We start from the raw sequence: 69,776 nt of genomic DNA, 5'->3' as shown, positions 1-69,776 counted from the left end.
TGCTGAATTGTACTTTCCAAGCGCTCAGTACTGTGCTCTGCACACAGAGCTCAATAAATACGATTGAATGAATGAATGGAGTGACAGAGGTAGCCTGCTAATAAGCCACCATTCCCATGTGATAACTTCAGTCCCAGAGAAGCTATGCCCAAGTTGAGGCTACGCTCAAGTCATTACCCATCTGGTTCCAAACACCAATGGAGAATCAGTTTCCCCCAATCCAGCTTCATGGGAACATCCCAACCACAGGTGTAAACTGTAGAAACGATGTGGTATAATGGATAGAGGATGGGCCCGGGAGTCAGAAGCTCTTGGGTTCTAATCCTGCCTCTGCCACTTGTCTGCTGTGTGACCTTGGGCAAGTCACTTCACTTCTCTGGGCCTCATTTACCTCATCTATAAAATGGGAATCAAAACGGTGAGCCCCATATGGGACAAGGACTGTGTCCAACCTGATTGGCTTGTATCCACCCCCGCACTTAGTACAGTGCCAAGTGCTTAACAAATACCATCATTATTATTGTTATTATTATTATTCATTCAACTGTATTTATTGAGCTCTTACTGTGTGCAGAGCACTGTACTAAGCGCTTGGGAAGTACAAGTTGGCAACATATAGAGATGGTCCCTACCCAACAATGGGCTCACAGTCTAGAAGGGGGAGACAGACAACAAAACAAAGCATGTAGACAGGTGTCAAAGCCATCAGAACAAATAGAATTATAGCTACATGCACATCACTAATAAAATGAATAGAGTAATAAATATGTACAGGTAAAATAAATAAGAGTAATAAATACGTACAAATATATACAATCTTTAACAGACTTTGGAACAGAGAGTTCCTGAGAAGACTGAATATTCTTGCCTCTGTCCGCTCACCCCTCTATTCAGTCAATCGGATTTATTGAGTGCTGACTGTGTGCAGAGCACTGTACTAAGCACTTGGGAGAGTACAACAGTGCTTTGCACATAGTAAGCACTTAAAAAATGCCATCATTATTATCATTATTATTACAATATAACAACATAACAGACACATTCCTTTCCCATAATGAGCTTACAATACAGAGGTGGAAGGGCGTGGGGTGTCACTCTTCAGTCTGGATCACACCGAGGCAATTCAGGCCTGTAGAAGTGACCTGAACCCCACTTTTTGAGGGTGACTGGGGATGAATCAGCCTCCTGGGAGTAAGCACTTGCAAGAGTGGGGCAATTTAGACTCAAATCCAACTTTTTTCTGACATTTTTTTTCCTCTTCTCTTCAGCGGCAGACAGGTGACTTTCTCTATGCAGGCAGGGAGCAGGTGAGAATAAAACAACAATAATAATAATGGTTTTATGGTAATCGCTGGAGTAGATACAAGATAATCGGGTTGGACACAGTTCCTGTCCCACATAGGGCTTACCGTCTTAACCCCCATTTTATAGATGAGGGCACTAGGGCCCGGAGAAGTGAAGTGAGTTGCCCAAGGTCACACAGCAGATAAGTGGGGCCAGAATTAGAACCCATGACCTTCTGATTCCCAGGCCTGTGCACTGTACACTAGTCCATGCACCTTCTCAAAAGAGAACCAGGAGCCTGGGAAAGAAGAACAGAGAGCCAGCAGAGCCAGACAGGAAAAATAGGAAAGAAGAAGTGGGCTGGGACAATAGGAGGTAAGAGAAGAAAACAAAAAAAATTCAGAAATAAAAACAAGAAGGCAGGACCTCTACGATCCAATCCCCTTGCCCGATGCTTCTCCCAAGGTCTGATGTGTGGGAAATTATCCTATGTGCACCTTGAGGTCAGTTAAAATTAAAACCTGAAGTTCTAGGGCATGTATTTCCAGGACAAGGGATGAATTGCTTTCTGTGCCGAAGGGATTCTCTCTCTGAAGGTGGGAATGATAATAATAATAACGTTGGTATTTGTTAAGCGCTTACTATGTGCCGAGCACTGTTCATAGCATGCTGTGTGGCCTTGGACAAGTCACTTCACTTCTCTGTGCCTCAGTTACCTTATCTGCAAAATGGGGACTGAGACCGGGAGCCTCATCTGGGACAGAGACTGCGTCCAACCTGATTTGCTTATATGCACCCCTGCGGTTAGTACAGTGCGTGGCACACAGTAAGCGCTTAACACATACTACAATTATTATTACAGTGCCTGGAACATAGTAAGCACTTAACAAATACCACAGTTATTATTGTTATTTGTTATTATTATTTCTCTCCTCCAGGTTCCTTTCCCTTGCTCCGCACAGCCTATCCTCAGCCCAGGACAGCCTGTGGCCTCCATATGAAACTCAGCAAAAGAGAGGGCAGGTATGAGAGTGGGGCAGTGGCAGCTGCAGGGCCAGGAATGGCATCGGCATCCAATTGACAGAAGCAGTTGGGGCAAAGGTGGCGAAGGGGAAGCAGAAATGATGGGGACACTTAGTACAGTGCCTGGAACATAATAAGCGCTTAACAAATACCATCATTTACACCACCGCCGGATATGCAGAGGAGTCACCCCACCCTCCTCGCAGCCCTGAACCACTGTGTCACCTTTAGATCACTTTGAACAAATTGGCAGTGACAGTAATTCATTCTAAATGGAACGCCGTAGCTTTAGTTTGTAAACTGGTAAAGGGCAGGGATCATGCCAATTTAGCTTGCTCTACCAAGCCTGCTGCCAAGCGCCAGGGGATCCATCCTCTGTGGTAAATGCTGAAGAGGAAATGATCCCCGTTCTGCATTTAGGGACCCTGCCCTTTTCCAAACACTGGTGAAATGAAAGATAAGCAGAATCAAAGCGCATTCATTGCACTTCGTTGTGATCATCTCCCCCTTTTAGACTGTGAGCCCACTGTTTGGTAGGGACTGTCTCTATATGTTGCCAATTTGTACTTCCCAAGCGCTTAGTACAGTGCTCTGCACACAGTAAGCGCTCAATAAATACGATTGATGATGATGATGATCGCAGCTTTGCTCTCCTAGGTAGAGATCCAGGCAGCAGACTCCGGGACTTGTAAAAATCTGCTTTGTAAGCAGTAGAAATTCAAGGCAGCATTTACAGTGGGGTGAGCTTGCCAGCAATTTGGAACCATTATTTAAAACCCCCATCATTTCTCCCCTAAATCCCTACCCAAGCCTCCCTTTCATTCATTCGTTCGATTGTATTTATTGAGCACTTTACTGTGTGAGGAGCACTGTACTAAGCGGTTGGGAAAGTACAGTACAGCAATAAAGAGTGACAATCCCTGCTCACAACGAACTCACAGTCTAAGGGGGGGAGGCAGACATCAATACAAATAATAATAATGTTGGTATTTGTTAAGTGCTTACCATGTGCCAAGCACTGTTCCAAACACTGGGGTAGATACAAGGTAATCAGGTTGTACCACGTGGGGCTCACAGTCTTAATCCCCATTTTACAGATGAGGTAACTGAGGCACAGAGAAGTTAAGTGACTTGCCCAAAGTCACACTGTTCTAAGTGGCCAGTAGCCAAGTACTGTTCTAAGTGCTGGAGTAATAATAGTAATAATGATGGTATTTTGTCAGCACTTACTAGGTGCCAAGCACTGTTCTAAGTAGATACAAGGTCATCAGGTTATCCCTTGTGAAGCTCACCATCTTAATCCCCATTTTACAGATAGGGTAACTGAGGTACAGGAAAGTTAAGTAATAATAATAATAATGATGATGGCATTTATTAAGCACTTACTGTGTGCAAAGCACTGTTCTTAGTGCTGGGGAGGTTACAAGGTGATCAGGTTGTCCCACGAGGGGCTCAAAGTCTTAATCCCCATTTTACAGATGAGGTAACTGAGGCCCAGAGAAGTGAAGTGACTTGCCCAACGACAAACAGCTGACAATTGGCGGAGCCAGGATTTGAACCCATGAACACTGACTCCAAAGCCCGTGCTCCTTCCACTGAGCCATGCTGCTTCTCTAAGTGACTTACCCAAGGTCACACAGCACTATTTATTAAGCCCTTGCTGTGTGCAGAGCACTGTATTAAGCACTAGGAGATAATACACAGGTGGGGATTACACATATATAGGATCGTACTGGAGTGACAAGCTTTAAGTAGTAAACAATCCTAAAGTCCTAAAGTCCAAGTTGCACTGCTCCTCGAGAAAGCAATACGCTTTAAGGCTTTCCGTCCGCCTAGTGATCCCAGGGTTCATAGTCTGTTGAGATTTCCCCTACGCTTCCTAAAATAGTGCTATTGGGTTCACCCCAGAGGGCAAAGATTATACTTTTTTATTTTTTATAGCATTTGCGAAGCACTTACTATGTGCCAGGCATTCTATCAAGTGCTGGGGTAGATATAAACTAATCAAATTGGACACAGTCCACTTGCCATATAGGGCTCACAGTCTTCTCCCCATTTTCTAGGTGAGGGAACTGAAGCCCAGAAAATATAATAACGATAATAATTGTGATATTTGTTAAGTGCTCACTGTGTGCCAGGCACTGTGCTAAGCACTGGGGTGGAAACAAGCAAATTGGGTTGAACACAGTCCCTGTAGCACATGGGGCTCAGAGTCTTAATCCCCATTTTACGGATGAGGTAACTGAGGCCCACCCCCCATCAGGGTCACACCTGAAGATTTTCCAGTACTCTACCAATCTCGGCTACGGGAGGGAGAGTCAAGCAGAGGCCAACCCATTCCATCCCTAGCTTGGGCAGTGGCTAGCGAGTGGCAGGCCATCTGCTACAAGTCAAAACTCCCCCGTGCCCGGCAGCAGCGGCACGGGAGAGGGTCGAGGGAGGAGACTTGAGTTTACTGCGCGGAAGGCGACCAATCAATCAATCAATCAATCATATTTATTGAGCGCTTACTGTGTGCAGAGCCCTGTACTAAGCGCTTGGGAAGTACAAGTCGGCAACACATAGAGACAGTCCCTACCCAACAGCGGGCTCACAGTCTAGAAGGGGGAGACAGAGAACAAAACCAAACATACTGACAAAATAAAAGAAATAGAATAGATAATAATAATAACAATAATAATAATGGCATTTATTGAGCGCTTACTATGTGCAAAGCACTGTTCTAAGCACTGGGGAGGTTACAAGCTGATCTCCCCTTCTTACCTCCTTCCCTTCCCCACAGCACCTGTATATATGTATATATGTTTGTACAGATTTATTACTCGATTGATTGATTATTTTACTTGTACATATCTATTCTATTTATTTTATTTTGTTAGTGCGTTCGGTTTTGTTCTCTGTCTCCCCCCTTTTAGACTGTGAGCCCACTGCTGGGTAGGGACTGTCTCTATATGTTGCCAATTTGTACTTCCCAAGCGCTTAGTACAGTGCTCTGCACATAGTAAGCGCTCAATAAATACGATTGATGATGATGATGATGATATGTACAAGTAAGATAAATAAATAAGAGTAATAAATCTGTACAAACATATATACATAAATACAGGTGCTGTGGGGAAGGGAAGGAGGTAAGATGGGGGGGGATGGAGAGGGGGACGAGGGACCATGGTAAACCACTTGCGGATTTTTACCAAGAAAACTCTCTGGATCCATTACCAGAATGATTGCAGATGGAGAGCGGGGCGTTCTGGGAGAGAGGCATCCGTGGTGTCGCTATGGGTCGGAAACGACTCGACGGCATAAGACAAGACAAGAACTGAGGCCCAGAGAAGTGAAGTGACTTGCCCAAAGCCACACAGCAGACACATGAAACGAAGTGACTTGCCCTTGCAGAAGGCCTGCCCAGGCTCCCTCCCCAGTAACTCATTCTGGTTACCTTCCCGGGTGCCCTCCTGGGACCCCCATCACCTACTTTGTCCTATCGCAGCAGAAAGGCGAGAAGCTGCTGAGAAGCAGCGTGGCCAAGCGGGTAATAATAACAATAATAACTGGCATTTATTAAGCGCTTACTATGTGCAAAGCACTGTTCTAAGCGCTGGAGAGGATACAGGGTGATCAGGTGGTCCCACGTGGGGCTCACAGTCTTCATCCCCATTTTACAGATGAGGTAACTGAGGCCCAGAGAAGTTAAGTGACTTGCCCAAGATCACACAGCGGACATGTGGCGGAGTCGGCATTCGAACCCATGACCTCTGACTCCAAAGCCCGTGTTCTTTCCACTGAGCCACGCTGCTTCTGCTTCTCCCGGGTAGAGCCCGGGCCTGGGTTCTAATCTTGCCCTGCCACGCATCTGCTGTGTGACCTCAGCAAGTCATTTCACTTCCCTGTGCCTCAGTAACTTCATCTATAAAATGGGGATTCAATAATTGTTCCCCCTCTTAGACAGTGAGCCCTGTTTAGGACAAGGACTATATCTGACCTGATTATCCTATATCCTCCCCAGCACTTAGAACAGTGCTTTGCACATAGTAGCAAATTTACTACTTAAATTCCACAATTATCACTACTACTGTCAGGCTTTGGATCAATGCAGGAGGGGGAAACAATGCAGGAAGGGAAAAAGAACAGGTTGTTTCTCATTCATTTTCATTCATTCATTCAATCATATTTATTGAGCGCTTACCTTGAGAAGTACAAGCCGGCAACATATAGAGATGGTCCCTACTCAACAACGGGCTCACGGTCTATAAGGGGGAGACAGACAACAAAACAAAATATGTAGACAGGTGTCAAAATCGTCAGAACAAATAGAATTCATTCAATCGTATTTATTGAGCGCTTACTGTGTGCAGAGCACTGTATTAAGTGCTTGGGAAGAACAAGTTGGCAACATATAGAGACAGTCCCTACCCAACAGTGGGCTCACAGTCTAGAAGGGGGAGACAGAGAACAAAACAAAACATATTAACAAAATAAAATAAATAGAATAAATATGTACAAATAAAAGAAATAAATAGAGTAATAAATACGTACAAACATATATACATATATACAGGTGCTGTGGGAAGGGGAAGGAGGTAAGGTGGGGGGATGGGGAGGGGGAGGAGGGGGAAAGGAAGGAGGGGGCTCAGTGTGGGAAGGCCTCCTGGAGGAGGTGAGCTCTCAGTAGGGCCTTGAAGGGAGGAAGAGAGTTAGCTTGGCGGATGGGCAGAGGGAGGGCATTCCAGGCCAGGGGGATGACGTGGGCCGGGGGTCGATGGCGGGACAGGCGAGAACGAGGCACGGGGAGGAGGTTAGCAGCAGAGGAGCGGAGGGTGCGGGCTGGGCTGGAGAAGGACAGAAGGGAGGTGAGGCAGGAGGGGACGAGGTGATGGACAGCCTGGAAGCCCAGGGTGAGGAGTTTCTGCCTGATGCGCAGATTGATTGGTAGCCACTGGAGATTTTTGAGGAGGGGAGTAACATGCCCAGAGCGTTTCTGGACAAGGACAATCCGGGCAGCAGCATGAAGTATGGATTGAAGTGGGGAGAGACACGAGGGTGGGATATCAGAGAGGAGGCTGATGCAGTAATCCAGTCGGGATAGGATGAGAGACTGAACCAGCAAGGTAGTGGTTTGGATGGAGAGGAAAGGGTGGATCTTGGTGATGTTGTGTGACTTTGGGCAAGTCACTTAACTTCTCTGTGCCTCAGTTACCTCATCTGTAAAATGGGGATTAAGACTGTGAGCCCCCTGTGGGACAACCTGATCACCTTGTAAACTCCCCAGCGTTTGGAACAGTGCTTTGCACATAGTAAGCGCTTAATAAATGCCGTCATTATTATTATTAAGTAGGTGGGGAGGTGGGGAGGAGGAGAGGAAAAAGGGGGCCTTCTCTGGGCCTCAGTTCCCTCATCTGGAAAATGGGGATTAAGACTGTGAGTCCCACATGGGACAATTTGATGACTTTGTAACCTCCCCAGCACTTAGAACAGTGCTTTGTACATAGTAAGTGCTTATCAGGTCATCGTCGTCCTCCTCCTCCCCCCCCCCTTTGGAGTCAGAGGTCAGGGGTTCAAATCCCAGCTCCACCAACTGTCCGCTGTGTGACTTTGGGCAAGTCACTTAATAATAATAATGATGATGGCATTTATTAAGCGCTTACTATGTGCAGAGCACTGTTCTGAGCGCTGGGGGGGGATACACGGTGATCAAGTTGTCCCACGTGGGGCTCACAGTCTTAATTCCCATTTTACAGATGAGGTCACTGAGGCTCAGAGAAGTTAAGTGACTTGCCCAAGGTCACACAGCAGACATGTGTGCACACAGCAGAGAAGCAGCGTCGCTCAGTGGGAAAGAGCCCAGGCTTTGGAGTCGGAGGTCATGGGTTCAAATTCTGGCTCCGCCACTTGTCAGCTGTGTGACTTTGGGCAAGTCACTTCACTGGGCCTCAGTGACCTCATCTGTAAAACGGGGATGAAGACTGTGAGCCCCATGTGGGACCTCATCACTTTGTATCCCCCCAGCGCTTAGAACAGTGCTTTGCACAAAGTAAGTGCTTAATACATGCCATCGTCATCATCATCATCACATGCGGTGGAGGTGGCATTCGAACCCATGACCTCTGACTCCAAAGCCGGGCTCTTCGCTTCTCTGTGCCTCATCTGTAAAATGGGGATGAAGACTGTGAGCCCCACGTGGGACCTCATCACTTTGTATCTCCCCAGCGCTTAGAACAGTGCTTTGCACATAGTAAGCGCTTAATAAACGCCATCATCATCACATGTGGCAGAGGCGGGATTCGAACCCATGACCTCTGACTCCAAAGCCCGGGCTCTTCACTTCTCTGTGCCTCATCTGTCAAATGGGGATGAAGCCTGTGAGCCCCCCGTGGGACAACCTGATGGCCTTGTAACCTCCCCAGCGCTTAGAACAGTACTAGGCAACAGTACTAGAGAAGCAGCGTGGCTCAGTAGGAAAGAGCCCGGGCTTTGGAGTCACAGGTCATGGGTTCAAATCCCGGCTCTGCCAATTGTCAGCTGGGTGACTTTGGGCAAGTCACATCACTTCTCTGGGCCTCAGTGCCCTCATCTGTCAAATGGGGATGAAGCCTGTGAGCCCCCCGTGGGACCACCTGATCACCTTGTGACCTCCCCAGCGCTTAGAACAGTGCTTTGCACATAGTAAGAGCTTAATAAACGCCATCGTTATTATGATTAGGCACAGAGTAAGCGCTTAATAAGGGCCATTATCACGGTCATCAGCCCTGAGGTGAAAGTGCGGTTCGGCGGCGGCGCGCTTTTACGGCAGGCGGCGCGCTTTTACGGCAGGCGGCGCGCTTTTACGGCAGCCGGCGCGCTTTATGTCAGGCGGCGCGCTTGGCGGCAGGGCTCGAGGCCTTGACTTCCGGTGGAGGTAGACGCGCGGCGCCCGACGGAGCGGACCCGTCGCCTCAGTCGCCTCAGCCGTCTCCTCAGCCATGGCCGCCTCATCAGCCATGGTCGCCTCCTCCTCAGCCATGGCCGCCACAAGGTGAGGGCGGGCGGGCCGAGCGGGCGGAGGGTGTCCCCCTCGGGCCCCACCCCGACCTCCAGGCCGCCGCTCCCCGAGGCCTGCAGGCCCCAACCCCCGGGCCCACGCTCGTCTGTGGACGCTCTTCTGAGGAAAACCTCTCTTCCTCCTGTTTAATAAGAATAATAATAATTATTGTTATTACAATAGTAATTGTTGTATTATTGTACAATAACACAATTGTACAATATTGTATTGTAAAATACAATTGTATTTTACAATATTGTATTTACAATTGTGTTTACAATTGTATTGTATTTTACAATATTGTACTTATTGTACAATATTGTACAATATTTTACAATATTGTATTACAATATTGCATTTACAATTGTATTTACAATTGTATTGTATTTTACAATATTGTACTTATTGTACAATATTGTACAATATTTTACAATATTGTATTACAATGTTGCATTTACAATTGTATTTACAATTGTATTGTATTTTACAATATTGTACTTATTGCACAATATTGTACAATATTTTACAATGTTGTATTTTACAATATTGTATTTACAATTGTTTTGTATTTTACAATATTGTACTTATTGTACAATATTTTACAATATTGTCTTTTGCGATATTGTATTTACAATTGTATTGTATTTTACAATATTGTACTTATTGTACAATATTGTTTTTACAATTGCATTTACAATCGTAAAGTACAATTGTAAAATATTGTAATTACAATAATAATTACGATAATAATAATGACCATTATTAGACTGTTATTATTAAAGTTATTAAATAACTTTTAGACCGTGAGCCCACTGTTGGGTAGGGACTGTCTCTATATGTTGCCAACTTGGACTTCCCAAGCGCTTAGTACAGTGCTCTGCACACAGTAAGCGCCCAATAAATACGATTGATTGAATAATGGTAGTTACGGCATGGCCCCTCCGCCGCTCATCTCCTCACCGTTAGGCCTCGTTCTCGCCTGTCCCGCCGTCGACCCCCGGCCCACGTCCTCCCCCGGGCCTGGAATGCCCTCCCTTCCCACATAATAATAATAATAATAATAATAATAATAATAATAATAATAATGATGGCATTTGTTAAGCGCTTACTACGTGCAAAGCATTGTTCTAAGCGCTGGGGAGGTTACAAGGTGATCTGGACAGTCTCTATATGTTGCTAACTTGTACTTCCCAAGCGCTTAGTACAGTGTTCTGCACACAGTAAGCGCTCAGTAAATACGATTGATGATGATCTGGTTGTCCCACGTGGGGCTTACAGTCTTCATCCCCATTTTAATAATAATAATAATGGTATTTGTTAAGCGCTTACTATGTGCAAAGCACTGTTCTAAGCGCTGGGGAGGTTACAAGGTGATCAGGTTGTCCCACGTGGGGCTTACAGTCTTCATCCCCATTTTAATAATAATAATAATAATAATGGTATTTGTTAAGTGCTTACTATGTGCAAAGCACTGTTCTAAGCGCTGGGGAGGTTACAAGGTGATCAGGTTGTCCCACGTGGGGCTTACAGTCTTCATCCCCATTTTAATAATAATAATAACGGTATTTGTTAAGCGCTTACTATGTGCAAAGCGTTGTTCTAAGTGCTGGGGAGGTTACAAGGTGATCAGGTTGTCCCACATGGGGCTTACAGTCTTCATCCCCATTTTAATAATAATAATAACGGTATTTGTTAAGCGCTTACTATGTGCAAAGCACTGTTCTGAGCGCTGGGGAGGTTACAAGGTGATCAGGTTGTCCCACGTGGGGCTTACAGTCTTAATCCCCATTTTAATAATAATAATAATAATGGTATTTTTTAAGCGCTTACTATGTGCAAAGCACTGTTCTAAGCGCTGGGGAGGTTACAAGGTGATCAGGTTGTCCCACGTGGGGCTTACAGTCTTCATCCCCATTTTAATAGTAATAATAATGGTATTTGTTAAGCGCTTACTATGTGCAAAGCACTGTTCTAAGCGCCGGGGAGGTTTCAAGGTGATCAGGTTGTCCCACGGGGGGCTCGCAGTCTTAATCCCCATTTTACAGATGAGGGAACTGAGGTCCAGAGAAGTGAAGTGACTTGCCCAAAGTCACACAGCTGAGAAGTGGCAGAGCTGGGATTCGAACCCTTGACCTCTGACTCCAAAGCCCAGGCCCTTTCCACTGAGCCATGCTGCTCCTCATTTTACAGATGAGGGGACTGAGGCACGGAGAATCAATCAATCGTATTTATTGAGCGCTTACTGTGTGCAGAGCACTGTATTAAGCGCTTGGGAGGTACAAGTTGGCAACATATAGAGACGGTCCCTACCCAACAATGGCTTACAGTCTAGAAAGTTTAGTGACTTGCCCAAAGTCACACAGCTGACAACTGGTGGAGCCGGGATTTGAACTCATGCACATCCGCCAAGCTAGCTCTCTATCTTCCTTCAAGGCCCTACTGAGAGCTCACCTCCTCCAGGAGACCTTCCCACACTGAGCCCCCTCCTTCCTGCCCCTCTCCATCCCCCCGCCTTACCTCCTTCCTTTCCCCACAGCACCTGTATATATGTATATATGTTTGTACATATTTATTACTCTATTTATTTTACTTGTACATATTTATTCTACTTATTTTATTTTGTTAATATGTTTTGTTCTTTGTCTCTCCCTTCTAGACTGTGAGCCCACTGTTGGGTAGGGACCGTCTTTATATGTTGCCAACTTGTACTTCCCAAGCACTTAGTACAGTGCTCTGCACACAGTAAGCCCTCAGTATATGTGATTGAATGAATGAATGAATCTGTGAAGCGCCTACTATGTGCCAAGCACTGTTCCAAGCGCTGGGGTAGGCACATGATAATCCTTTGCCTGGTAATAATAATAATAATAATAATAATGGTATTTATTAAGCACTTACTATGTACAAAGCACTGTTCTAAGCACTGGGGAGGTTACAAGGTGATCAGGTTGTCCCACGGGGGGCTCACAGTCTTAATCCCCATTTTACAGATGAAGTAACTGAGGCACCGAGAAGTTAAGTGACTTGCCCAAAGTCGCACAGCTGACAATTGGCAGAGCCGGGGTTTGAACCCCTGACCTCTGACTCCAAAGCCTGTGGTCTTCCTACTGAGCCACGCTGCTTCTCCCTGATGTCTGCCTGATGTCTTTGTCTCTCCTTTGGATGCTCTTCGGAAAACCTCTTTTCCTCCTGTTTCTGCCCATTATTATTATGGTGTATATTAATGGTATTTATGGTGTTTATTACAAGCAGCGTGGCTCAGTGGGAAGAGCACGGGCATTGGAGTCAGATCATGGGTTCAAATCCCGTTTCTGCCAATTGTCAGCTGGGTGACTTTGGGCAAGTCCCTTTCATTCATTCATTCCATCATATTTATTGAGCGCTTACTCTGCAGAGCACTGTACTAAGCGCTTGGGAAGTACAAGTTGGCAACATATAGAGACGGTCCCTACCCAACAGCGGGCTCACAGTCTAGAAGGGGGAGACAGACAACACAACAAAACGTATTAATAAAATAAAATAAGTAAATAAAAAGAGTAATAAGTACGTACAAACATATATACAGGTGGAGTAATAAATACGTACAAACATATACAGGTGGTGTGGGGAGGGGAAGGAGGTAAGGCGGGGGGATGGGGAGGGGGAGAGGAAGGAGGGGGTTCAGTCTCACTTCTCTGGGCCTCAGTTACCTCATCTGGAAAATGGGGATTAAGATTGTGAGCCCCCCGTGGGACAACCTGATCACCTTGTAATTTCCCCAGTGCTTAGAACAGTGCTTTGCACATAGTAAGCGCTTAATAAATGCCGTCATTATTATTATTCTCTGTGCCTCAGTGACCTCATCTGGAAAATGGGGATGAAGACTGTGAGCCCCCCATGGGACAACTTGATCACCTTGTATCTACCCCAATGCTTAGAACAGTGCTTGGCATGTAGTAAGCTCTTAATAATAATAATGGCATTTATTAAGCGCTCACTATGTGCCAAGTACTGTTCTAAGCGCTGGGGTAGATACAAAGTAATCGGGTTGTCCCATGTGGGGCTCACAGTCTTCATCCCCATTTGACAGATGAGGTCACTGAGGCCCAAAGAAGTGAAGTAACTTGCCCAAAGTCACACAGCTGACAAGTGGCGAAGCCAGGATTAGAAGCAGCATGGCTCAGTGGAAAGAGCATGGGCTTTGGAGTCAGAGGTCATGGGTTCAAATCCCAGCTCTGCCAATTGTCAGCTGTGACTTTGGGCAAGTCACTTAACTTCCCTATGCCTCAGTTCAGTCATCTGTAAAATGATGATTAAGACTGTGAGCCCCGCATGGGACAACCTGATCACCTTGTAACCTCCCCAGCGCTTAGAACAATGTTTTGCACAAAGTAAGCGCTTAATAAATGCCATCATTATTGTTATTAGAACCTGTGACCTCCGACTCCCAAGCCCATGCTCTTCTCACTGAGCTATGCTGCTTCTCTGTTTCTGCCTATTACCATTATTTTTGTATTTGTTAAGCACTTATTGTGTGCCAAGCACTGTTCTAAGTGCTGGGGTAAACACATGGTAATCCTTCACCTTTGCCTGATGTCTCTGTCTCTTCTTTGGACGCTCTTTGGAAAACCTCTTTTCCACCTGTTTTTGCCTGTTATTATTGTCGTATTTGTTAAGTGTTTATTGTGTGCCAAGCACTGTTGTAAGCACTGGGGTAGGCACAGGGTAATCCCCTCGCCTTTGATGTATGTCTCTCCTTTGGAAAACTTCTTTTCCTCCTGTTTCTGCCCATTATTATTGTTATGATATCTGTTAAGCATTTACTATGTGCCAAGCACTGTTCTAAGCTCTGGGGTATATACAAGGTAATCATTCACCTTTGCCTGATGTCTCTGTCTCTTCTTTGGATGTTCTTTGGAAAACCTCTTTTCTTCCTGTTTCTGCCCATTGTTATTATTATTATTATGGTAATTGTTAAGCATTTACTGTATGCCAAGCACTGTTGTAAGCACTGGGGTAGACACAAAGTAATCCCTTCACCTTTGATGTCTATCTCTTATTTGGAAAACCTCTTTTCCTCCTCTTTCTGTCCATTATTTTACTTGTACATATTCTATTTACTTTATTCTGTTAATATGTTTTGTTTTGTTCTCTGTCTCCCCCTTCTAGACTGTGAGCCCACTGTTGGGTAGGGACCATCTCTATATGTTGCCAACTTGTACTTCCCGAGCGCTTAGTACAGTGCTCTGCACACAGTAAGCGCTCAATAAATACGATTGAATGAATGAATTATTATTATGGTATCTGTTAAGCGTTTGCTGTGTGCCAAGCACTGTTCTAAGCACTGGGGTAGATACAAGGTAATCCTTCACCCTTGCCTGATGTCTCTGTCTCTTCTTTGGACTGTCTTTGAAAAACCTCTTTTCCTCCTGTTTCTGCCCATTATTTTATTATGGTATTTGTTAAGCACTGTCTGTGTGCCAAGCACTGTTCCACGCTCCAGGGTTAATATAGCTTAGGTTGGACACAGTCCCTGCCCCACATGGGGTGCACACGCTTATCCCCATTTTACAGATGAGGTGACTGAGGCACAGAGAAGTGAAGTGACTTGCCCCAAGTTACACAGCAGGCTCATGGCAGAGTCAGGAATAGAACCCAGCTCCTTCTAACTCCCAGGCCTGTGGTCTATATAATAAGCCACGCTGCTTCCACTACTAAGCGCTCGGGAGAGTACATTACAGTGGAATTAGCAGACACGTTCCCTGCCCATAAAGAGTTTACACAGACACAGCGATCCAGTTCAGGATCTGCCTCGTAACACTTCCAACGCCTCCTTCTCACTTTGGGGAACATCCCGGGCAGAAGGAATAGCACCTTCAATTTACAGTTCGTTTCTTCCCTAGCGTTAGTAATTCAACAGTTGTATCGAGTTTTCGTTGTATGTGGGGCACTATATTAGGTGCTTTACGGAGTTTTAATCAATTGAATTTGCTTACTGTATGTACTAAATGCTTAGGAGTGCATGCTCTTAACAGAAGTTTTAGACATATTCTCTGCCCACAAGGAGCTTAAACTCTAGAGTTTCAAAGGATGATTCCCCAACCTCTGGCTTTTGATCTAATGGAAGGCCCAGCACCAGATAATAAGTACGTTACTGTGCTGGCTAAAGTGCAGTCAGATTGGACAGTAAACTGTAAGCTCCTTAAGGGCAGGGAATATGACTACCAACTCTGTTTTGTACTCTCCCAAGCACTTAGTACAGTGCTCTGCACACAGCGAATGTTCAGGAAGTATGATTGATGGATTAACTGATCGGAAATAGTCCCTTCCCCACATAGGGTTCCTAGAGAAGCAGCGTGGCTCAGTGGAAAGAGCATGGGCTTGGGAGTCAGAGATCATGGGTTCTAATCCCAGCTCTGCCAATTGTCAGCTGTGTGACTTTGGGCAAGTCACTTAACTTCTCTGTGCCTCAGTTACCTCATCTGTAAAATGGGGATTAAGACTGTGAGCCCCACATGGGACAACCTGATGGCCTTATATCCTCCCCAGCGCTTAGAACAGTGCCTTGCACATAGTAAGCACTTAGCAAATGCTATTATTATTATTATTATTATTAGTCTGAGGAGAGCAAGTACTGAGACTTTATTTTACAGGTGAGGAACTGAGGCCCAAAGAAGTTAATTGACTTGCCCAAGGTCACACAGGAGACAAATGGTGGAGTGAGACTAGAACCTGGGTCTTCTGACTCCCAGTCATTCATTCATTCATTCAGTCAGTAGTATTAATTGAGCAGTCCCATGCTCTTCCATTAGAGCATGCTGTTTCATCTGCAAACTGAGATTATTTTATCCCAAAAGGTACAGAGTAAATCAAACAGAAACATGAGTGACAGGAAAAATACATTCAGCTACATTGCATGGACCTGGGATTTCTAATTGGTTCTAATCCCATCTTGGCCACTTGTCTGCTGTGCGACCATGGGCAAGTCACTTCACTTCTCTGTGCCTCAGTTACCTCGCCTGGAAAATGGGGATTAAGACCGTGAACCCAACATGGAACAATTTGCTTATTTCCACTCCAGCGCTTAGAACAGTGACTTCTTAACAAATACCACAATCATTATTAGTAATAATAGTAGTCGTGTATGCAGCCAGGCTCTGAGCATGGGAACAAGCAGCGTATTCAGGTTGCCGGGTGAAGAGATGCTGATGAAGGTTTCTCCACAATCTCTAGTGAGCACATGACTCTCGTTCATTCAGTCGTATTTACTGAGCACTTACTGTGTGCAAAGCACCGTACTAAGTGCTTGGGCATGTACATTACAACAACAGACACATTCCCTGCCCAAAACAAGCTTACCCTTCCTATGTGCATAGCCCCTGTCCCTAAAGCACTCTCCCCTCACCAGCTTTTATTTTGGAAGCTGCCACACAACGAAGTGCCAGTGTTGAAAAATCAAGTTGGAGAGTGTGTCCCAGGCCTGGGGAGACACACGAGAGAGAGGATGCAGGCACCATCTGGAGAGAAATGATTAACTTTAACCTCCCCTTCTTAAAAACCTCCAAGAGGCTCATGTATAAAGCAAATACTAAACTAGGCAAGTATTTTTATTCTATGCTTTGCCTCTCTTTCCTCCTCTTCTGCCCCAGGCAGCGCGTCCTAGCAGGAAGAGCATCGGCCTGGAAGTCAGGCGACCTGGGTTCTAATCCCGGCTCCGCCATTTGCTTGCTACGTAACTTCAGATAGATCACTTTACTTCTCTGGGCCTCAGTTCTCTCAACTGTAAAATGGGGAGTAAATTCCTGTTCTCCCTCTCAGACCTTGGGCTGCATGTAGGGCAGGGACTGTGTCCAATCTGAATAACGTGAACCTACCCCAGCACTTAGAACAGTGCTTGACTCATAGTAAGCTCTTAACAAATGCAAAATCCTAATAATAGGATGGATTCAGCTCATTGTGGGAAGGGAACTTGTTATTACCCACTTTGTTGTATGGTGCTCTCCCAAGCACTTAGTACAGTGCTCTGCACGTAGTAAGCACTCAGTAAAGGACCACTGATCGATCTGAGGACTGCAGTTTGGGAAGGGGAGCAAGTAGGTTCTTCCAAGTTTAGAAAACGCTGAATGACCTGACTTTACTACCTGTGAGACTCGGGTGGAGAATGGGCATGAGATTTTTGCTTTGATAAGTTTTAATGTTTATAGTTAAGGCCTACTTATTGTCTCACCCAGGGTACTCTGCTGCCACACAGCACTTCTGCCCTAAAAGGTCCTGGCTGAATCGAGTCATTGACCCAAACCAGGAACCAGAGGGGAACCTAAGGGTTAGTTGAGTCAGCAGAGTGGTAGTGGGGATTAAACCCTGCCCCCTCCTACTGAGATTTTGAGCCCGTGTTGGACAGGAACTGTATTCAGTTTTATTATCTTGATAATAATTATGGTTTTTAAGCACTTACTGTGTGCCAAGGACTGTACTAAGAGCCGGGGTGGATACAAGCAAATCGGGTTGTCCCACATGGGGCTCACAGTCTCCATCCCCATTTTACAGATAAGGTAACTGAGGCACAGAGAAGTGAAGCGACTTGCCCAAGGTCACACAGCAGACAGGTGGTGGAACCAGGATTAGAACCCATGACCTTCTGACTCCCGGGCCTGTGCTCTATCCGCTACGCCCTGCTGCATCTTGTCCACCCCAGCACTTAGTACAGTGCTTGACATGCAGTAAATGCTTAATTGACAGTGAGGAGCAGAATGCCAAACTCTGCTTTGGTTCGTGGAATAAAATCTCCAGATTTGGGCTCAAGAAATATACGACCAACACCTTCCTCCGGGGCGGCTTCATTTTTGCTACCTCACCTCCGGGTTTTAATAAGTGGGAGGAAAAGGAAAAGCAGTCAGGGCATAGTGGTCCATGGCTTGTCCCTCCCGGATAGGAGAGAAGCAGCGTGGCCTAGTGGATAGATCCTAGGAGTTAGAATGACCTGGCTTCCGATCCCGGCTCTGCCGCTTGTCTGCTGTGTGACCTTGGGAAAGTCACTTCACTTCTCTGGGCCTCAGTTACCTCATCTGTAAAGTGGGGATTGAAATTGTGAGCCCTTTGTGGGCCATGGATCGTGTCCAACCTGATTAACTTGAGTCTATTCCAACTCTTAGAACAGTGCTTGACAAATAGGAAGCGCTTGACATACCATCATTATTAATGTCGTTATTATTAGGGAGACTTGTAGGCCTTGGCCAGTGGGGTTGTAGCCCCATTTTGTATATGCACTGAATTGTACAGATGCAACTCTTCGTGTTGATGCTCCAGGAACAGCCGTGAACATGCACCGCTGATGCTCAGTTCCGGGTTGGGTGGTTTTATCGACCAACCAATGCTATTAACTGAGCAATTACTGTGTGCAGGCCGCTGTACTAAGCGCTTGAGTGAGTATAATACAGCAGAGTTGGTGGACTTGTGCCCTTCCCACAAGGCGTGGCTCAGTGGAAAAAGCCTGGGCTTTGGAGTCAGAGGTCATGGGTTCGAATCCTGGCTCTGCCACATGCTTGCTGTCATCATCATCATCATCAATCGTATTTATTGAGCGCTTACTATGTGCAGAGCACTGTACTAAGCGCTTGGGAAGTACAAATTGGCAACATATAGAGACAGTCCCTACCCAACAGTGGGCTCACAGTCTAAAAGGGGGAGACAGAGAACAAAACCAAACATACTAACAAAATAAAATAAATAGGATAGCTATGTACAAGTAAAATAAATAAATAAATAAATAAATAAATAGAGTAATAAATATGTACAAACATATATACATATATACAGGTGCTGTGGGGAAGGGAAGGAGGTAAGATGGGGGGATGGAGAGGGGGACGAGGGGGAGAGGAAGGAAGGGGCTGTGTGACCTTGGGCAAGTCACTTCACTTCTCTGTGCCTCAGTGCCCTCATCTGTCAAATGGGGATTAAGACTGTGAGCCCCCCCGTGGGACAACCTGATCACCTTGTAACCTCCCCAGGGCTTAGAACAGTGCTTTGCACATAGTAAGCGCTTAATAAATGCCATTATTATTATTATTATTATTATTAAGGAGTTTACCGTCTAGAGGGTGAGATGGCCATTAATATTAAACCCTGATCGATAATATATAATTCTAGGCTGAGCCTCAGATTTGTGGCCTCTGTGGGGACACGATCCCCAGGTGTTTGCCCCAAAGCCCGAGGCCTACCACTTTGACCTCAATGATCTTGAAGAACGCAGGAATCCATTAGAGGTGTAGTAGAAGAGAGAGAGATGAACTCACTGACAGATCTCTGCTCACCCAGCTCAGGGTGGCATGTCTGTCTAATGGGATATCTTTTTATTTATTTTACCTGTACATATTTACTGTTCTATTTATTTTGTTAATGATGTGCATCTACCTTTACTTCTATTTATTCTGATGACTTGACACCTGTCCACATGTTTTGCTTTGTTATCTGTCTCCCTCCTCTAGACTGTGAGCCCGTTGTTGGGTAGGAACCGTCTCTATATGTTGCCAACTTGTACTTCGCAAGTGCTTAGTACAGTGCTGTGCACACAGTAAGCGCTCAATAAATACAGTTGAATGAATATCTTCCAATTCCTAACCTTTGACATTTAAAAATGAACTTTTGTGGTAAGTTGCCAAGATTTACAGAGGCCCTCAGACTTGCGTAGCATCCAGCTGTTGGGGGTGTAGCAGAGGGAGATTTTCTTGCAGTTTTGGCCCAAGTGACATTTTTGCGATAAAGTTTCTCTCTTGCCTTCTAGCAGCCTGCAAGCGTTATGCAAACAGGAGGAAGACATGGAGCTGCTGGAAGGATGTCCTATGAGCTCCAGTGAGGATGAGGTAGGTGAAATAGCCCTACTGAGAGCTCACCTCCTCCAGGAGGCCTTCCCAGACTGAGCCCCCTCCTTCCTCTCCCCCTCCCCATCCCCTCTGCCTTACCTCCTTCCCCTCCCCACAGCATCTGTATATATGTAGATACGTTTGTATGTATTTATTACTCTATTTTATTTGTACATATTTATTCTATTTATTTTATTTTGTTAATATGTTTTGTTTTGTTCTCTGTCTCCCCCTTCTAGACTGTGAGCCCACTGTTGGGTAGGGACCTTCTCTATATGTTGCCAACTTGTACTTCCCAAGCACTTAGTACAGTGCTCTGCACACAGTAAGCGCTCAATAAATGCGATTGAATGAATGAATAAATGAAATAATAGTAGTAATAATAATGTATTAAGTGCTTACTATGTGCCGAGCACTGTTCTAAGCGCTGGGATAGATACAAGGTTATCAGGTTGCCCCACGTGGGGCTCACAGTCTTAATCCCCATTTTACAGGTGAGGTAACTGAGGCACAGAGAAGTTAAGTGACTTGCCCCAAGTCACGCGGCTGACAAGCAGAGGAGCTGGGATTAGAGCCCACGACCTCTTACTCCCAAGCCCGGGCTCTTTCCACTAAGCCATGCTGTAAAGCGTGAAAGTGGCCCCTTTGTTTCTCCCTTCCATGTTACTTTGACCTAGCATTTGGACCGTTTCATTTCTACATGGTAGGGAGAATTTATTCCTCAGCGTCCACTTGCTTGAAGATATCCGGATGCTGAAATTTATTAACTTATAGTTTTCAAATTTAGTGCCGTGCGAATCTTTGTGAGCACAGATAATCGTGAACAACAGTTCTTTTCACATATGGATAGCTGGGCGACGGATCATGGCTTTGCTAGTCCCGAGTGCCCAGTCAGCAAAATTTATCGCTGGACACCGAGAAGGGAATGGGGAAGAACTGTAAGGCTGTCGCTTTGAGTCTAAGGGACAGAATCCTTCTCTATCAACTTGTATCTGTGAGAAAGCTGTGAGGTGCCTGCAGTCTGCTGGAGCAGGGTCTGGAGCCTGGATCTGTAGTTGGATTTGCACCCCTTATTCATCCCTCCCCGAGCCCCACAACACTTATGTCCAGATCCATAATTCATTTATATTCAGGTCCATCTCCCCCTAGACTGTAAGCTCGCTGTGGGCAGGACGCCTGTCTAACAACCCTGTTATTTTATTCTCTCCCAAGCATTTAGGACAGTGCTTGGCACATAGTAAGCACCCAATAAATGCCTCTGATTGATCGAAGCCCACTGTGCTTTATATTAGCTCTTTTTACTTAAAAATACCTTTGCTGTGTAAGCATTTTACCAGTGGTAATAATTGTGGTATTTGTTAAGCTCGTACTCCGTGCCAGGCATTGTACCTGGGGCAGATACAAGATAATCGGGTTGGACACATTCCCTGTCCCACATGGGACTCACAGTTTCAGTGCCCATTTTACAAATGAGGGAACTGAGGCACAGAGAAGTTAGGTGATTTGTCCAAGGTCAGGGTGTGGCAGATTCTGGATGGTCCAGTGAACGAGCACTTAGTAGCTCCCTCCCTCCCTGCCTTTCCTACCAAACAGGAGATGGGTGGTGAGGCGTTTGATACTCCCATATCTATTCCAATGTTTTTTTCACACCTCTACCTCCCCACCCCTCCATCACCTACTTGTAAAACAGGGAGACACATTTGTTAATAATAATTATGGTATTTAAGTGCTTACTTTGTGCCAGGCAGTGTACTAAATGGCTGGAGTAGATACAAGATAATCGGGTTGGACACAGTCCCTGTCCCACATAGGGCTCCCGATCTTAATCCCCATTTTACAGATGTGGGAACTGAGGCTCAGAGAAGTAAAGCTACTTTCCCAGGGTTGTACAGCAGACAAGTGGAGGAGCCAGGATTAGAACCCAGGTCCTCTGACTCCCAAGCCTGTGCTCTTTCCACTGGACCAGCTGTTCCTCTGTTGTCCCTTCTGGGCCTTCAAGACAGTATAATCCTCTTTGTTCTTGGTCTCCAGGGAGACAACGATGGAGGAAAGAAGCATCAGAAACTCCTAGAGGCCATCAGCTCCCTGGATGGAAAAACCAGGTAACCTGGGTTTGGGCTGAGTTCAGTCTGTTTATTTGAAATGATTGTCATGTTTTCCAAAGGTGCTGAGCTAGAAAACCTTGTGCAGGCAACTCAGTTACCATCATCATCATCATCATAACAATAATAATAATAATACCATAATAGCAATAGTGAAAGTATTTAAGTGCTTACTATGTGCCAGGGACTGTACTAACCGCTGGAATGGGTACAAGCAGATTGGGTTGGACACAGTCCCTGTCCCATGTGGGGCTCATAGTCTCAATCCCCATTTTCCAGATGAGGGAACTGAGGCCCAGAAAAATGAAGCGACTTGCCCAAGGACACGTGGCGGAGCCGGGATTAGAACCCAGAGAAGCAGCATGTTGTAGTGGATAGAGCATGTGCCTGGGAGTCAGAAGGTTATGGATTCTAATCCTGGCTCCACCACTTGTCTGCTTTGTGACCTTGGGCAAATCATTTCACTTCTGGGCCTCAGTTCCCTCATTTGTAAAATGGGGATTGAGACTGTAAGCCCCACGTGGGACAGAGACTGTGTCCAACACAATAATAATAATAACGATGGCATTTTGTTAAGCGCTTACTATGTGCAAAGCACTTTTCTAATCGCGGGGGAGGATACAAGGTGATCAGGTTGTCCCACATGGGCTCACAGTCTTAATCCCCATTTTACAGATGAGGTAACAGGTACAGAGAAGTTGCCCAGAGTCACACAGCTGACAAGCGGCGGAGCCAGGATTTGAACCCATGACCTCTGACTCCCAAGCCCGTGCTCTTTGCACTGAGCCAACCCAGTCTGCTTGTATCCACCCCAGCACTTAGTACAGTGCCTGGCACATAGTTAAGCGCTTAACAAATGACATTATTATTACTATAACCTTCCAACTCCCAGGCTCGGCCTTCCACCTCCCTTCCCAGGCATTAAGCTCTCCCCAGCCCTCCCTCGGGTCGGATGGCCTCTGTCATCGCTCTCCTTGAGTGCAGATAATGGCGAGGCAGACGACCATCTTGGGATCTTGCTGAGACTGCATGCATAGGAGACTTTGAAGGGCAGGGAGAGATGCTTTTTCCCGTGAGCAAAACAGAACCATTCGAAAAAATCCTCCCTCTCTCTGCATTAGCTTCCGCCGCAAGCCGACTGAGCGGTCCGAGGCTGGCCTGGAGGTGTCCGAGTTTGGCGTCAGCTGCAAAGGTAAGACAGCCCCCGAGGCGCAAGAAGCCGAGTGGTTGCCCACGTAGCAGCTAGCCACGGGGCGTCGTTTTCCAGCCCGCGGGTCGCCCTGCCGAGACATCTGACAAAGGGTCGGGCCCGGAGCGGGAGGAGCAGAGGAGTGCGTGGCCTCCCCCTTAATTGTGGCTCTTGTTAAGTCCTTACTGTGTGCTTACCTGGCTCACTATGTGCCAGGCCCTTTTCTGAGCACTGGGGTAGCTGCTCCTCCCCTTGTCCACTTGTTCCCCGAGCTGACTGGCCGCAGCGGTCTCCGGCTCCGTGCCCCTGCCTAACGTGGCCTAGTGGCTAGAGTCCGGGACTGGGAGTCAGAGGGACCTGGGTTCTAATCCCGGCTCTGCCACTTGCCTGTTGGGTGACCTTGGGCAAGTCACTTCACTTCTGAGCCTCAGTTCCCTCATCTGGAAAAAGGGGATTAAGACTGTGAGCCCCGCTTGGGACAGGGACCTGATTAACTTGTGTCTACACCCATCATTTAGTACAGTGCTTGGCACGTAGTAAGCGCTTAATAGCTATCACAGTTGTAATTATCATTATCTCTTGCCTGCCTGTGAACTCCCTCCCAGGCACAATTTAGCTTGTTTGGACTCCTGTTACTTGTCTTCTCCCAAGCACTTTGTCCAGTGCTTCACACACAGTAAGCACTCAGTAAATAAATAAATACTGTACTTTATGTTAGCTCTTTATCCTGAAAAATGTCTCTGCTCAGCGAGCATTTTTCCAACCACACTGAGCCCCAGCAAGGGGAACAGAAGGCCTCACTGGGGTGTAATGTACATCTCTTAGTAATAATAATAATGATGGTGGCATTTGCTAAGTGCTTAATACGTGCAAAGCACTGTTCTAAGCGCTGGGGGGATACAAGGTGATCAAGTTGTCCCACGTGGGGCTCACAGTCTTAATCCCCATTTTACAGATGAGGTCACTGAGACTCAGAGAAGTTAAGTGACTTGCCCAAGGTCACACAGCAGACGTTTGGCGGAGCTGAGATTCGAACCCATGACATCTGACTCCAAAGCCCGTGCTCTTTCCACTGAGCCACGCTTAGTGGCCGAGACTAGTCAGTCGTATTTATTGAGTGCTTACCTTGTGCAGAACACTGTACTAAACACTTGGGAGCGAATAATGCAATAATAAATAGACACATTCCCTGCCCACAACGAGCTTACAGTCTAGAGACTAATCACTCCTTGCACGTTCTCTCTTCACTCAACTAGATCGTTAAGCAGTCTCGCCGCCCTGCACATTTCATCAGTCCCCCCTCCGAGCTCTTTTTCCGTCCCGAACCGAGATTTCTATTGCTTCTGCAGGCACCAGGGAAAAGCTTGCTCTTTCAGACCTGCTCAAGTCCATTAAATCCTCCTCCTCTTTGGCCCCCGTGAGGAACCAGCTGAACAGAATCAAATCAAAGAAGACGGTGGATGTGCCGCTCAGCAAAGGACAGACTGAGCAGGTCAGTGAATTCACGAAGGACCGTGAATGAAAACGATTGGAATCGGTAAGGGACGGGAGACCCGCTGGGAAGAGAGGAAGCCAGGGCAATCGTCAGGAGATCGAAAAGGGTGTTTTAAATCTGGGGGGACTGTCTGCGAGAGCTGAGAACCGGGTAATCTCTGAAGAGAAAGGTCAATTCGCTTTCCTGTGGTCATGTGCCCCAGGGTCAACCACTCTGTTTCTTAATCCAGTTATCCCTCCAAGTTTGAAAACTTGTCCATCTTTTTCATTCTTCTTGGGAATCCTTCTTCTGTTCTAGATTCGCCGGGAAGTAGCGTACAATAAAACCTCAAAAGAAGTCACCAAATGGGATCCGATCGTTTTGAAAAACCGGACAGCCGAGCAGCTGATATTTCCCTTGAATCAGGAGCATGTGATAATAGCCCCCATTGAAGAGGCCATGGATAGCTGGAAGGTAGGTACAGCAAGACCGTCCTGAACGTTCTCCTGTCTAGGGGGTAAGATTTCCTTTGGGGACTCAGTCGATGGTACTTTATTGAGCGCTTACTGTGTAGAGAGCACTGTACTGAGTGTTGACCCCAGTTTATCTCAGTCCATCCAAGAAGGCAGTGTTAGCAAATGAAAAGCATGGGTGCGGGTCCCTGGCGACAGGTTTCTAATCCCAGAAGCAGCACGCTCTAGTGGAAAGAACACGATCCTGGGAGTCAGGACCTGGGTTCTAATTCCAGCTCTGCCAAATGCTTGCTGTGTGACCTTGGGCAAGTCACTTAACCTCTCCGTTCCTCGGTTCTCTTTTTCTCCTTCCTAGACTATGAGCCCTATGTGGGACAGGGACAGTGTCCAATCTAATTAACTTGTATCTACCCCAGCGTTTAGAACAGTTTGACAGCCAGTTAATGTGAAACAAATACCATTATTTAAAAAAAAAAAAAGCCTGCCACTGGCTTATTGGTGTAACCCAAAGTAAATGAGCGTGGCTCAGTGGAAAGAGCACGGGCTTTGGAGTCAGAGGTCATAGGTTCAAAACCCGGCTCCGCCAACTGTCAGCTGTGTGACTTTGGGCAAGTCACTTCACTTCTGGGCCTCAGTTACCTCATCTGTAAAATGGGGATTAAGACAGCCCCCTGTGGGACAACCTGATCACCTTGTAACCTCCCCAGTGCTTAGAACAGTGCTTTGCACATAGTAAGCGCTAAATAAATGCCATCACCAGCATCATCATCAATCTCTCTGGGCCTGTTTTTGCTAAATGGAGATAATCATTCTCACTTCTCCCTACCTTACAAAGACATTATGGGGATAAAATTAAATGGGAATTGAACAGAGAATTATCAATCTTTCAATCTGAATGTAGAAATTCTTTTAGCTAAAAAAGTGGAGCGATGCTTTCATTCTGTCATTTGAGCAACAACAGTAAAAGTGCCTCTGGGGGCATAATGGCAGAAAGTATTTATTCATTATCTGCAGACATGGGACTGCCAGTTGCAGTGAATGCCTTCATTGGTTTGCAAGTAGGTGAAGTATTTTTCTTTTTAGACTGAATAATAGGTGCAAAAAAAACCCATTATATAATCAAGGACTAGTATTTGTTGACTGCTTACTCTGTGCTGGGCAAGGTGCATGCTTCTAATGATCATAAGAAAAGTAGAAATAAATTTTCCAAAAGAAGATGCCCTGTCACCTGGCCTGGAGCTCCTTTCCCCCTTCAGATATGACAGACCACAGCTCTCCCCACTTTCAAGATCTGATTCAAATCAGATCTTCCCTGCCCAAGCCCCCTACTTCCTCTCCCTTTTGTATAGCCTACGCACTTAGATCTGTACCCTTTAAGTACTTGATATTCACTTCCACTTAGCCCCACAACACCTACGTGCATATCCGTAATTTATTTTTGCAATGGGCTCCCCCTCTGGATTATAAACTCTTTGTGGGTGGGAAATGTGTAGTCCATCTCTGTCCCCAGCACTCCGTACAGTGCTCTGCACACAGTAAAGCGCTCAATAAATGTTACCGAATGACTGAGGTCAGTCTTGTTTATGATTTAACTTCGGAGAACCTAGAGCAAAGGTGAGTAACCTGGGTCTTATGGAAGTATCAAGGTAACATTTGTGTGGAATTGTCAACAGTGGAGCCCAGAGTTTACTTACACCAGGAAATAATTCCTTTAAGTAATCTACACCATTTCCCGAATTTGAGATATTGATTAGCTACCTAGGAGCGTGCTTATAACCAAGAAACAGTCCTTGTAAGAAGTAATTTGTACTATCTCCAGAATTTCAGATATAAACTAGTTCCGAGCTGCTGAACAAAAGTGTGTAATTCATCCATTTATTCAGTCGTATTTATTGAGTGCTTACTGTGTGCAGAGCACTGTACTAAGCACTTGGGAAGTACAAGTCGGCAACATATAGAGACAGTCCCTACCCAACAACGGGCTCACAGTCTAGAAGGGGGAGACAGACAACAAAACAAAACATGTAGACAGGTGTCAAAGTCATCATCATCATCAATCGTATTTATTGAGCGCTTACTGTGAGCAGAGCACTGTACTAAGCGCTTGGGAAGTACAAATTGGCAACATACAGAGACAGTCCCTACCCAACAGTGGGCTCACAGTCTAAAAGGGGGAGACAGAGAACAAAACCAAACATACTAACAAAATAAAATAAACAAATAGAATTAAAGTAATTAATAGTAATAAATAACATTTATTAAGTGCTTCCACTGTGTGAAGCACTGAACTAGGCCCTGGGGAGAACCAATAGATGTCGTTTCCGACACTTTTCCTGGGACACAACAGGCTCACAATCGAATATCAGGGAGAGGAGGGTGGACACAGGAAGAGGAAGGGAAAAAAATCAGACTAATAGAAGCAAATCAAATACAGTAGTAATGATAACTGATTACTAGCTGTGGGGGAGAGGGTCTAGCCCTGGCTTTCCTCAGCCTGTCACTGCTCCAAGTCTGGCCAGTCCTGGTCCCAACCACCTGACGCTATCCCAACGTTCCCTGTGGCGGGATCATAGCTTCTGCCCTCCTTGACTCCTGCCAAATGAACATGTTTTTCTCCAGCTTTTCCCACCTGGTGAAGACCCTCCAACTTCTCTCCCCCCCAGTGATTAGTCAGTCAATCAATGGTGTTGAGTATTTACTATGTGCAGAGAACTGAACAAAGCACTTGGGACAGTAAAATACAATAGAATTAGTAGACATGTTCCCTGCTCATATCGACCTTACAGTGATCCTAAGTGCACATGCTAAAGCTTGGGGTTTTTTTAAGAGAAGCAGCATGGTGTAAAGGATAGAGCACAGGCCTGGGAGTAAGAAGGTCATGGGTTCTAATCCCAGCTCCACCACTTGTCTGCTGTGGGATCTTGGGCAAGTCACTTCACTTCTCTGGGCCTGAGGTACCTCATCTGGAAAATGGGGGTTGAGACTGCGAACCCCACATGGGACAGGGAATGTGTCCAACCAAACTTGCTTGTATCCACCTCGACACCTAGTACAGTGACTGGCACAGAGTAAGCGCTTAGCAAATACCATCAACATTATTATTAGGACCTTGCTTGAGTGTTTCTGGAAGTTTGTGTAATTAGGGAACCGCAAGCGTTTAGCTCTGATCGGCCTTTCTCCCTTTTTCCTCCATGAGCATGAAACTAAAATTTGTGTCCAAGCTCTTGGTAAACTTTTCTCTAGTTTCCCCCACCCCCTGTAATTTAGATAGACCGGTCTTCCGAGAGAGTCTCATAGACAATAATTGCAATCCTATAGAGCGGAGCCTTGATCTTAGATCTTTTTTGAGCTCAGTTAAACATATGTCTTCTTTGGCTTATTGTATTTGGAACTGTTGATTATCAATATTTCAGGAAGATGTGGCTAAAACCAATGTGTTGCAAATAAGCATGACTGCTGCTGTGCCAGTAATAAGGCTTATTATTGTTATTAATTAAGGTGGTGATATTGGAAGAATCTAGTCAGGGTACGTACAATTGGACTTGCACAGTTCCAAAACAACGTGTAAGCTTGTTGTGGGCAGGGAATGTGTGTTACATTATTCCTTTGGACTCTCCCAAGTGCTTAGTACGGTGGTGGGCACACAGTAAGCACTTGATAAATGCCACCAATTGAGCATTAATAATTTTCGCTACGTGGGACCTCACAGATTCTGCACTTCAGTTTTTGCCCATCTTGTAGAAAATCAACTTCTATCTTAGAAGGGAGGAAGTTAATGATGTAAGTGTGCACTCAGTATAGTGAGTTTGTAGACTTCTAAAAATACCCTTGTAATGAGAGCTTGTCATGCAAGGCCCCCATGATTATTTCTGGATATAGTCGGGCCTTGATTTCCTCACTGAAAGACAATTTCCAGCATGGGTCCTACTTTTTATAGCAAGGTTTCTCTAATAGACACCACTTTGCAGTTTTTAATTGGTCACTAGAGTAAATACAGCAGGGGAAGAAAATACATTTATGTTTGCTGTGGAATCAACCATGTGTAGCCCAAAATTATCTGCCCAGAAATTTGTTTTAGTTGTACATGATGAAGCATCAAAAATTAGGGTTTTGAGAAGCTGTTTGTACTACTCTGTATTCTGCAGCTCAGCACTTCCTATGGCCCAGGCAGAACTAATATGAAGAAAGGATAAGGTTAGAGTTGAGCTATTAGTGATAGAAAATAATGGATGGAGGTTTGACGTGGCTAGTGGACCAATTATGTGAGTCATTTTTAAAGACTGTGTCCCTTGTACCCAGGCCGTTAAAAAAAAACCTGCAAGTTCTAAAATGCTGGAAATTGCCATGTTTTTCTGGTTTGATTCCCTTCAAAATTAATGTTATCAAGGGCTGGATTCGTGACAAAATAGATATCTACATTTTGGGAGCAGCTTGACTGTGATAAGAAAATCTAGTTTGCCTCTGAGCCAGTATTCAGATCAGCTTCACTGTAGTATCATAATAATAATAATGATGACACTTATTAAGCGCTTACTATGTGCAAAGCATCAGCAGTGAATAATGCTAATCTCTGAATCTAACCTCTCTTCTGCTCTGGACTGTAAACTTGTGATGAGAATCTGATTCTTGGCCATGAGGGATTATGTTTTTCAGAATATACATGACAATGCTAAGACTGATGCCCCGTTTAGTGACTGCTGCTTTGGATCCTCTATCTAAGCATTTACCTTGAGGGTACCCTGCTCAGGTCCTTAGTCTGGAAATGTTCTGTGCACATACTCACTGTGATTTGCGCATCAAATATTCAGCGCTTTGGCCAAATAAAGGTACTGTTATGAAGCAGGAGATCTCTGAGCCTCTGGAAAGAACTGCAAAGAGCAGAGTTGAGGCGATATTCTTGAGTTCTACTCCCCAATCGATCAGTCAGTGGTATTTTGAGCTTACTATGTGCGGCGCACTGTACTAAGCACTTGGGAGAGTGCAATACAACAGAATTGGCAGACACATTCCCTGCCCATAATGAGCATATTGTCTAGAGAATGAGCCTACAGTCTACAACAGTGGTCCAATGCAAATCACTTGGCCTCTCTTCCCCTAAAGAATGATGATGATGATGATGGTATTTGTTAAGCATTTACTGTGTTCCGTGCACTGTTCTAAGCTCTGGGGTAGATACAGGGTAATCAGGTTGTCCCACGTGGGGCTCACAAACTTAATCCCCATTTTACAGATGAGGTAACAGGCACAGAGAAGTTGTGACTTGCCCAAAGTCATACAGCTGGTAAGTGGCAGAGCCAGCATTAGAACCCACGACCTCTGACTACCAAGCCTGTGCTGTTTTCACTAAGCCACAGGATCTGTTCTAATTCTATTGTATCACCTTCTCCCAAGTGCTTAGTACAGTGCTCTGCACACAGTAAGCGCTCAGTAAATACCACTGATTTCTCGCCTGCTGCATGGAGTAGTAATGGCATTTATTGAGCCCCTGCTGAGTGAAGTTCCCTCTAGTAAGTGTTTGGCAAAGTTCAGCAGAAGAACGAGACACCCTCCCTTGAGGAGTTTACTCTTTTAACAAGGCAAGTAAGACACAAAAAGATTCACAAATAATGAAATCCAAGAAAGAGAGCAGCGTGGCCCAGTGATTAGAGCATGGGCTTAGGAGTCAGAAGGACCAGGGTTCTAATCCCAGATCCACCACTTATCTGCTGTTTGACCTTGGACAAGTCGCCTGACTTCTCGATGCCTCACTTACCTTATCTGTAAAATGGGGATTAAGGCTGAGTCCCACGTGGGATGTAGACCATGTCCAATCTTGCATCTACCCCAGCGCTTTAGTACAGTGCCTGGCACATAGTAAACGCTTAACAAATGCCATAAAAAGAGTTACTGCTCTAATGCTGATTCTCTTTGGCCACTACACGAATGGCATTCATTTATTCATTCAATCATATTTATTGAGCGCTTACTGTGTGCAGAGCACTGTACTAAGTGCTTGGGAAGTACAAGTCGGCAACATATAGAGATGGTCCCTACCCAACAATGGGTTCACTGTCTAAAAGGGGGAGACAGACAACAAAACAAAACATGTAGGCAGGTGTCAAAGGCTTTCCACCCACTCCACAAATTCCTCTCTCCCTCTTGATCTGCTACCTTGTCCACTGAAAGTGCAGTTGCTGTTATTATTGTAATTAGTATTATAATTCTTGCTAAGCAGTTGCTGTGTGCCAAGGGCTGTACTAAGCGCTAAGGTAGATAAAAGTTAATTAGGTTGGACAGTCCTTGTCCCACATGGGACTCAGTCAAAGGAAGGGGGAGTAGGATTTAATACCCATTTTACAGATGAGGTAACTGAAGCACAGAAGCTGCACTTAAGAAACCCCGTTCCTAAGATTCCACATCCTTCTCAGCCTCAAACTCTGAGCCGCCGAGGCGACGGGGCGTGCAACCCAGCCCCAATTACTCTGGGCTGCAGTTCCCTCGTCTGTAAAATGGGGGTTGAAATTCCTGTTCTCCTTCCCCCTTGGACTGAGAGCCCTCTGTGGGACAGGAACTGTGTCTGACCTATCTTGTATCTACACCAACTCTTAGGACAGTGCTTGTCACCTAGCCAAGTACTATTATTTGTATATATTTGTTGGTACACTTAACGCTTAAGCTAAGCGGACTTGGCAAAGGAAGAAGCGTGGCCAACGTCCGGGGAGCCAGACATTTTCCAGGGCTGGGCCAGTGACACACCTGTTGCTCATTTTTGGAACTTGGCTCCTTTTTCTTCTTACTGCATCTCTGATGCCTCTGTTCAATCACTACAGGCTTGTAAGACCTCATTTCCCATTCCGGCTTTTTTTGTCCAAGGTTAATGGGAGGGATGGTTGCCCACACAGGGACTGTTGGCCTTGGGGTCAAAGCCTGGGAACAGCAGATCAGTTTCTTTCGAAGATAAATCGATACTCTTCAGCAGCGCTTAGAACAGTGCTTTGCACATAGTAAGTGCTTAATAAATGCCATTATTATTATTAGTAGTACTTGGCCTTAATGTCTGCCTCGCCTTCTAGACTGTAAGTTTGTCGTGGGCAGGAAATAGGTCTGTCAAGTCTGTTATTATAAACTGTTAATACAGTGCTCTGCACACAGTAAGTGCTCAATAAATACTGTTGATGGAGTCTTCTTTCCTCAGGATGCGCTTTCTTGCAGATCAAACTCTTTAGGCAAGCACAGATCAGTGGGCTGGCTCTCTGTAAGAACCCGGCTTACACTCTGCATCTCGCTTGCTTTTTAAGGCCAGAACTCCCCTGGAGCAGGAGATTTTTAGCATCCTGAATCAGCACAAGCAGCCCAAGACCGATCCTTTGCTGACTCCTATGGAAAAAGCGTCTTTCAAAGCCATGAGCCTGGAGGAGGTGAGTTGGGCTGACCTTCCACATCTGCCCCTCTGGGTTGGCAGCCGTCCCGGCCCCTGGGGTCACCGGGGCCCATATTTGCATTTCAGGCAATGCTGCGCCGGGCAGAGATGCAGAAAGCCCGCGTCCTGCAGTCCTACTATGAAGCCAGGGCCAGCAGAGAGAAGAAAATCAAAAGCAAAAGGTAAGGTGGGCCTTGGAGCTGCTCTAATGCTAACCTTCTCACTGTGCCTCCATCTCATCTATCTCGCCGCCGACCCCTCGCCCACGTCCTTCCTCTGGCGTGGAACGCCCTCCCTCTTCAAATCCGACAGTCAATTACTCTCCTCCACTTGAAAGCCTTCTTGAGGCCACATCTCCAAGAGGCCCTTCCTTTCCTCTTCTTCCACTCCCTCTGCATCACCCCAACTTGCTCCCTTTGTTCATCACCCGCAGCCCCACAGCGCTTATGGACAGATCTGTCATTTATTTATTTCTGTTCATGTCTGTCTCCCCCCTCTAGACTGTAATCTTGTTGCGGGCAGGGAATGTGTCTGTTTATTATTGTACTCTTCTCTCCCAAGCACTTAGTACAGTGCTCTGCACACAGTAAGCACTCAATAAATATGATTGAATGAATGAACAGAGTAGAGGAAGGGCAGAAGCTACAAACCCACCATATGGAATGCTGGAATAGAGTCCAGGTGGTTTGGGCCAGAACTGGCCAGGCTGAGGAGAGCCAGGCCTTAGACCCCTTCCCCTACGGCTACTAAACAGCTCTCATTACTATTATATTCAGTTTGCTTGTAGTAGTCTGGTTTAGTCTGAATGGCCTTGCCTGTCCTCCTAATCGCAGGTGCCAGTTTTTCACTGTAGGGGAGGGAAGGGACCAGGTATTGTAGTGGGGATGGCGACTGAGGAAGGACAGGCCCCAAAGACCCAGTAGTGAGCAAAGCCACCATTTTGAATCCTTTTGGCCCTTGTGGGAAACTCTCGGGTCTTGCCAGAGACTTAGAGTGAACACAGAGCCATGAGGGCCAACACCCGCTTTGGCCCCACAGAGTGGGCACCTGTGATCCTGATTCCCTCTCCTGGGCTTTAACTGGTATAGTTCACTCTTCTTTCTCTAGAAAAGGGGTCCAGAATGAATTTCCTTTGTCAGTCATGGTTTTGATTGAGGGCTTACCTTGTGCAGAGCACTGTACTAAACATTTGGGAGCGTTCAATGTAACAGTTCTGGAAACTTGGGGGAATACTCTGGGCAGCAAAAATGCCCCCCTATTGGCTGAACTTCGTGTCCCAGTGCTAGGAAAGCTTCCTGAGCAGCCGGAAGATGAGAGCGATCTTGATGCCAACAGTCAGCTTGGCCCACACTAGGAATCCTCTGGACTCTTCAGGACTGGGGCATGAAGACTGCCCGGTGCCTATAATCATGCCATATCGTCCCTCTAGACTGTGAGCTCGTTGTGGGCAAGGACTGTCACTGTTTATTGTACTTTTCCAAGCGCTTGAGCACTCAAATGAATGAACGAATGAGCGAACGGGCTTTCCACTCTTCTTGCCCTCATCCCGCCGTAGTTATCACAAAATGCTGAGGAAAGGGAAAGCCAAGGAAGCTCTCAAGAAGTTTGAGGCGTTGCGGAAGTCCAATCCTGCTGCAGCCCTGGAAGAGCTGGAAAAAATAGAAAAGGCCAGGATGCAGGTGAGGCTCCTACTTCTCTTCCACTCTCTGAGACCAGGTCCGGCGCCCACTCAACCCTCGCTCTCTGCTTTCTCCTCAGGAACGAATGAGTCTCAAGCATCAGAACAGTGGGAAGTGGGCCAGGTCCAAAGCCATCATGGCCAAGTACGACCTCGAGGTGAGGAATAACCGGGAGGGAGGGAGGACGGGGAGTGGGGAAATGGGGGACAAGGTGAGCGGAAACCCCTGTATGCCAGAGAAGACCAGGAACCGTGGTTCCGAGATAGGGATCAGGGACAAGAGAGCAAGAGTGGAAGAGACTGGACAAATAGGGCCAGCCTGGGGAATAAAGGAAAGTGGTGCAGTAAGGAAAGGAAAACGGGGAGGTGGTTCTGGGGAAAGGGCCCCAAACCTTTGGGGCCTAGTAGTGGATAAAGCCTAGGCCTGGGAGCAAAAGGACCTGAGTTCTAATCCTGGCTCTGCCACCTGCCCGCTGTGGGACCATGAGCAAGTCCCTTAACTTCTCTGCACCTGTTACCTCATCTGTAAAATGGGAATTAAGACTGTGAGCCCCACTTGGGTCAGCCTGATTACCTTGTATCTAGCCCAGCACTTAGAACAGTGCTTGACACATGTAAGCACTTAACAAATACCATAATTATTATTATTCTCATTTCCTCAGTACCTGTTCTCCCTCGCTGTTTAGACTGTGAGCCCCATGTGGTATAGGAACTGTGTCCAACCTGATTAACTCTTATCGACCCCAGCGCTTAGAACAGTGACTGGCACAGAGTAAGCGCTTAACAGATACCCTAAAAAAGAGGGGGGCCAGGTCAACTAGCTATTGGTTGGGTCTTTGTTGCTGCTCCTGCTCTTCCTGCTACTGACGAACTTGTCCTTCCTCCTCAGGCACGTAAAGCAATGCAGGAGCAATTAGCTAAGAACAAAGAACTGACAGTGAAAGTTCAGAAGGCTTCTGACAGCGAGGAGGAGAAGGAACCCGAAGAGGACAGTAGCCTCATCCCAGAGGCGGTGAACGAGGTGCAGATGAGTACAGACGGGCCAAACCCCTGGATGCAGAGAACCCTCGGTAAGGACACAAAGGACGCGGCCGTCCCCGAAGAGCCCAAGCCGCCTGCCCAGGCCCCTGCCCTCGAGGAATCCGAGAGCGAGGAAGAAGAGCCAGGGGCAGAGGTGGAATCGCTGTTGCGAGAATTTCAAGAGAGACGTTCCCGCCGACAGTCCGTGGCCAGCAAGAAGGCACGGGAAAAGGGAGTGAAAGGTGAGTTAGAAGGGAATGCCAGCATTCTCCGGGAACGTGGACTGTCGGAAGGAGACATGGGTTGGACCCAGCTTGCTTGGTCTCTTTGTCTTTTCGGGGTATTTGTAAAGGGCTTACTATGTGCCCAGCACTGTACTAAGCACTGGGGTAAATACAAGCCAATCAGATTTCACAGTCCATGTCCCACATGGGGCTCACAGTCATTATCCCCATGTTACAGATGAGGTAACTGAGGCACAGAGAAGTTAGGTGACTTGCCCAGGGTCATCCAGCAGACAAGTGGAAGAACTGAGATTAGAACCGAGATTAGAACCCACGTCCTTCAGGCTCCCAGAACCATGCTGTATCCACTAGGCCACGTTCCTTCTCTGTTGTAAGGGAATGCCGGAATTCCCTGGGAACACGGATTCTCAAAATGAGATTTAAGTTGGACACAGTTTGCTTGGTCTCTTGGCTCTAGGGAAGAGTAAGGGGGCATCTGATTTCCAGGGAATCATAACTAGGGAGTCAAATGGATCATCTCACAATTTGACTCTCCTGGAAGAAATGATTCTTTCTGAATCCCTCAGGTTTGGAACAGAATAGTTCCAGCGTGGGGCTCTGCTCAAGAGTCCTCTCCTTTTGGTAGCCTATCCCTGGTGTGAAGAGGTTAGAGAATGGAATCAAATCCGGTTTTTTCTTCCAGAAACCTTGGGTCAAATCCGGCAACGGGAAGACCCAACCTAATTCAGATAGGTTTGGGCAGAGTAGTGTCTTCGGGACCTCAACCCCCTTTTGTTTGGCAGTGCCCTGTGGACAGGGCCCCAAGAGCAAGCTGCATTTCTCACTCCTCAATCACCCATCTGCAGCAACAGATAACAGTGGATGCCAATTGAGTGGTAAAGAACACCCATTACATTTTCTTAATTCTCTGCATACCATCTGGGGGTAGGTTAAGCTCATTATAAACCCATCAGGGCGTCTGGCAAACTTTTCATTCCCCCAGCATTAAGACGGCAACACGATGCATTTTGTACAGTATTAATCATCTTTTGCCCGTTGCGTCTCGGAATGCTTACGGTAGTGAAGGCATGGAATCTGTTAAACTCCTTTGAGGAAGTAATGCCTATAAGTAGAGGAGAAATGGAGGTACATTATTATGAATTTAAGCAACTCTTCAGGCCGTCATCTGCTTCCTCAAATGACGCATTCACTAGTGAACTGTGTTCCCTGCCACTTAATGAGCACAGATTAGCTTCTTCTTCAGGGGGTCCAGGTATGTCGCTGTTAGCGCTCATCTGTCTCAGTAATGGGAAGCAGCGTGGCCTAGTGGATAGAGGCCAGGCTTGGGAGTCAGAAGGACCTGGGTTCTAATTCCGGCTCCCTGCCGCTTGTCTGCTGGCAAATCACTTCACTTCTCTGGGCCTCAGTTACTTCATCTGTGAAATAGAGATTACGACTGTGAGCCCAATGTGGAACAGGGCCCGTGTCCAACCCCATTACCTTGTATCTACCCCAGTGCTTAGCACTTAACAAATACCACAATCATTAGTAGTAGTAGTGCCATATTTGTTGTTATTATCTGTCTTCCTTTCCTGGTGGCTTTGATTATTTTTTTTTCCCTAGATCCCTTCAGAGGAGAGGAAAAAGAGGTGTTGGCTCACCTGAAAGTCTTTTCTCAGAAAATTGACAGCCAGCAAGCTAAGGTGGCCAAGAAGCCAGAAGCGCCGGCCCCCCAAGCCGTGGCGGCACCGCAAGAGACTGTCCAGGTGGAGGAGGGCCCACTGCTGGATGAACGACTAGAGAGGGTGCGGACGTTGGAGGACATCGACAGGCTCGGCTCCGAGGAGCGAGTGGAAGAGGAGCCGCTCCTCAGACCCCCCCCGGAAGGAGGGCGGCAGGGGCCGAGGCCCCCAGTAGCAGACCGGCCCCCGGAGAAGAAGCAGAAGATCATTAGCCTGAAGGCCATCCTGGAAGTGAACTCTCAGCCCGTGGAATCCTCGGCAGCCCCCATCATGGTGCAGGAGGAGGAGGAGGAGGAGGAGCAGGTGAGCGGGGACCACAGCCTGGGCCTTTGCTGCTCAGCCAGTTAGTCGTATTTATTGCGCGCCTACTGGGTGTAGAGCAGTGTACTGAGTGCTTGGGAGAGTATGCTATAACAATGTAACAGACACATTCCCTGCCCACAATGAGCTTATGGTCTGTAGGGGGAGAAACACATTAATATAACCAGACTCCACCAAACGGGGAAGGGTTGAGGGGGCACCGGCTCGGTGGGCACCGCCTGCCCCCACTCAGGTGGGGCCCTGATTCATTCGTTCATTCAATCGTATTTATTGAGCACGTACTGCGTGCAGAGCCCTGTACTAAGTGCTTGAAAAGTACAGTTCAGCGACAAATAGAGATGATCCCTACCCAACAAAGGGCTAACAGTCTAGAAGGTAAACCCAATAAACCGATCAACCCGAGATGCTCTGTGTCGCAGCCTCTAGAATGTAAGCTCCTTTTGGGCAGGGAATGTGTGTTTATTGTCATACTGTGTTCTCCCGAGCAGTCAGTCCAGTGCTCTGCATTCAGTAAGCGCTCTGTAAATACGATTGACTGACTCTAGGACTTAGAAGGGTCATCACGGCCCTGGGAACAAAGCTGCGAAACCTTAAACCCTCCCTAAGTAACCGTTCTTTGATCCGGGGGCCCGGTGGCCCCTGTTTGGGCGAAGCAGCACTTCCTAATGGAAGGACCCTGGGCCTGGGAGCCAGAAGAACCTGGGCTCGAATCCCAGCTCCATCACTTGTCAGCAGTGTGACCTTGGATGAGTCACTTCACTTCTGGGCCTCAGTTACCTCATCTGTAAAATGGGGGTTAAGACAGTAGGCCCTATGTGGGACCGGGGACTGTGTCCAACCCGTATTGCTTGTATCTACCTCATCCCTTAGCACAGTGCCTAACACATAATAAGCATTTAGTAAATGCCGCAGTTACTATTATTATTATTATTCCTGTTCCTGCGGGCGCCTTCATTTACCCTGACTCTTGCCCTTGTGCTTCCTCCCAGGAGATGGGAGAGGAGGAAACTCAGAAGCAGATGATACAGGAAGCCTTCGCAGGGGACGACGTGGTTGCAGACTTTCTGAAGGAGAAACACCAGGCCGAGGAAGCCAGCAAGCCTCAGACTGTGGACCTGACCCTGCCTGGCTGGGGCGAGTGGGGGGGCGTGGGCCTGAAACCCAGCCGAAAAAAGCAGCAACGGTAAGTGCCGGGAGGAGCCCGGGGAGTCCCCGCAAGCCCTTAGGGCCCGAAGGGAACATCCGCCCTCGGCTGGAGTGGCTCGTGCCAGCCCAGGTACCCGGAGCCAGATTTCGCGGCGACGTGTGTTTCAGATTTCTCATCAAACCCCCCGAGGGCTCCCCGAGAAAAGACCGACACCTTCCGAATGTGATTATCAACGAAAAGCGCAACGTCCAGGCTGCAGCCCATCAGGTGAGGGGGGCGGGTGGACTACATCCTAGCCCACCTCTCTCTCCGTCCCCTTCAGGCGGGCGTCCAGGGGACTGGCTGTCCTTGGCGGTGTTGGCGCGGTGGCTGTTCACGTGTGGGGCGTCTAGGGCAACTCGGGAGAGGGCGATGGGCCAGAGGAGGGCCGCCCGGCAGGAATCTGAGATCCACCCCTGAATTGAGACTGGAATAAGGAGGCACACTAGAGGTTTGCAGTTGGGACTCGGTTCCCCAGGTCCCCTCAAGATGAAATAACGCCTCCAGGGATCCATAGGACCTAAGATCTTGTGGCAGGGATGATGTCTGCCAAATGGCAGAGCAGGGGTTAAAACCCAGATCTCCTCTGACTCCCAGGACCGTGCTCTAGCCACTAGACCACACTCCCAAGTCCCAGCAGCGAGCTCGCTTCTTTTCTTGGTGTGGGGTCACCAGACAATGGGTCCTATCATTGTCACAGAGACTTTTAACATATCTGAAGACATCCTTGTGGCTCTGTGGTGCACAGCCCTTGCTGTCCCTCTCCTCGGTTTGAGGCCGCTTAAAATGACTGCTTAGAGTTAGCAGTGGTCCAGGTCCTGGCTTGCCCTCTGTCATAACAGGAGAAGACACGTCCCCGTGTTTCTGCCGACTACAGGGGGCTCTCTGCCTTGGTTCCCGACACTCTGCTGTTGCACTTGAGAAGCAGCGTGGCTTAGTGGAAAGAGCACGAGCCTGGGAATCCGGTGGATCTGGGTTTCTGATTCCGGCTCTGCCACTTGTCTGCTGTGTGTCCCTGGACAAGTCACCTAACTTCTCTGGACCTCAGTTCCCTCATCTGTAAAAATGGAGATTAAGATTGCGAGCCCCACCTGGAACAGAAAGTGTGTCCAGACTGATTAGCTTGTATCTATCCTGGCGCCTAGTATAGTCCCTGGCATATGGTAAGCACTTAACAATACTGTTAAAAAAAAAAAGAGAGAGACCTGCATTATCACTCATCAGTCCATCCACGGGGCCCATTTTCTTCTATTTTCCAGCTTAAATGGTGCCTGGGAGAGTACGGTAGAACAGAAATGGTAGGCGTGTTCCCGGTCCACAAGAAAATTATAGTCTAGGGAGCCTTGGATCACAATACCACAGAATTAGCAGTTACGTTCCCCGCCCGTAACGAGCTTACAGTTTAGAGGGGTAGACTGTCGATCAATCAGTGCTGTCTACTGAGCGCTCACTGGGTGCACAGCATTGTACTGAGCACTAGGGAGCATACAGTCCCCTTCTCAAAAATCTCCAGTGGTTGCCAGTCAACCTACGCATCAAGCAAAAACTCCTCACTCTCGGCTTCAAGGCTGTCCATCACCTCGACCCCTCCTACCTCACCTCCCTTCTCTCCTTCTACAGCCCACCCCACACCCTCTGCTCTTCTGCCACTAACCTCCTCAGTGTACCTCATTCTCACCTGTCCCGCCGTCGATCCCCGGTCCACGTCCTCCCCCTGGCCTGGAATGCCCCCAATCCCTCCGCACATCCGCCAAGCTAGCTCTCTTCCTCCCTTCAAAGCCCTGCTGAGAGCCCACCTCCTCCAGGAGGCCTTCCCAGACTGAGCCCCCTTTTTTCTCTCTTCCTCCCCATCCCCCCAGCCCTACCTCCTTCCCCTCCCCACAACACCTGTATATGTGTTTATACAGATTACTCTATTTTACTTGTACATATTTACTATTCTATTAATTTTGTTAATGACGTGCACCTAGCTTTATTTCTATTTATTCTGATGGCTTGACACCTGTCCACATCATCATCATCATCAATCGTATTTATTGAGCGCTTACTATGTGCAGAGCACTGTACTAAGCGCTTGGGAAGTACAAATTGGCAACATATAGAGACAGTCCCTACCCAACAGTGGGCTCACAGTCTAAAAGGGGGAAAGACTGTGGGGGCCGTCCACATGTTTTGTTTTGTTGTCTGTCTCCCCCTTCTAGACTGTGAGCCTGTTGTTGGGTAGGGACCGTCTCTATATGTTGCCAACTTGTCCTTCCCAAGTGCTTAGTACAGTGCTCTGCACATAGTAAGTGCTCAATAAATACGGTTGAATGAATGAATGAATACCCCAGAATTAGCGGTCGCATTCCCTGCCCATGATGAGCTAGCTTCCAGTGTAGAGGGAGAGCCGAATGCCTGGTTCCTCCCAGTGGCTCACGCTGAACTCTTTCCCTCTCCTTTGCAGGTCAATCAGCTCCCCTTTCCATTCATTCACCACCAGCACTTCGAGAAGACCATCCAGACGCCTGTCGGCACAACCTGGAACACCCAGCGGGCCTTCCAGAAGCTGACCATTCCCCGGGTCGTCACCAAGCCGGGACACATCATCGAGCCCATAAGTGCAGAAGAAGCCGGCACCACGACCTCTTCACAAAAAGCCCGCTCCGTCAGGAAACCGCGGCAGCGGGATCAGCAGAAGCGACGCAAACGGTTGAATAAAAAATAGCTGTAGACAGCACTGTCGGAGGGCGGCCGTCTGGGTGCATGGGGGCAAAGAGAGTTTCCTACTTTCCACAAAGAGTAAAATGGTTGAACATCAAAAGCCAAGAAGCCGTCCTTCCCTCTGTCCCGACCCCATCCATGTTTTTCCATTTTATTTGCAGCACGGTGACCTGTGTCTGGGGATTAGGTACGCATGCCTCGCTTCTCTTTTTCCCCCCACCCCTGTTTCTCCTCTGTTTGTCTTCTGGGGTTCCAAGACCCACTTAGGGAAGCTTGGGACAGCTCCAAAGAAGGGTCGAGTCTTTTTAGCCACTGCGTCATGGGTTTCGGAAGGGTGGGCTTCTGCTAGGAGCCTGATGGAACTTCTCACGGACTGAGGCCGTACCGGAGGACTCGCTTCTAACTGGACCCAGGCTCTATTCTCCAGTCCGGGAGGGGCCCGGTCCGTCCCAGAGAGGCTCCGGGCGCGGTCTCCTCACTGTCAAAGACGGGGGAATGCTCTTCCAGAGTTCAGGGGTTTGGCTGGCTGTGTCATCATCATCATCAATCATATTTATTGAGCGCTTACTATGTGCAGAGCACTGTACTAAGCGCTTGGGAAGTACAAATTGGCAACATATAGAGACAGTCCCTACCCAACAGTGGGCTCACAGTCTAAAAGGGGGAGACTGTCGGCACACCTACCTCAACTGCTAAGCAACCAACTTAACCACGGCCCTGGAGTCTGGCAGATTGTGTCGTGCCTAAATGTCCAGGAAGGTCCCAAGTGTAATCCATGCGATGCTTTTGTTTTTGGCGGCCCCCGGCCTGTTGGGCAAGTTGGTTGGACGTCCATAGTGTGTGCAATGACACCACCTTCTGGAAATGAAAAAAAATCTTCACAAGTGTGTGTGTGTGTGTGTGTGTGTGTGTGTGTGTGTTGGTTTATGATTGGCTTATTTTTCAGCATCAAAAATGGCCTGTTCGTCCCCCCCTCCTCCTCCCACCCCCCCGCACAATTCTGGAAAAACAGCCTTGTTCTCAAACGTGCGCGTGGCATTTCGTTGATCTGAACAGAGCAGAAAGTGAAAACGACACTTCTGAAGTCTCAAAATGACCTATTTTATGCTTAGACCTGCGACGACGCCTTTGACGGCCTGAAGGATCAGGAACAAGGACAAAGGCATTGCATTTTCAGCTGGGAGATCTAAAGCGAGGTATATAACTGGCAGAGAATTCCCCACAACCGTTTCTGAGCTTCATGGATTTTGAGCCGCTCTGCTGTCTTGTCTTCTGTACTTCACCGCCTCTGTGTCTGTTGCCCCCAGGGGCGAGGCGCAGGCTCCCACCGTGAAATGGTAAATCCTAAAGTGTTTCCCTCCCATCACCTGCAGGCTGACGACACTTCTCATGTAGCTCTTCGCTCACCTAGGTGGTCCCTTCTCCCTATGTCAGGCATCCTGCAGACCCCCTGCCAGTCCCCAGCCGATGACTTCCTGAGATTTAGGTGGGTGACTGACCTTTCTAAGACTTTCTTTTTTCAAAGGAGCATCTCCCGTATCATGCTACCGCTACCAAACTTCCGAGGCTTCTTTTCTTTATGGCTGTCTCTCCACCTTAAAAGTTTTTACAGTGATGGAGTTGAAGTGGAGTGAGATTCAGATTAGGGGGAGTGAATCGAGCTAGCTCAGTGGGGGCTGCTTATGGATCGATGGATCAATCAGTGGTATTTGAGTGCTTACCATGTGCAGAGCACCATACTAAGGTCTTGGCAAGGTACAACAGAATAGGCAGACCAGTTCCCTGACCATAACGAGCTTACAGTCTAGTGGGGAAAACAGATTAACGTGACTAAGTAAGTTATATATAAACATATGCAAAAGCGCTGTGGGGCAAATATTAAAATATCCAAAGGTCACAGATCCAAGTGCATAGATGATACAGAAGGGAGAATGAGCGTAGGAAAAGAAGGCTTAATTGAGGATGGCACCTCGTAGGAGATGTGACCTTAATGTTGTAGAGATGAAGAGATTGGTGGCCTGCCGTATATGGAGGGGGAAGGAGTTTCAGGCTGTTAGGGGAGAGGGATGTGGGAAAGGGGTCCGCAGTGAGATAGATGAGGTTTGGCAGTGAGAAAGCTCATGCTAGAGGAGCGGGGCATGTGGGCTGGGCTGTAGCAGGATATCGGATGAGGTGAACTGATGGAGTGCTTTAAAGCCAACGGTAAGGAGTTTTTGTTTGATGCAGAGCATGGGGGTGAACTTAGAGTCATCGACTGGAAGTATAGAGAAGCAGCGTGGCTCAGTGGAAAAAGTGCGGGCTTGGGAGTCAGAGGTCATGGGTTCAAATGCTGGCTCAGCCACTTGTCAGCTGTATGACCTTGGGCAAGCTACTTTTCTGTGCCTCAGTTACCTCATCTGTAAAATGGGGATGATGATGGCATTTAAGTGCTTACGATGTGCAAAGCACTGTTCTAAGCGCTGGGGAGGTTACAAGGTAATTAGGTTGTCCCACAGGGGGCTCACAGTCTTAATCCCCATTTTACAGACGAGGTAACAGGCCTAGAGAAGTGAAGTGACTTGCCCAAAGTCACACAGCTGACAATTGGTGGAGCTGCGATTTGAACCCATGACCTCTGACTCCAAAGCCCATGCTCTTTCCACTGAGCCATGCTCATTTACTTTGGGTTACACCAACAAGCCAGTGGCAGGCTTTTTTCTTTTTTAAATAATGGTATTTGTTTCACATTAGCTGTCAAAATTCTAAATGCTGGGGTAGATACAAGTTAATTAGATTGGACACTGTCCCTGTCCCACATAGGGCTCATAGTCTAGGAAGGAGAAAAAGAGAACCAAGGCACGGAGAGGTTAAGTGATTTGCCCAAGGTCACACAGCAAGCATTTGGCAGAGCTGGAATTAGAACCCAGGTCCTGACTCCCAGGACCGTGTTCTTTCCACTGGAGCATGCTGCTTCTGGGATTAGAAACCTGTAAGGGGCCTGCACCCATGCTTTTCATTCGCTAACACTGCCTTCCTGGATGGACTGAGATTAAACTGGGGTCAACACTCTGAAGACTGAGCCCCATGTGGGACAAGCTGATCAACTTGTAGCACCCCCCCCCCCCCAGCTCTTAGAACAATGCTTTGCACATAGTAAGTGTTTAACAAATACCATTATATTAAGCTCCTGCTGTATGCAAAGTACTGGGAAAGGATATGCAGATAGAAGTAAGGCATGTCCTTGGCCCCTAAGGGTCTCAAAACTTTAAAAATAAAGGTGGGAGAGGGGCTTGGCAAGGACATGTAATGGAGAGCTGCAAAGAACGTGTGCGCAGTAGTAATTCTTCTCTGTGAGTAATGTTGTAGGTTTCCCCCCCAAACCATTTTAGAGTGCTCTGATGGGTTCAGACATGTTTCCAGGGGGCAGTTTGCCATCTTCAGGATTGTGTGTGGAGTTCCGTCTCACCTGCCACAGCCCTAACTTCTGGAGGAGCCAAAGGGTAGGAAATGATCCCAAGGGGGCCGGTCACTCGTCTCCTCTTTGGCCAGCTGCGGCCAGAGCTCTGCCCCACCTGCGGGTGACATGCAGCTGGCTTCAGACCTTCCATCTGTAGTTCACCTCGCTGCCGCCTCCTCCCCAACCTCCTGTTGGGTCATTCATTCAATCGTATTTATTGAGCATCTACTGTGGGAAAAGCACTGTACTAAGCGCTCGGGAGAGTACGCTATAAAAAGAGACATGTTCCCTGCAATGAGCTCACATAGTGTCCAAGTCCAGTAGGACTCACAAAAGTCCCAATTTCGGCCACCTTTGCATTACTGGGTGCGGTCCCAGGAGCCCAGTAACGAAAAGTGATATTTATTGAGTGCCCGCAGGGTGCATAGGCACTGTTCTCAGTGTTTGGGAAAGTAGCAGAGGCAAAGAACACGTTCTGGACCCTCAGGGATCTTAAGGCCTAGCGGAGGAGATGAATAAAAATTATTTACAAACAGTGGGAGCCGGAGGAGAAACAAAGGTGTAACAGTAGCACGGATATGGCAGGATGGAATAGTTGAAAAATAATTGAATATACAGTAGGGCTGAAGATGGGTACAAATAATGTGGACAGAACTGCTAATTGTGTCTTATCGTGCTCTCCCAAGCCATAGTTCCACATGTTTTGTTCTCCGTCTCCCCCTTCTAGACTGTGAGCCCGTTGTTGGGTAGGGACCATCTCTATATGTTGCCAACTTGTACTTCCCAAGCGCTTAGTACAGTGCTCTGCACACAGTAAGCACTCAATAAATACGATTGAATGAATGAATAGTTTTCTGTCCATGTAAATGCTCAATACTCTCAGTTGGAAGCTGTTGGGTTGACCTGGCTTGAGGTATTGGGAATTAATCAAGGAAGACTTCTTGGTAGAGGTGGCATTTGAGGCAGGCTTTGAGGCCAGGGAGAACTGGTCTGGTGGATTTAGGTAAGGGAGATTAGTTCCAGGTAGAAGACAGTGGAACTAAAATCACTCCTCCAAGAGGCCTTCCCTGTCTAGCTCTCATTTTTCCCATTCCCCCTCCAACGATGCTTATGCACTTGAAGCTGTTCCCCAGCCCCTTAGTATTTGAGTACGTATCCCTATGTCTTCCCATTTTTTCATCAGTAATTCATCTTCAATCTAGCTCCTAAACTGAGCTCCTTCTAGGCTGGGAACATGTCTGCTAACTACTGTATTCTCTTCCAAGTGCCTAGTACAATGCTTAGCACAAAGTAAGTGCTCCAGAAATACTGATTGAGGTAAGAGGGATGAGACCAAGTTCTTGGTTCAATGCATTATACCCAGCGGGTGCTCAATAAGTACCACTGCTAACTAGAAAGTGAGCTTGAGTGGGTGGGGGGACTGAAGAGTGTGAATGGAGGAGGGGCAGAAGGTGGTATGAAAGCTTTGAAGCTGGTAATGGGAAAGAACTTTTGCTCAATGCAGAGGTGGCATTGAAAATTTTTATTTAAAGTGCCAAACGTGGATGTTGGGTGATATTTCAGGAAGATGATCTGGTCAGCAACATGTACTAGAGACTGAAGTAGAGAGAGGTTTATCCAGTAGTCTAGCCATATAAACAGGAATTCGAACCAGGATGGTAGCAGTGCGGTAGAAGAAAGAAAGCGGCAATCACAGACATGTCCTGGAGTATTAACCGACAGAGTTTAGCAGTTGATTGAATCCAAGAGCTGATGAACGGGATTCGACAGTGACAACAGGCTTTTGAAGCAGGAAGGTTGGTGTTATTGACAAATGAGTGGGACAGTTTGTTTAGTAATAGAGAAGCAGTTGTGGTCTAGTGGAAAAACCAGTCAGAGAACCTGAGTTCTAATCCTAGCTCCACCATTTATCTGCTGGGTGATCCTAGGCAAGTCGCTTAACTTCTCTCTGCCTGTTATCTCTTCTGTAAAATGAGAATTAAGACTGTGAGCCCCATGAGGGACAGGGACCGTGTCCAACCTGATTATACCGTATCTACCCCAGCGCTTAGTACGATGCCTGGTACATAGTAGGCACGTAAATACCATGAAAAGCAGGCACTTAACGCTATTCTCAATGAATGTTATTTATTGAGCACTTCCTGTGTGTAGAGCACTGTACCAACCACTTGGGAGAAGAGGATAGAATTAGTAGAAACTATCCAGGTCCTCTAAAGAGTGGGGACAGACGCTAAAGGACAGACACTAAAGTATATAAATCTAAGAAATAGATACAAGAGCTCAGGTGGCCTGAAAGTGCTGACTTGGTTGTTGGGGACATAAGGTGGGGGGGGATGAGAAATCGGAGGTTTCAGATTCATTCATTCATTGTCATAATTATTGAGTGCTTACTCTGTGCAGAGCACTGTCCTAAGCACTTGGGAGAGACCAATATAACAACAAACAGACAAATTCCCTGTCCACAAGCTGACAGTCTAGAGGGAGAGATGGACATTAATATAAATAAATAACATATGTCCAAATGTGGGGCTTGGGGTTGAACAAAGGGAGCAAGTCACAGCGATGAAGAAGGGAGGGGGAGAAGAGCAAAGGAGGGGCTTAGGGAAGGCCTCTTGGAGGAAATGTGCGACTTTGAAGCAGGGGAGAGTAACTGACTGTCGGATTTGAAGAGGGAGAGGGTTCCAGGCCAGAGGCAGAACGTGGGCGAGGGATCGGTGGTGAGACGGAAGACACTGAGGCAGTGGGAAGGTTCAGACGTGCCTGTTCAGTTTGATTTGTTCATTCATTCAGTCGTATTTATTCATATTCGTACGCTTGGGAAACATCAGATGCTTCCACGTGAGGGCGAAGGGAGTTCTAGGCAGCGGGTTTATAGCCTTTGAGGAAGCCTCACATTTTTCGTGCTTCAATGCTTCCCAGCCCGGCCGGCATAGGACAAGCTGGGAGTGAAGCCCCAGGGTAGAGCCGAGAGGGCATCGCTGGTGGTTTGAGGGGGTGAAAGGGCGAGGGCTGCCCAGAACCATAGGCACAGGGCAGGCCAGGAGTGAGGCCCCAGGCTGACTGGGATGATGGTGGCAGTGGGGTGTCCACTCATTCATTCTATCGTATTTATTAAGCGCTTACTGTATGCAGAGCACTGTACTGTGCGCTTGAGCGCTTCTGGGGCTCTGGAGAAAGGAGTGGGAGGCCTCGGGGGTCTGCTTCTGAGGAGCAAAGAGGAATGGCGACAGCAGTGGGGAAGGGTCTCTCCCTGACCAGCCCAGCGGGATGCTGGCAACCTCCAAGGGATCCATGGGCCCAGAGCGGGCTGGAGGCAAAGGACCGAGCCCCATTCAGCAGTGGGGTTCGAGGGGGCTCCATCCTTCGCCCCTCGATGAGGAGGCTCCCCGGGCCTCAACGTCTGAGGGGAGGCGGGGGCAGAGGCCTGGGGGTCCCCGAAGGCTTGAGGTGAATCGGGGCAGAGGCCTGGGGGTCCCCGAAGGTCTGAGGGGAGGCGGGGCTGAAGCCTGGAGGCTCCCCGAAGACATGAGGTGAGGCGGGGCAGAAGGCTGGGGGTCCCCGAAGACCATTGGTGAGGCAGAGCAGAGGCCTGGGGGTCCCTGTAGACCCGAGGTGAGGCGGGGCTGAAGCCTGGGGGTCCCCGAAGGCCTTTGGGGAGGTGGGGCAGAGGCCTGGGGGTCCCCAAAGATCTGAGGGGAGGCGGGGTTGAAGCCTGGGGGTCTCCGAAGGCCTTTGGTGAGGCAGAGCGGAGGCCTGGGGGTCCCCAAAGATCTGAGGGGAGGTGGGGCTGAAGCCTGGGGGGCCCCGAAGGCCTTTGGAGAGGCAGAGCGGAGGCCTGGGGGTCCCCGTAGGCCCGAGGTGAGGCGGGGCACAGCCCTGGGGGGTCCCCGAAGGCCTGAGGGGAGGCGGGGCTGAAGCCTGGGGGTCCCCGAAGATTTGAGGGGAGGCGGGGCTGAAGCCTGGGGGGTCCCCGAAGATTTGAGGGGAGGCGGGGCTGAAGCCTGGGGCTCCCCGAAGGCCTGAGGTGAGGCGGGGCTGAAGCCTTGGGGTCCCCGAAGGGAAGGCCTGAGGGGAGGCGGGGCTGAAGCCTGGGGGTCCCTGAAGACTTGAAGGGAGGCGGGGCTGAAGCCTGGGGGTCCCCGAAGGGAAGGCCTGAGGTGAGGCGGGGCTGAAGCCTTGGGGGTCGGGGGGGGGGGGTCCCCGAAGGCCTCTGGGTCCCGGGCGGAGAAGGGGGCCCCGGAGGCCGGGTGGGGGACCGAGGCCCGGGGAAGGGGGCGGGGGCGGCGGCGGCCCCCGACCCCGCCCAGGTCCGGGGGGCGGCGGGACGGGAGGGGCGGCGGGACGGGAGCGACCTCCTCCCTCCCCCCGCCCGGGCGGCCGCGGCCGCGGACACGGCCCGCGCTTCCGCCCCCCGCCAGGGGGCGCTGCGACCCCGGCCCCCGCCAAGCTGGCGGCGCTGATTTGGGGCTGATTTGCTGCTGATGTGTAGGTCCCAAGCGCTTAGTCCAGTGCGCTGCACACAGTAAGCGCTCAATCAATACGATTGAAGGAATGAATGAATGACCCCCTCGCCGTCCGGCGCGCGCCCCTTGCCCCTCACGTCCCCTCGGCTTCTCCTCCCCCCGACAACACCCTCCCTGCGGGGGCGGGGCCTCCCGCGGGCTCCGCCCCGGCCGCGCTCGCTGATTGGCTGGTCTTCGGCCGGGTCCACGGCCCGTCCTAGGGTGTGGCCGGCCCCGCGCGCCCCGGCCTCCCCCCCCACCTCCCCCCCGCGGCACGGATGGTACCGCCCGAGCCGGGGCCCCCGCCTGCCCCGGGGACCGGACCATGGGCGCGGAGAGGGGGGGACGGACACCCCTCCGCAGCGCCTTCCCCCTTAGCATCACGATCGTTAGCATCATTATCGTTATTATTATCATCGTCATTGCTACCGCTATCGCTGTTATCATTGTGACTATTATGGCCTCCGCCCCGCAGCCCTCCTGACCCCTCTCCGCCATTTATTCATATCGATGCCTGTTTATTCATTCATTCATTCATTCATTCATTCATTCATTCATTCATTCATCCATCCATCCATCCATCCAAGCGTCTTTACGGAGCGCTTCCTGTGTGCAGAGCACTGTAATAATAATAATTTTATACTCCCCAAGCGCTTAGTATAGTGCTCTGCACACAGGAAGCGCTTAGTAAATACAATTGAATGAATGATCATGATGATGGTATTTGTCAAGCACTTTCTAGGTGCCCAGCCCTGTTCTAAGCACTGAGGTAATCAATCAGTCAATCGTATTTATTGAGCGCTTACTATGTGCAGAGCACTGTACTAAGCGCTTGGGAAGTACAAAGTGGCAACACATAGAGACAGTCCCTACCCAACAGTGGGCTCACAGTCTAAAAGGGGGAGACAGGGAACAAAGCCAAACATACCAACAGAATAAAATAAATAGGATAGAAATGTACAAGTAAAATAAATAAATAAATAAATAGAGTAATAAATAATGATGGTATTTGTTGAGCGCTTCCTGTGTGCAGAGCACTGTAATAATATTAATTTTATACTTCCCAAGCGCTTAGTATAGTGCTCTGCACACAGGAAGCGCTTAGTAAATACAATTGAATGAATGATCATGATGATGGTATTCGTCAAGCACTTTCTAGGTGCCCAGCACTGTTCTAAGCACTGGGGTAATAATAATGATGGTATTTGTTGAGCGCTTCCTGTGTGCAGAGCACTGTAATAATAATAATTTTATACTTCCCAAGCGCTTAGTATAGTGTTCTGCCGACAGGAAGCGCTTAGTAAATACAATTGAATGAATGATAATGATGATGGTATTTGTCAGGCACTTTCTGTGTGCCCAGCACTGTTCTAAGCACTGGGGTAATAATAATGATGGTATTTGTTGAGCGCTTCCTGTGTGCAGAGCACTGTAATAATAATAATTTTATACTTCCCGTGTGCAGAGCACTGTAATAATAATAATTTTATACTTCCCAAGCTCTTAGTATAGTGCTCTGCACACAGGAAGCGCTTAGTAAATACAATTGAATGAATGATAATGATGATGGTATTTGTCAAGCACTTTCTGTGTGCCCAGCACTGTTCTAAGCACTGGGGTGATAATGATGATGGTATTTGTTGAGCGCTTCCTGTGTGCAGAGCACTGTAATAATGATAATTTTGTACTTCCCAAGCGCTTAGTATAGTGCTCTGCACACAGGAAGCGCTTAGTAAATACAATTGAATGAATGATCATGATGATGGTATTTGTCAAGCACTTTCTGTGTGCCCAGCACTGTTCTAAGCACTGGGGTAATAATAATGATGGTATTTGTTGAGCGCTTCCTGTGTGCAGAGCACTGTAATAATAATAATTTTGTACTTCCCAAGCGCTTAGTATAGTGTTCTGCCAACAGGAAGCACTTAGTAAATACAATTGAATGAATGATAATGATGATGGTATTTGTCAAGCACTTTCTATGTGCCCAGCCCTGTTCTAAGCACTGGGGTAATAATAACGATGGTATTTGTTGAGCGCTTCCTGTGTGCAGAGCACTGTAATAATAATAATTTTATACTTCCCGTGTGCAGAGCACTGTAATAATAATAATTTTATACTTCCCAAGCTCTTAGTATAGTGCTCTGCACACAGGAAGCGCTTAGTAAATACAATTGAATGAATGATAATGATGATGGTATTTGTCAAGCACTTTCTGTGTGCCCAGCACTGTTCTAAGCACTGGGGTGATAATGATGATGGTATTTGTTGAGCGCTTCCTGTGTGCAGAGCACTGTAATAATGATAATTTTGTACTTCCCAAGCGCTTAGTATAGTGCTCTGCACACAGGAAGCGCTTAGTAAATACAATTGAATGAATGATCATGATGATGGTATTTGTCAAGCACTTTCTGTGTGCCCAGCACTGTTCTAAGCACTGGGGTAATAATAATGATGGTATTTGTTGAGCGCTTCCTGTGTGCAGAGCACTGTAATAATAATAATTTTATACTTCCCAAGCGCTTAGTATAGTGTTCTGCCGACAGGAAGCACTTAGTAAATACAATTGAATGAATGGTAATGATGATGGTATTTGTCAAGCACTTTCTAGGTGCCCAGCACTGTTCTAAGCACTGGGGTAATAATAATGATGGTATTTGTTGAGCGCTTCCTGTGTGCAGAGCACTGTAATAATATTAATTTTATACTTCCCAAGCGCTTAGTATAGTGCTCTGCACACAGGAAGCGCTTAGTAAATACAACTGAATGAATGATAATGATGATGGTATTTGTCAAGCACTTTCTAGGTGCCCAGCACTGTTCTAAGCACTGGGGTAATAATAATGATGGTATTTGTTGAGCGCTTCCTGTGTGCAGAGCACTGTAATAATAATAATTTTATACTTCCCAAGCGCTTGGTATAGTGCTCTGCACACAGGAAGCGCTTAGTAAATACAATTGAATGAATGATAATGATGATGGTATTTGTCAAGCACTTTCTAGGTGCCCAGCACTGTTCTAAGCACTGGGGTAATAATAATGATGGTATTTGTTAAGCGCTTACAATGTGCGAAGCACTGTTATAAGCACTGGGGGGGATACAAGGTGATCAGGTTGTCCCACGTGGGGCTCACCTTGTCTCCTCCCCAGCGTTCAGCGCTTAGAACAGTGCTTTGCACGTAGTAATTGCTTAATAAATGCCATAGTTATTCTTAATCCCCATTTGACAGATGAGGAAACTGAGTCACAGAGAAGTTAAGTGACTTGCTCAAAGTCGCACTTAGAACAGTGCTTTGCACATAGTAAGCGCTTAATAAATGCCATTATTATTACTATTATTATCTAGATTTAATTGTACCTGATCACCTTGTAACCTTAGAACAGTGCTTTGCACATAGCAAGCGCTTAATAAATGCCATTATTATTACTATTACTATCTACATTTAATTGTACCTGATCACCTTGTAACCTTAGAACAGTGCTTTGCACATAGTAAGCGCTTAATAAATGCCATTATTATTACTATTATTATCTAGATTTAATTGTACCTGATCACCTTGTAACCTTAGAACAGTGCTTTGCACATAGTAAGCGCTTAATAAATGCCATTATTATTACTATTATTATCTAGATTTAATTGTACCTGATCACCTTGTAACCTTAGAACAGTGCTTTGCACATAGTAAGCGCTTAATAAATGCCATTATCATTACTATTATTATCTAGATTTAATTGTACCTGATCACCTTGTAACCTTAGAACAGTGCTTTGCACATAGTAAGCGCTTAATAAATGCCATTGTTATTACTATTATTATCTAGATTTAATTGTGCCAACTTGTACTTCCCAAGCGCTTAGTACAGTGCTCTGCACACAGTAAGCGCTCAAAAAATACGATTGATGATAATGTACCTGATCACCTTGTAACCTTAGAACTGTGCTTTGCACATAGTAAGCGCTTAATAAATGCCATTATCATTACTATTATTATCTAGATTTAATTGTACCTGATCACCTTGTAACCTTAGAACAGTGGTTTGCACATAGTAAGCGCTTAATGCCATTGTTATTACTATTATTATCTAGATTTAATTGTGCCAACTTGTACTTCCCAAGCGCTTAGTACAGTGCTCTGCACACAGTAAGCGCTCAATAAATACGATTGATGATGATCTACCTGATCACCTTGTAACCTTAGAACAGTGCTTTGCACATAGTAAGCGCTTCATAAATGCCATTATTACTATTATTATCTAGATTTAATTGTACCTGATCACCTTGTAACCTTAGAACAGTGCTTTGCACATAGTAAGCGCTTAATAAATGCCATTATCATTACTATTATTATCTAGATTTAATTGTGCCAATTTGTACTTCCCAAGCGCTTAGTACAGTGCTCTGCACACAGTAAGCGCTCAATAAATACGATTGATGATAATGTACCTGATCACCTTGTAACCTTAGAACAGTGCTTTGCACATAGTAAGCGCTTAATAAATGCCATTATCATTACTATTATTATCTAGATTTAATTGTACCTGATCACCTTGTAACCTTAGAACAGTGCTTTGCACATAGTAAGCGCTTAATAAATGCCATTGTTATTACTATTATTATCTAGATTTAATTGTGCCAACTTGTACTTCCCAAGCACTTAGTACAGTGCTCTGCACACAGTAAGCGCTCAATAAATGCGATTGATGATAATGTACCTGATCACCTTGTAACCTTAGAACAGTGCTTTGCACATAGTAAGCGCTTCATAAATGCCATTATTATTACTATTATTATCTAGATTTAATTGTACCTGATCACCTTGTAACCTTAGAACAGTGCTTTGCACATAGTAAGCGCTTAATAAATGCCATTGTTATTACTATTATTATCTAGATTTAATTGTGCCAACTTGTACTTCCCAAGCGCTTAGTACAGTGCTCTGCACACAGTAAGCGCTCAAAAAATACGATTGATGATAATGTACCTGATCACCTTGTAACCTTAGAACTGTGCTTTGCACATAGTAAGCGCTTCATAAATGCCATTATCATTACTATTATTATCTAGATTTAATTGTACCTGATCACCTTGTAACCTTAGAACAGTGCTTTGCACATAGTAAGCGCTTCATAAATGCCATTATTATTACTATTATTATCTAGATTTAATTGTACCTGATCACCTTGTAACCTTAGAACAGTGCTTTGCACATAGTAAGCGCTTAATAAATGCCATTGCTATTACTATTATTATCTAGATTTAATTGTGCCAACTTGTACTTCCCAAGCGCTTAGTCCAGTGCTCTGCACACAGTAAGCGCTCAATAAATACGATTGATGATGATGTACCTGATCACCTTGTAACCTTAGAACAGTGCTTTGCACATAGTAAGCGCTTAATAAATGCCATTATTATTATTATTATTATCTGACAAGTGGCGGAGCTGGATTAGAACCCATGATCTCTGACTTCGCCGGGACTGATAGCTTGGGAAAGTACAATAAAGCACTAAAGGGTGACAATCCCTGCCCACAACGACTTCACAGGTTAGATCTCTCAGTCTTGATGCCCGTCTACTTGTTTTGTTTTGTTGTCTGTCTCCCCGCTTCTAGACTGTGAGCCCGTTCATTCATTTATTCATTCAATTGTACTTATTGAGCGCTTACTGTGTGCAGAGCACTGGACTAAGCGCTTGGGAAGTCCAAGTTGGCAACATAGAGAGACGGTCCCTACCCAACAGCGGGCTCACAGTCTAGAAGGGGGAGACAGACAACAAAACATATTAACAAAATAAAATAAATAGAATCAATATGTACAAGTAAAATAAATAAATAGAGTAATAAATATGTACAAACATATACACAGGTTGTTGGGTAGGGACCGTCTCTGTTGCCAAATTGTACTTTCCAAGCGCTTAGTGCAGTGCTCTGCACACAGTAAGCGCTCAATAAATACGACTGAATGAATGAATTGAGGAGAGGGGAGACACATATCAATACAAGTAAACGGTAATAATAATAATCACTGTGGTATTTATTTATTCAATTATATTTATTGAGCGCTTACTGTGTACAGAGCACTGTACTAAGCGCTTGGGAAGTCCAAGTTGGCAACACAGAGAGACGGTCCCTACACAACAGCGGGCTCACAGTCTAGAAGGGGGAGACAGACAACAAAACATATTAACAAAATAAAATAAATAGAATAAATATGTACAAGTAAAATAAATAAATAGAGTAATAAATATGTACAAACATATATACAGGTTGTTGGGTAGGGACCGTCTCTGTTGCCAAATTGTACTTTCCAAGCGCTTAGTGCAGTGCTCTGCACACAGTAAGCGCTCAATAAATACGACTGAATGAATGAATTGAGGAGAGGGGAGACACATATCAATACAAGTAAACGGTAATAATAATAATCACTGTGGTATTTATTTATTCAATTATATTTATTGAGCGCTTACTGTGTACAGAGCACTGTACTAAGCGCTTGGGAAGTCCAAGTTGGCAACACAGAGAGACGGTCCCTACACAACAGCGGGCTCACAGTCTAGAAGGGGGGAGACAGACAACAAAACATATTAACAAAATAAAATAAATAGAATAAATATGTACAAGTAAAATAAATAAATAGAGTAATAAATATGTACAAACATATATACAGGTTGTTGGGTAGGGACCGTCTCTGTTGCCGAATTGTACTTTCCAAGCGCTTCGTGCAGTGCTCTGCACACGGTAAGTGCTCAATAAATACGATTGAATGAATGAATTGAGGAGAGGGGAGACACACATCAATACAAGTAAACGGTAATAATAATAATCACTGTGGTATTTATTTATTCAATTATATTTATTGAGCGCTTACTGTGTGCAGAGCACTGGACTAAGCGCTTGGGAAGTACTAATTTAAGTGCTTACTACGGGCTGGGCACTGTACTAAGCGCTGGGGGTGGATACAAGCAAAGCGGGTTGGACACAGCCCCGTCCCACGTGGGGCTCCCAGTCTCAATCCCCATTTCACAGATGAGGTCACAGGCCCAGAGAAGTTAAATGACATGCCCAAGGGCACACAGCAGACAAGTGGCGGAGTCAGGATTAGAACCCATAACCTCCTGACTCCCGGACCAGTGCTCTATCCGTTGCACCATGCTGCTTCATAAATGCTTCAGAGAAGCAGCTTAGCTCAGTGGAAAGAGCACGGGCTTTGGAGTCAGAGGTCGTGGGTTCAAATCCCGCTCTGCCCATTGTCAGCTGTGTGACTTTGGGCAAGTCACTTAACTTCTCTGGGCCTCAGTTACCTCATCTGTAAAATGGGGATTAAGACTGTGAGCCCCATGTGGGACAAACTGATCAACCTGTAACCTCCCTGGCGCTTAGAGCAGTGCTTTGCACATAGTAAGCGCTTAATAAATGCCATCATTATGATTATAAAATAAAATTACAGATATTGATGTCTGTCTCCCCGCTCCTCCCTAGACTGTGAGCTCGTTGTAAGCACATATGGCCACCCTCTGTATTGTACTTTCCGAAGCACTCAATACAGTGCTCTGCCCACAGTAAGCGCTTAATAAATCAGATCGAATGAAGGAATGAACCATCCTCCCTCTGCCCATCCGCCAAGCTAGCTCTCTTCCTCCCTTCAAGGCCCTACTGAGAGCTCACCTCCTCCAGGAGGCCTTCCCAGACTGAGCCCCTTCCTTCCTCTCCCCCTCGTCCCCCTCTCCATCCCCCCATCTTACCTCCTTCCCTTCCCCACAGCACCTGTATATATGTATATATGTCTGTACATATTTATTACTCTATTTTACTTGTACATATCTATTCTATTTATTTTAGTTTGTTAGTATGTTTGGTTTTGTTCTCTGTCTCCTTCTTTTAGACTGTGAGCCCACTGTTGGGTAGGGACTGTCTCTATATGTTGCCAACTTGTACTTCCCAAGCGCTTAGTCCAGTGCTCTGCACACAGTAAGCGCTCAATAAATATGATTGATTGATTGATTGATTGATTGGCCCTCTCGGAGCCGTTGACCCTCTCCCTCCCTAGCCCTCCCTCCGCCCCGTGACCGACCATGGCCGTGACCTAACCTCCCGGACCGTCACTCTTCATGCATTCAACCGTATTTATTATTTATGGAGCGCTGACTGGGTGCATAGCCCTGCACTAAGCGCTTGGGAAACTACAATACAGCAATAAAGAGGGAGGGATTGTCCACAGCACCTGTATATATGTATATATGTTTGTACATATTTCTCTATTTATATATGTATATATATGTATATATGTCTGTACATATTTATTACTCTATTTATTTTACTTGTACATATCTATTCTATTTATTTTTTGAACCATCCTCCCTCTGCCCATCCGCCAAGCTAGCTCTCTTCCTCCCTTCAAGGCCCTACTGAGAGCTCACCTCCTCCAGGAGGCCTTCCCAGACTGAGCCCCTTCCTTCCTCTCCCCCTCGTCCCCCTCTCCATCCCCTCATCTTACCTCCTTCCCTTCCCCACAGCACCTGTATATGTGTATATATGTCTGTACATATTTATTACTCTATTTATTTTACTTGTACATATCTATTCTATTTATTTTATTTTGTTAGTATGTTTGGTTTTGTTCTCTGTCTCCCCCTTTTAGACTGTGAGCCCACTGTTGGGTCGGGACTGTCCCTATATGTTGCCAACTTGTACTTCCCAAGCGCTTAGTACAGTGCTCTGCACACAGTAAGCTCTCAATAAATACGATTGATGATGATGAGGATGAGAGAAGCAGCGTGGCTCAGTGGAAAGAGGACGGGCTTTGGAGTCGGAGGGCATGGGTTTAAATCCCGACTCCACCAATTGTCAGCCGTGTGACTTTGGGCAAGTCACTTAACTTCTCTGGGCCTCAGTTACCTCATCTGTAAAATGGGGATTAAGACTGTGAGCCCCCCAACCTGATCACCTCGTAACCTCCCCAGCGCTTAGAACAATTCTTTGCACATAGTAAGCATAATGCCATAAAAAAACGAGCTCAAAGTCTGGAGGGGCTGGGGGAGACAGCTATCAACACAAATAAACAGATATCAATATAAATAAATGGGATCACCTCCTCCAGGAGGCCTTCCCAGACTGAGCCCCCCTTTTCCACTGCCCCTCCTCCCCTCCCCATCGCCCCGACTCCCTCCCTCTGCTCTACCCCCCTCCCCGCCCCACAGCACTTGTGTATATTTGTAATATCTATAATTCTATTTATTTTATTAATGATGTATATCCATAATTCTATTTATCTATTTTTATGCTATTGATGCCTGTCTGCTTGTTTTGTTATCTGTCTCCCCCCTTCTAGACTGTGAGCCCGTTGTTGGGTAGGGATTGTCTCTACCTGCTGCCGAACCGTACTTTCCAAGCGCTTAGTCCAGTAAGTGCTCAATAAATACGATTGAATGAATGACAGATATGTGCATAAATGCTGTGGGGTGGGGAGAGAGCGGAAGAGCAAAGGGAGCAAGTCAGGGCGATGCAGAAGGGAGCGGGAGATGAGGAAAAGTGGGGCTTAGTCTGGGAAGGCCTCTTGGAGGAGGTGTGCCTTCATTCATTCATTCATTCAATCGTATTTACTGAGCGCTTACTGTGTGCAGAGCACTGTACTAAGCGCTTGGGAAGTACAAGTTGGTAACATATAGAGACGGTCCCTACCCAATAGCGGGCTCACAGTCTAGAAGGGGGAGACAGACAACAAAACAACGCATGTTAACAAAATAAAATAAATAGAATGGTAAATATGTACGAGTAAAATAGAGTAATAAATCTGTACAGACATATATACAGGTGCTGTGGGGAGGGGAAGGAGGTAGGGCGGGAGGAGGGGGATTGGGTAAGAGGGTTGAATGAGAGAGAGGCATCAAGGGTCATGCCAAGGTTAAGGGCTTGTGAGCCGGGAAGGAGGGTGGTGATGTCTACAGTGACATGACAAACACAGGAAAACAAGGTTTGCTGCACCCAACTTGGAAATAACTAATATGAGGATTTCAGAGCTGGAAGGGCGATCGCAGGGTACTAACATGTGAGCAGGCAAACGATTGCTGAACTTGTCTCCCTCCCTTCGACACCCTCCCAGTCGACTCACTTCGACGGGCTGGAATGTTGAACCCATCCCCAGAAACCATCCCCATGAAGGTTCTGTGACTTGTTTCAATAAGGCTTGCGGGGTGGTGGGGGTCGAGCCTGGTCTCCGACAGCTCTCTGGGGGGCCGGGGACCCCGGGGCGGGGAGGCAGGCCGAGACCTCCGGAGAAGCAGCATGGTTTAGTGGAAAGAGCCCGGGGTTGGGAGTCACAGGTCATGGGTTCTAATCCCGACTCCACCTCGTCTGCTCCTCACCGTACCTCGCTCTCGCCTGTCCCGCCATCGACCCCCGGCCCACGTCATCCCCCGGGCCTGGAATGCCCTCCCTCTGCCCATCCTCCAAGCTAGCTCTCTTCCTCCCTTCAAGGCCCCGCTGAGAGCTCACCTCCTCCAGGAGGCCTTCCCAAACTGAGCCCCTTCCTTCCTCTCCCCCTCGTCCCCCTCTCCATCCCCCCATCTTACCTCCTTCCCTTCCCCACAGCACCTGTATAGATGTATATATGTTTGTACATATTTATTACTCTATTTATTTATTTATTTATTTTATTTGTACATATCTATTCTATTTATTTTATTTTGTTAGTATGTTTGGTTTTGTTCTCTGTCTCCCCCTTTTAGACTGTGAGCCCACTGCTGGGTAGGGACTGTCTCTATGTGTTGCCAATTTGTACTTCCCAAGCGCTTAGTACAGTGCTCTGCACATAGTAAGCGCTCAATAAATATGATTGATGATGATGATGCTGTGTGATCTTGAGCCAGTCACTTAACTTCTCTGAGCCTCAGTTCCCTCATCTGTAAAATGGGGATTAAGACTGTGAGCCCCCCCCCCCCCCCGCCCCCCGTGGGACAACCTGATCAATCAATCAATCAATCAATCAATCAATCGTATTTATTGAGCGCTTACTATGTGCAGAGCACTGTACTAAGCGCTTGGGAAGTACAAATTGGCATCACATAGAGACAGTCCCTACCCAACAGTGGGCTCACAGTCTAAAAGGGGGAGACAGAGAACAGAACCAAACATACCAACAAAATAAAATAAGTAGGATAGAAATGTACAAGTAAAATAAATAAATAAATAAATAAATAAATAGAGTAATAAATATGTACAACCATATATACATATATACAGGTGCTGTGGGGAAGGGAAGGAGGTAAGACGGGGGGATGGAGAGGGGGACGAGGGGAGAGGAAAGAAGGGGCTCAGTCTGGGAAGGCCTCCTGGAGGAGGTGAGCTCTCAGCAGGGCCTTGAAGGGAGGAAGAGAGCTAGCTTGGCGGATGGGCAGAGGGAGGGCATTCCAGGCCCGGGGGATGACGTGGGCCGGGGGTCGATGGCGGGACAGGCGAGAGCGAGGTACAGTGAGGAGATTAGTGGTGGAGGAGCGGAGGGTGCGGGCTGGGCAGTAGAAGGAGAGAAGGGAGGTGAGGTAGGAGGGGGCGAGGTGATGGACAGCCTTGAAGCCCAGGGTGAGGAGTTTCTGCTTGATGCGCAGATTGATCGGTAGCCATTGGAGGTTTTTGAGGAGGGGAGTAATATGTCCAGAGCGTTTCTGGACAAAGATAATCCGGGCAGCAGCATGAAGTATGGATTGAAGTGGAGAGAGACACGAGGATGGGAGATCAGAGAGAAGGCTAGTGCAGTAGTCCAGACGGGATAGGATGAGAGCTTGAATGAGCAGGGTAGCAGTTTGGATGGAGTGGAAAGGGCGGATCTTGGCAATGTTGCGGAGCTGAGACCGGCAGGTTTTGGTGATGGCTTGGATGTGAGGGGTGAATGAGAGAGCGGAGTCGAGGATGACACCGAGGTTGCGGGCTTGTGAGACGGGAAGGATGGTAGTGCCGTCAACAGAGATGGGAAAGTTAGGGAGAGGACAAGGTTTGGGAGGGAAGACAAGGAGCTCAGTCTTCGACATGTTGAGCTTTAGGTGGCGGGCGGACATCCAGATGGAGATGTCCTGAAGGCAGGAGGAGATGCGAGCCTGGAGGGAGGGGGAGAGAGCAGGGGCAGAGATGTAGATCTGGGTGTCATCAGCGTAGAGATGATAGTTGAAGCCGTGGGAGCGAATGAGGTCACCAAGGGAGTGAGTGTAGATTGAGAACAGAAGGGGACCAAGCACTGAACCTTGGGGAACCCCCACAGTAAGAGGATGGGAGGGGGAGGAGGAGCCTGCAAAAGAGACTGAGAAAGAACGACCGGAGAGATAAGAGGAGAACCAGGAGAGGACGGAGTCAGTGAAGCCAAGGTCAGATAACGTGTTGAGGAGAAGGGGGTGGTCCACAGTGTCAAAGGCAGCTGAGAGGTCGAGGAGGATTAGGACAGAGTATGAGCCGTTGGATTTGGCAAGCAGGAGGTCATTGGTGACCTTTGAGAGCGCAGTTTCCGTGGAATGAAGGGGACGGAAGCCAGACTGGAGGGGGTCGAGGAGAGAGTTGTTGTTGAGGAATTCTAGGCAGCGCGTGTAGACAACTCGTTCTAGGAGTTTGGAAAGGAATGGTAGGAGGGATATGGGACGATAACTAGAAGGTGAGGTGGGGTCAAGAGAGGGTTTTTTTAGGATGGGAGAGACATGGGCATGTTTGAAGGCAGAGGGGAAGGAACCAGTGGAGAGTGAGCGGTTGAAGATGGAAGTTAAGGAGGGGAGAAGGGATGGAGCGAGAGATTTCATAAGATGAGAGGGAATGGGGTCAGAAGCACAGGTGGCCGGAGTAGCACTTGAGAGGAGGGAGGAGAGTTCCTCTGAGGATACCGCTGGGAAGGATGGGAGAGTAGCAGAGAGTGTTGAGAGCCGGGGGGTTGGAGAAAGGGGGGAAGAGACTTTGGGGAGGTCGGACCTGATGGATTGAATTTTGTTAATGAAGTAGGAGGCCAGATCGTTGGGGGTGAGGGAAGGAGGAGGGGGAGGAACCGGGGGCCTGAGAAGGGAGTTGAATGTACGGAAGAGCTGGCGGGGGTGATGGGCATGGGTGTCAATAAGGGAGGAGAAATAGTTTTGTCTGGCAGAAGAGAGGGCTGAGTTAAGGCAGGAAAGGATAAACTTTATATATAAAGGATCACTTTATATCCCCCCCCAGCGCTTAGAATCAATCAATCAATTGTATTTATTGAGCGTTTACTGTGTGCAGAGCTTTGCACATAGTAAGTGCTTAACAAATGCCATCATTATTATTCATTCATTCAACCGTATTTACTGAGCGCTTACAATGCGCAAAGCGCTGTACTAAGCGCTTGGAAAGTACAGCGACGAATAATAATGATAATGATGGTATTTGTTAAGCGCTTACTATGTGCAAAGCACTGCTAAGCGCTGGAGTTGATACAAGGTAATCAGGTTGTCCCACGAGGGGCGCATACTCTTAATCCGCATTTTACAGATGAGGTAACTGAGGCACAGAGAAGTTAAGTGACTTGCCCTAAATCACACAGCTGATCCCTGCCCAACAACGGGCTCATAGTCTAGAAGAGGGGAGACAGACAACAAAACAAAACAAATAGACAGGCATCAATAGCATCAATATAGGTAGAACTGTAGATATATACACATCTGTAATAAAATAAATAGAATAATAAATATGTACATATATACACAGGTGCTGTGGGGCGGGGAGTGGGGGTAGAGCAGAGGGAGGGAGTCGGGGCTGTGTGACTTTGGGTAAATCACTTAACTTCTCTGAGCCTCATCTGTAAAATGGGGATTAAGACTGTGAGCCCACCGTGGGACAACCTGATCACCTTGTAGCCTCCCCAGCGCTTAGAACAGTGCTTTGCACATAGTAAGCGCTTAATTAATGCCATTATTATTATTATTATTACCGTGCTGTGCACACAGTACGCGCTAAATAAATAGGATTGAATGAATGATTGGGTGTTAACACGCCTAGGCAAAGTCCTAGCACCGCCCCTAACCCCTTTCCATCCCCACGTCTCCATCAACTCCATTCTCCTCCACTGCGGACGGTCTCCTTCTACGGAGTAGCCCCGCCCACACCCTGGACCTAAAAATGAGTCAGAAGGACCTAAATTCTAATATCGGCTCTGCCAATTGTCTGCTGTGTGACTTTGGGCAAATCACTTAACTTCTCTGGGCCTCAACTACCTCGTCTGGAAAATGGGGATTAAGACTGTGAGCCCCTTGGAGGACGAGGATTCTGGCCGGGAACACCCTCCCTCGTATTCATTCATTTGTTCATTCAATCGTATTTATTGAGCGTTTACCGTGTGCAGAGCACTGTACTAAGCGCTTGGAAAGTACAATACAGCCATAAAGTGTGCGACAGATAATTGCTCTCCCCAACTTCAAAGTCTTATTGAAGGCATATCTCCTCCAAGAAGCCTTCCCTGAGTAAGCCCTCCTCTCTTCTTCTCCTATTCCCTTCTGCGTCGCCCTGACTTGCTCCTTCATTCATCCTCCCTCCATTCATCCTCCCTCCCATCCCCACAGCACGAATGTATATGTCTGTATATATCTATAATTTATTTATTTATGTCAACTGTGTGACTTTGGGCAAGTCACTTAACTTCTCTGGGCCTCAGTGACCTCATATGTAATATGGGGATTAAGATTGTGAGCCCATGTGGGACAACCTGATTACCTTGTATCTACCCCAGCGCTTAGAACAGTGCATAGTAAGCACTTAACAAATACCATTATTATTATTATTACATTAATGTCTGTCTCCCATTCTAAACTGTGAGCTCGTTGTAAGCAGGGAATGTATCTGTTTGTTATTATACTGTACTCTCCCAAGCGCTTAGTACACTGAGAAGCAGCGTGGCTCAAGGGAAAGAGCCCGGGCTTTGGAGTCAGAGGTCATGGGTTCAAATCCCGCTCCGCCACATGTCTGCTATGTGACCTTGGGCAAGTCACTTAACTTCTCTGAGCCTCAGTTACCTCATCTGTAAAATGGGGATTAAGACTGTGAACCCCACATGGGACAACCTGATCACTTTGTATCCCCCCCAGCGCTTAGAACAGTGCTTTGCACATAGTAAGCACTTAACAAATGCCAACATTATTATTATTATTATTATTACAGTGCTTTGCACACTGTAAGCACTCAATAAATATGAGTGAATGAATGAATGATGGCCAACTTAATTAGTTCGTATCCATCCCAGCCCTTAGTACAATGCCTGGTACATAGTAAGTGCTCAATAAATACCATGAAAATAAACCCAAAAACCAAAACCCAGAGGGTGCCAGTTTAGTCCCAGTTCAGCCCTCGCCTGCTCAGCTCTGCCTCGGGGTAGCCCCCCCAGGATGGTGGGAGTCCAGTCAGCTTGTTGATTCTATTCCTGAGTTTCTAGCTCCACCGCACCTCCGCCTGGTCCTCAGGAGGGTCCCATACCCTGGTAGGTTTAGGGACATCCACCTAAGGTGGCTTTTTGCCCAGTTCTCTACTGGACACACTGGTTTTCAACTGGTCTGCCCCCACCTCGTATTTTCTGTAGGTGGGTGAAGGAGTGTCCGGTATTGAGAGCCATCTCCCTTGGCCAAGGTCAAGGTTCCAAGACCGCAGCCCAATGCGTGGCTCAGTGAAAAGAGCCCGGGCTTTGGAGTCTGAGATCATGGGTTCAAATCCTTCCTCCTCCAAATGCCAGCTATGTGACTTCGGGCAAGTCACTTCACTTCTCTGTGCCTCTGTTACCTCATCTGTAAAATGGGGATTAAGGCTGTGAGCATCCCATGGGACAACCTGATCACCCTGTAACCTCTCCAGCGCTTAGAACAGCGCTTTGCACATAGTAAGCGCTTAATAAATGCTATCATCATTATTACCTGGGTCCCAAGGAGCGATGCTGATTCGCCCTGGGGATGACCATTCATTCACTGTGTGCAGAGCACTGTACTAAGCGCTTGGGAAGTACAAGTTGGCAACATATAGAGACGGTCCCTACCCAACAACGGGCTCAGAACCACCCTGGTCAACTCATCATCATCATCATCATCATCAGTCATATTTATTGAGCGCTTACTGTGTGCAGAGCACTGTACTAAGCGCTTGGGAAGTACAAGTTGGCAACATATAGAGACAGTCTCTACCCAACAGTGGGCTCACAGTTTCTTGGATCTGGGATGGACACTTGAGACACGCTAACTGAGCTAGTTCTTGCCCCCAGACTTTGGATTGGGACAGAACTCGACTCTTTTTCTCCTCACTTGACTGATGTTTGTTTGACTACCCCTTCTCTTCCTAGCTCCTGGTCAGGCCTTGAGGTGACCCAGCCCCATGAGCCTGGCCCACCTTGGCCCTCACATATTAACTGTGCCTTTCAAGGGTCCAGGGCCCAGTCAGAGTGCCCTGAGTCCCCTGGACCAGAGCAGACCCCATGGGACCATGGATGGGCCTTCCAGACTGTGAGCCCACTGTTGGGTAGGGACAGTCTCTATATGTTGCCAACTTGTGCTTCCCAAGCGCTTAGTCCAGTGCTCTGCACACAGTAAGCGCTCAATAAATACGATTGAATGAATGAATGAATGGGCCATAAAGAGAAAAGGTGAAAAGTTGGGGGGCCCTTTTGCTGCTTTCTCTCTGGTATCGGCTCACACCATGCCTCCCAGCTTTACTGGGCAACTATCAAGGTCCTGGTTCTGAGTTTCCCCATCATCATCATCAATCGTACTTATTGAGCGCTTACTGTGTGCAGAGCACTGGACTAAGCGCTTATTACTGTACTTATTCGCTTCCCCACTTAGCCCTTCCTCGTTTTGGGATGCTAAGGGTGGTAGAAGGCTTTGGGCTTTGGCTACGGGATGATGAACATTCCTACCTGAGCAGTAGAGAAGCAGCCTGGTTTAGTGGAAAGATCACAGGCTTGGGAGTCAGAGGTCGTGGGTTCTAATCCCTGCTCTGCCACTTATGAGCTGTGTGACTTTGGGCAAGTCACTTCACTTCTCTGTGCCTCAGTTACCTCATCTGTAAAATGGGGATTAAGACTGTGAGCCCCACGTGGGGCAACCTCATTACCTTGTATCTACCTGGCTCAGTGGGAAAGAGCCCGGGCTTTGGAGTCAGAGGTCATGGGTTCAAATTCCGGCTCCACCAATTAGCTGTGTGACTTTGGGCAAGTCACTTAACTTCTCTGTGCCTCAGTTACCTCATCTGTAAAATGGGGAGGCAGACTGTGAGCCCCCCGTGGGACAACGTGATCACCTTGTAACCTCTCCAGCACTTAGAACAGTGCTTTGCACATAGTAAGCGCTTAATAAATGCCATTATTATTATTATTATTATTATTATTAGCAGTGAGGAATATTTAACTGCTTGTAATAGAGTGAGTCAGGGTGTCGGGGGACCTGCGTTCTAATTCTGACTCCACCACTTGCCTGCTATGTGACCTTGGGCAAGTCACTTAATTTCTCTGGGCCTGTTTCTTCACCTGTAAAGTGGGGGATTAAATACCTGAGTGCCCTCCCTGTAAAACTGTGAGCCCCACGTGGACCAGGAACTGCGTCTGACCTGATTATCATGTACTTAGCCCAACGCTTAGTACAGTGCTTGACACATAATTAGCACTTAACAAAACTACAATTATTGTTAAGGTTCTGCAGTTAAATTTTATGTTGTTTTTCTGTTTCTATTGTTTCATATTTCCTCCTATGTTAATCAACAACTCTCTCACCCATTCCTGTTCCACTTATTCTTGTCCATCCACCCCCTGCCCTTTTTAATGATATTTGTTGGGTGCTCACTATTTGCCAGGCATTATACAAAGCACTAGGGCAAGATGCAAGATAATAATAATAATAATGGCATTTATTAAGCACTTACTATGTGCAAAGCACTGTTCTAAGCACTGGGGAGTTTACAAGGTGATGAGGTTGTCCCACTGGGGGCTCATAGTCTTAATCCCCATTTTATAGATGAGGGAACTGAGGCACAGAGAAGTGAAGTGACTTTCCCAAAGTCACACAGCTGACAATTGGCGAAGCTGGGATTTGAAACCATGACCTCTGACTTCAAAGCCCGGGCTCTTTCCACTGAGCCACACTGCTTCTCTAATCGTGTTGGACACACTCCTTGTGTCACTGTGTGACTGTGTCTGACCCAAATATCTTATATCTTTCCCAACACTCAAGAAAAGTGCTTGACAAATACCACAATTATGGGGCTCCCAATCTTAATCCCCATTTTGCAGAAGAGGTAACCGAGGCACAGAGAATGTAAATGACTTGCCCAAGATCACACAGCACACGAGTGGCAGAGCTGGGATTAGAACCCAGGCCTTCTGGCTCCCGGGCCCCAGCTTTTTCCATTAGGCTATGCTGCCTTTCATTCAATTGTATTTACTGAGCGCTTACTGTGTGCAGAGCACTGTACTAAGCGCTTGGGAAGTACAAATCAGCAACATATAGAAATGGTCATGGGTTCAAATCCCGACTCCTCCACTTGTCATCTGTGTGACTTTGGGCAAGTCACTTAACTTCTCTGTGCCTCAGTTACCTCACCTGTAAAATGGGGATGAAGACTGTGAGCCCCATGTGGGACAACTTGATCACCTTGTAACCTCCCCAGTGTTTAGAGCAGTGCTTTGCCCATAGTAAGCACTTAATAAATGCCATTATTATTATTATTATTATGGTTCCTACCCAACAATGGGCTCACAGTCTACAAGCTGCTTAGAACAACATCTGATTTGCATTTGTGTATTCTTCCCCAGCTCTTAGTACAGTGCTGTGCACCCAATAGGCACTCAAAACATACAACTGAATGAACGGACAAGCCCCTACTCTCCTGCAATTGATGCTGCGAGGGGAAAGAAACGAGGGTGTGATGGGCTGTTCAGTTCGTTCTTGAGGTGTCTGACGTGGGCCAGGCATGCCAACCTGCTCCATTTTAGGTTTAATGGAAGTGGTCAGCAATCAAAACAGAAGCAGTGTGGCTCAGTGGAAAGAGCGTGGGCTTTGGAGTCAGAGGACGTGGGTTCAAATCCCGCTCCGCCAATTGTCAGCTGTGTGACTTTGGGCAAGTCACTTCACTTCTCTGTGCCTCAGTTACCTCATCTGTAGAATGGGGATTAGGACTGTGAGCCCCCCGTGGGACAACTGGATCACTTTGTAACCTCCCCAGTGCTTAGAACAGTGCTTTGCACATAGTAAGTGCTTAATAAATGCCATTATTATTATTATTAAAACAGGAACTCGAATGGTAACAATTCAACAGTGTTAGGAGGCGGGTGTCAGGATTACCCTGGGAAGGGGGTAATTCTTTCCACTTGAAAATTTGTGTTTTAGCTTGGATTCTGAGGTAAAGCAATGAATGTCAACTAATGCTAGCCCACTGGTTAGGGAGGCATGTATCATTAGCTCCCTCTCTGATTATCGCCAGGGGAATGGAGCAGTGGTTGGGGTTTTCGGGGGGTGGGGGGGAGGTGGCGGGGAGGCCTCCAGTTTGCCCAGTTACAAGCAGGGTCAATTGGGAGATTTAGTGATCAATTAAGACTTTTAGACTGTGAGCCCACTGTTGGGTAGGGACTGTCTCTATAGGTTGCCAATTTGTACTTCCCAAGCGCTTAGTACAGTGCTCTGCACATAGTAAGCGCTCAATAAATACGATTGATGATGATGATAATTAAGGGGTACCCTCAAGGAAGCCCACCCCGCCAGACAAGGGATTCATGCTGAATTGAGGTAAAAATAAAAAAAATCTAGTTATTGATCCCCTCTCACTGGGCTCAAAACAAGGCTGGAATAGATCTGATCTGATTATCTTGTATCTACACCAGGGCTTAGTTACAGTGCTTGGCACATAGTTAGCACTTAACAAACAATACAATTATTCTTACCTGGCATTAAGTAGCAGGTGATGGTTAGATTATTGTGTTTTATTTTGTTTTGAAATAGCTGTGCTACTTTCCTGGTGAAGGAAAGTGATTGAGCAGAGGTGATCCTGAACTTTCAGACTCAATCAATCAATCAATCAATCAATCGTATTTATTGAGCGCTTACTATGTGCAGAGCACTGTACTAAGCGCTTGGGAAGTACAAATTGGCATCACATAGAGACAGTCCCTACCCAACAGTGGGCTCACAGTCTAAAAGGGGGAGACAGAGAACAGACTCCTA

The 69,776-nt window shown here is 47.1% G+C and overlaps 1 protein-coding gene across 3 annotated transcripts; it reads left to right on the top strand.

The window, feature by feature from the left end:
* Positions 1–9,246: 9,246 nt before the first annotated feature.
* On the top strand, positions 9,247–41,771 carry UTP14A (UTP14A small subunit processome component). Of its 3 annotated transcripts, none has more exons than XM_038748318.1 (15): positions 9,247–9,316; positions 20,085–20,160; positions 22,192–22,262; positions 23,384–23,454; positions 24,801–24,943; positions 25,244–25,399; positions 32,676–32,795; positions 32,885–32,979; positions 34,353–34,476; positions 34,556–34,633; positions 35,365–35,737; positions 37,343–37,764; positions 38,772–38,965; positions 39,097–39,196; positions 41,415–41,771. In XM_038748318.1, the coding sequence occupies exons 1-15, from the start codon at positions 9,264–9,266 to the stop codon at positions 41,673–41,675; spliced, it is 2,337 nt and encodes a 778-aa protein (XP_038604246.1). In that variant the 5' UTR covers positions 9,247–9,263; the 3' UTR covers positions 41,676–41,771. The 3 variants fall into 3 exon arrangements, with proteins under 3 accessions (XP_038604246.1, XP_038604247.1, XP_038604245.1); XM_038748319.1 differs by having other exon boundaries at positions 9,253–9,316; positions 20,082–20,160; positions 37,343–37,758; positions 38,769–38,965; XM_038748317.1 differs by having other exon boundaries at positions 9,253–9,316; positions 20,082–20,160.
* Positions 41,772–69,776: the final 28,005 nt, after the last annotated feature.

The sequence above is a fragment of the Tachyglossus aculeatus genome, chromosome 6, assembly GCF_015852505.1.
Source record: "Tachyglossus aculeatus isolate mTacAcu1 chromosome 6, mTacAcu1.pri, whole genome shotgun sequence".
NCBI classification, from domain to species: Eukaryota; Metazoa; Chordata; class Mammalia; order Monotremata; family Tachyglossidae; genus Tachyglossus; species Tachyglossus aculeatus.
The sequence above is the reverse complement of the archived record's forward strand: the minus strand, read 5'-3'. Positions and strand labels throughout refer to the sequence as shown.

Coding starts and splice junctions, on each gene's coding strand:
- UTP14A (XM_038748317.1), top strand. CDS start 9,264: ATGGCCGCCTCATCAGCCATGGTCGCCTCCTCCTCAGCCATGGCCGCC. Junction 24,944..25,243: donor GCAAAGGACAGACTGAGCAG/GTCAGTGAATTC, acceptor CTTCTGTTCTAG/ATTCGCCGGGAAGTAGCGTA. Junction 38,966..39,096: donor AGCCGAAAAAAGCAGCAACG/GTAAGTGCCGGG, acceptor CGTGTGTTTCAG/ATTTCTCATCAAACCCCCCG.